Source organism: Sphaerodactylus townsendi, linkage group LG06 (assembly GCF_021028975.2).
Source record: "Sphaerodactylus townsendi isolate TG3544 linkage group LG06, MPM_Stown_v2.3, whole genome shotgun sequence".
NCBI lineage: Eukaryota > Metazoa > Chordata > Lepidosauria > Squamata > Sphaerodactylidae > Sphaerodactylus > Sphaerodactylus townsendi.
In genome coordinates, this window is record NC_059430.1 from 76,294,463 (window position 1) to 76,366,551 (window position 72,089).

The window sequence follows — 72,089 nt, forward strand, 5'->3', positions numbered from 1 at the left end:
TACATTGCTACCATTTCATATGGGCTCCCGTGGGCACAAGGGTGGGAAGAGGACAGAAATATGACGGCATCTATATTTACTATTGATCTACTTTTATTGAGTATATACTGAGCTGATTTTATACTGTGTTTTAAAGTAAGTTTTAAAATTGTTGTTCACTGCCCTGAGCCCCTAGGGCAGTCTATAAGACCAAGAACTAAACAAAGAAACAAACAAATAAAGTTGAGCATGCTGAATAGTTTCAATGCAGCCCACCTTACAGAGGCAGTGCCTTTCTATATAAGCTACATTTTGGTATCTTCCATAAAGAATTGCAGATGGCATAACATTGAACCTAGTCAAAGAGAAGGTTCTGCATTGATTTGGATTTTGGAGGTGGTAAAGATAAATGGTGATTTGACTTATTTTAAATGTGATCCCCAATTCCAAAGGAGAACAGGCCTTAGTGGCTGCACTATTAAGATTTTGTGCTTCTATCTCCAAAAGTCTAAAGTTTTATAAGCCTCAGGTGCTAAAAGCATATATAGCCAACCCATGGTTAAACCAAGGGATCTATTTATCCTTTGGTTGAGGCTAACCAATTGGAGAGATTTGATTCAGAAAGCATTTGGTAAATAAAGCTTAGGGGGATCAGGATTATGGTGTATTCTCAGCTAGCATTTGATGGTTCTGGGCTACAGCTTAGATTCCAGTAAGCTCTGGCCAGTTTCGAAGCATAGAGCTGCATATGGAACACATCCTGGCAGATCCAGAATTTTTCATAAAAATATTTGTTGAATACATTCCAAAGTATAGTTAGCAACTTCAACTCATAGTGGGATTCCATACAACAATTGTGTGCCTATCTTAATATTAAAACTTTTTAGAACAGTGGTGGCGAACCTATGGCACAGGTGCCAGAGGTGGCTCTCAGAGCCCTCTCTGTGGGCATGCACAAACAGAGTTTGTCATAAGGGGGGATCTTCCCCCCACACACACACATCTAGGCTTGCCTGGACCACTGGGCTCAATTATTAGCACTAAACCTAAGCCCTAGGATATTTGTATGCTAGCAAAAAGGTTGATGCAGTCCATGAAGCTGCATAGAGCAGTTCCAAGGACAGGGGTTGGGGGAGTGTTCCTGTTACATTGCTGGCTGCACTGCAACAAGCTTGTATAGCGGTGACATGGCTGCACTGTCCCTGGCAATGGTGTAATTTCACCACCCTCAGGATTGTACTGCCCATCTAAAAAAATAAATTTTAGAAGATGACAATCCCATCCCACAAGAAGAGCCTGTAACACTCACAGACAATCCCGTCCCACTAGAAGAGCCTGTAACACTCTTGGGAACTACTGATTTATACAAGTTCTCATTTACTTAACATATAAAGTTGCCCAGAGAACTTGTGAGGTATTTCCTGCAAAGGATAGTTATTTGGTTTGATAATCACCAGTTGGATATATTGAGTTTGATGAATCCTGCCAATAATATAGAGAGTTGGTCTTGACTATTGGGTGCCTCTACCAGATTTAGGATTTGCCTCTGTGCAAAATTACTATGTTTCCATTGCACAGGAGGATATAAGCCAAACTGAATAACATTAAGGTGCAAGTAATTGTATGCTAGCTTACAAATGTGAAGATAGTCATACATTTATTATTATTATTAATAATAATAATACTAATAATAATACTAATAATAATTCAATTTATTAGGCCCCCCTACCCCTGAAGGGCTCAGGGCGGTTTACAGGCAACCAAACACAATACATTGCAACTAAAACAATTGAATAATTCCAATTAAAACAATAAATACAATAATAGTAGATATGCCATATATCCTTTTGTTGTTAACAGAAAAATAATTGGGACTGAAAAAATATAACTGGAGCTCATTTTCAACACTCTGTATTTGATGACAAAGTAATACAGTCCTTGAAATAAATTATTGTATGCTCAGCTCACTATTTGACTGTTTGGGTATCACTGAATACTCACTTTTGCACACAAGGCATATTGAGATAATGACAAAATGCAATACATAATATCTAATGCTTGCCTCTACTGTCTCATTTAACTGGATTCATGTCAAATCCTAAATGCTCACATAAGAAAAGGGGTGCAATAGTAAATATTAATAATAATAGAACTACCACTACTGTTGCACTCTGGCTATAACTAATATTTCAAATGCGTATATCTATATACATGAATTTATTTCAACTTATTTTTAACCACTATAACAAATAGATTCAGGGTCATCCGTATTAATTCAGGTAAGTATTTAGTTCATACTCTCCCATCAGTTCAACATCCTTAAGGTAAGTATTCAATCAATGCGAAAACATGTATATACATAAATATATTCAGTCCATCTTGGTTCATCAACATTTTATATGAATCCACTCAGGTAAGTATTCTGTACGTATTCAATGATAAGTCCAAAATTGTGCACAGGCATAAGTCCAAATTCTTTTAAACACGAGGAAAACGCATTGCGCCTAATCCGCGTTTTTCGATGGCTTCATCAGCCTCACAGGTTGTAGATATAATTTATATTGGCTTCATATGGGTACTCTGTAAAAGGTAAGTTCAAATAACATTCAAATAAATCTATCATTATTATAATGTATAATATTCACACCAATATTCAACAATGTTTCATACATATGCAACTCACTTTCTCTCAAACTGAGCTGAAATATCCTAAATATCCTAAATGCTCACATTATCACAGGTTTATTATGATCTACCTGCTTGTGATCCCTCTGTTGCAGATTTTTAGATTCAATGTCTAATGCATTTTTCTTATGGGGCTGAAGCCTCCAGAAGCACATGCCAATGTTTCTGCTGTAGGGATTTGATGATATTCTGGTTGTTCACTAGCTTTTTTGGGACAGTTCTAGCAGAGAGGAGAGCTGCAGTTCAGTCGTCAGTTTCAGTGCAGTATAGGTAGAGCTAACGGGCAAGCACCTCAGCTGTCATGGAATACTGTGCTGTTTCCAGGCCAGCCTGTCATTGGATTGAGAAGTTTCTGATCCAGTGCTTAGTTTGATGCTGAACTCAGCCTGATCTGAACTCAGCCAGATTCAGCTTTATACCACTGGTTCTGGAGCAGCTTTATACTACTGACCTTTGGAGCAGCTTTATACTGCTGGCTCCAGAGCAACTTTATACAGCTGCCCTTCAGAGGTGGAGCATGGGAGTGGGGGAAAGAGCCAGCAGTGTAAAGTTGGAGCCGGGCAGAGTGACTGCTTAGTCAGATACCGAGCTAAGCCTGGCTAGGCTGAGCTTGAAGCCTGCAGTTTAAAGCTGGACCGGGGCAAGCTGAGCCTAGTGAGGTGCGCTGGCCCTCAAATCCTGTGTGGATTGGGGGAGGGATGAACCAGTAGAGCTTGCCCTGGGTGCCAAGGGTCTTGTAGGGTGGACAGGTCTTGAAGAGCAATATGAGGAGATGCAGTCTGTTAGATTCAGAAGGCAGTGCTGCTGCAATCCACATGAATACTGTGCTGATACATTCCAATGTCCTAGGCCTCTTGGTGAGGCTTGAATTGTAATGAAAGACTAACAACGACCAGCTAAAGAACTGGCAACTATTTAAACAAAATATAATAACAATAACAATAATAATAATAATTTCAGTTTGTGATACATAGAGAGACACTTATGTATGCATATAAAGGTGTGATTCAATTCCTTAGGACATCATTTTATTTCTTAAACAGTTTGTAGGCCAAATACACTGTGATTGGAAATTAAACTGTGCTTTTAATGCCTCAAGTGTCCCATAATGCATTCCTTTCCAAGCGCTTTTGCTTCCTGATGGCTAGCCAACAGAGCATGGAATTCTAATTGATATTTGAATAATTTGGTATATCACTAATTTAAAAAGTGCAGTAACTCTTTCACATGCTTCAGCAAATCAACTATAAATATCTGATATCCAGATTGAAAGAAATTAAATGTCAATGCATAAATTATCTGAACTTCTTAGAAGGAATGTGCAGCTGAGGGAATGTTGTATTGAATCATTATACATTCATGCTTTATCCATGAAAGTTTATGCCTGAATGATATGCTGCTAATCTTTAGGGTGCCACAGGACTCCTGTTTGCTTATGCTTACAAAGCCAGTTCAGCACGTTTGTAGTCACATTGCTAAGTGACCATAGGAGGAAATCTCTATAGTGGATTAATGGCTTCTCACATGCTTGGAAGCCACATTAATGAACCACAGAAATCTGTAATATTTGTGAATTTGTTATCAATTTTAGAGAGCAATCCTATATTTACTTAAAATCTGCCTCATATCTGTTCAAGGAGGCTTACACCCAGGAAAGTGTTCTTAGGATTTAAGCCATAGAAGTGAATCATTCTTTAACAATCTACTAGTTTAGGATATCAGTTCTACTTCTAGAGTCATCTACAGCCCATCCCTTTTGTTAGTATACTGTATATACTCAAGTGTAAGTCAACTCGAATATAAGTCGAGGCACCTAATTTTACCACAAAAAACTGGGAAACTTATTGACTCGAGTATAAGTCTAGGGTGGGAAATGCAGCAGCTACTGGTAAATTTCAAAAATAAAATAGATACCAATAAAATTCATGAAGGTATCTCACTGGTTGTAAGAAAAGTTGACTAAAAGGAATCTTCATGATCACAGGACGAACAGGATGAAGGCAAGAAGGGAGACTGCCTGGCTGCTTCATGCCAAAGACTGTGAGTACCCACAAGGCCTCCCTCAAAAATGGCTCACTAGAATTTTAAAAATGTCATTAAGCAAGGCAGTTTTTTAAAGGAAGCAGATACTGTTTGCTAGCACCACTTTGTGAACAGTGTATGCTTTTATCCTTGCATGTTCAGGGACATATTTTATTCAAAGGTAAGATTTAGCCATTAGGAAGATCTACACCGTCTCTTTGTCTCCTACCACACTTGCTAAATAGCACAGAGGGTATTTCTGTCCTTAGAACTGTTAAGACCCTCTCTCTTCCCAGCTTTAGTTTGTACTGCTTTTACAGAGAGGAATTTGCACAAAAATCAGCTTGACCTGAGTTTACCTAGGTAACAAATCTTGACTTGCATTTTGCAGTCTTTAAATGCTACAAGTGCAATGGAGTCTCTCTCAAAGAGGATGCCATGCCTGTCACAAATTTCAAGGGCACAGAGTAATACCTAGCACAGCATCTCCAGGAGCCAAATGGAGCAACTCTAATTGCGAAGACTGTGGCTTTATCTAGAAGCTTAGAGAGGGATTTTACAAGCCTAGCTTTACATAAAAACACAAAAGGGAATGGTGAATTTAATACTCAAAGTTGGATGCAGGCAAAATGCTTCTGCCACAGCTGGTGTGATTTCCTTTTTCAGCGTGCCACAGCTCTGGCGGCCATCTTGGAATTACCATATATACTTGAGTATAAGTCAAGGGGGGCTTTTTCAGCATTAAAAAGTGCTGAAAAAGTCGACTTATACTCGAGTATATACTGTATATTGATTTGGACCCAAACAGGTATACAACTTGTGAAAAAGAGAGGACAGGGTCCCCTTTGACCAACAGAAGGACCATGATAGGGATTCTGGAATGTTTATGGACAAAAGTCATGTAGTAAGGAGGATTACTGGGAAAGATTGAGCAAGGACTGGATCCACAGAGTACATATAGTAAAACATTATGATTCAGCAGATCTCTTGTTTTGCTCTTTCTTATGTGTCCTCTAGCAGGAGATAGCTACATGAACACGCCTGAACTGAAATAACTTTGTGCAAGTAGTTTTTAAAAGCTGTATATAGTCTTTTCTTTCCCAGTATGGGAAGCAACCCAAAAGTTGCCATACATGTTTTTTTCTAGTTGACAAATTCCATATTTTTCTTTCAAACTGTTTATGCAAGTTCTCTGAGCTTTTTTCAGAGGCAGCTCCCCCTGAGGAAGCACAAGTTATTTTCTAACTAGGCAGCAGGAAAAAACCATTCTTTACAAAGAGATGGAAATCCAATTGCTAAAACAAATTTACTCAAACTCACACTGTGGAATAATCAATCCAGTTTCTATGACTTCTACTGCAGTTTCCCTACACACCATAGAAATCCCATTACGAACCAATCTAGATCAAAATTACTTATATATTTGTGGTTTAGCATGAAAACAGCACAGAACATTGCTCACTCCTGTTGCTTACATGGGGCCTGCAATATGGCAGTTTAGTTACCACTTTTGTAACCCCAGTTTTCCTTCAAGGAGCTCATGGTGGTATAGATATGATGATCTAATCCATTGAATCAAGTTCTCCTGTTGCTAAAAATGCAACATGAAGATGAACCTCAAAGCAATATTTGAATGGGATTGTCATGGCTGTAATTGATAGAAGAAAGTGCCATCTAGTCAAAGTTGACCTCGTAGGATTTTCAAGGCAAGAGACAAAGAAAGGTAGTTTGACATTGCTGCCTCTGCATAGCTCTGGGTGTCATGGGCTGGCCACAAAGGAGGCATGAGGCGAAGTGTAGGGAACACTCACAGCTTTACTGATACAAAGAATCAAAGAAGCTCATCACTCCGTTGGTGCAGCAAAGGTCACACAAAGTTCCCCAGAACCCGTTCAGCAAAGTCCATACAGGTATAACACAAGGGGCAACAAAGTCCACAAAGTCAGGTTAAACACAAGGTTCAGCAAGGTCCACAAAGTCAGGCTTAACACAAGGTTCAGAGCAAGCAGCCAGCAATGTGAGCTGCTGTCATCTGCAAAGACATGAAGCAGCAACCAGCCCTTTTATCCAGGTGGGACTAATTGCCATGCTTCACGGAGCCAAGTCTGTGAGCACTCACAGGCTGATTCCGCATGGGCCAAAAACAGTGGTGTGAAAATGATATGAATAAAATGATATTAGTTGTGAGAGGTTCATAAATGATAGAAAAAGGGAGGGGGCTTTATAGAGCAAAGCATAAAGAGAAATTTGTAATAGCTATGCTGCTTAAAAACAAGTTGTTTATTAGAACGGAAGGAAAGCGCTTAACCGCAGGAAAAGCAGAAGTAACAGGCTTCATGGAAATGAAGGGAGTTTTTACTGTAAGGAAAGTGTACGATAATGTTTGCTGCAATATGTGCTCATATGATTATGATAACCAAAATGCAGAAGCTGTTTCCAGTAAATGACTGCAAGGGAGTTTTCTGGGTGGGTTCAGGACCCATACGTATTATGCATGATGTGCTTGTGACATGTGCATAGGAAGAGTGTGAGCCTCTGGGTCAGTCTGGATAACCATGTGGTGACTCCTGATTGGACAGAGTGACAGAGAGGATGCTTTAAAAGTGAGCTGAGCTGCGACTCGGACTTTAGAATGACTGCACCCAAGGGTGTGGTTATTCTCCACCTCTATAGAAGTGAATAAAGAAAGCTGTTTTACTGCCAACTGTCTGTTTCGTGAGTATTGATTGGGGATATTTGAAATAATTGTTATGGAAAAATGGTGTGAAAACAGTATAAACCCTTTTACACTGTTTTAAACCCTTTTCCACCATTTTCACACTGTTTTCACACTGCTGTTTTTGGCCCATGAGGAATCAGCCACAGTTTGCGAGCAGCCAGTTTGGCTGATCGCGGTCACTCTGTCAGGACCCACCGCAGCCATTGCCGGCGCTGTTCTTGCGGGGTAGGGGACCAGGAGGACTGCAAGTTGGGGGGCTGGAGGTGAGCTCTGGGACAGTTCTGGGGGTGTTTCCTGCGCTGACCCAGGCTCTGTAAGGCCATCAGGGGCCGGTGTGGCCGTAGCTGGTTCCTCATCTGCCAATGAGTCACTGCTGCCAGGTCTGGCTTTGAGGGTCTCACCGCCGTTGGAGTCAAAAGCCCAGCATGACAGGCCATCATCCTCACTGTCAGACACAGTGGGGGTACAGACCCTAACACTGGGCTTCTTTGGTGATCTCCCATCAAAACACTAACCAGGGCCAACTCTGTTTACCTACCCACACTGGTCTAGCCTAACCCATATAAGTCAGGTGACTCTAATTACATTCTATCAAAGAATATTTTCACCGGTCACACCATAAAATGTGTTATCCTGGGTTAACATGTCCACTAGGCAAATCTAAAGTGCCAGAATGCCAGAGTGAGGGGAGGTACCCAATGACTTAGAGGTCTACTGGTAGCCAAGGGGTTCAGGGTGCAAGACAGAGAAGGAGCCTGACAAGTATTCTGCATTGTGTGTCTACCATGCCTACTCAGCAGTTCACTATGTTTAATGGAACTTACTAGCAGGTTAGCATGTTTAGGAGTGCCATCCCAATTAAAACAAAGCTTCATGCGTCAAAAATAAATGCAGAAAGGGACCAGAATGACTGCTTAACATTTCTCCTCTGGAACTTTTTTCCATTTTGGTTTGAAATATATGGTTAACATAAATATATTCTTGGCAGGTTTTGAAAAACTGCATGTTTGAGATTGATGATGACACTCAACTTTCTTTGAAGTTCTTATATTCACAGTGCATATCAGTTATTCAAGACGTGTTTTGGGGAGGGAGAGAGGATAATACCAGGAGGAACGGATTAATCTGGAAACAACCTTACTTAATGAAAATGTTAATGAATCCCTAATTTAGTAAAAATTTACCTTGAGGTTCAGGTACAATTAAGTGTATTACCTATGCATCATAATTAAAAATGAATCAACAGTCTCCCTGAAATGGGTAAGACTGAGGACTCATAGTTCTTTAATAACTTTGCTAAAAAGTATTTCAGTGTATTGTTAGATTAATTTCAGTGTAACTCCAATAGTTTTAAGCATTGCTTTAAACATCATTTTGGTTTGAACAATATTTTGGTCTTAAAATTCACTTAGAATCGTTCTTTAACAATCTACTAGTTTAGGATATCAGTTCAACTTCTAGAGTCATCTACAGCTCAACCCTTTATTAGCATATATTGATTTAAACCCAAACAGGTATACAACTTGTGAAAAAGAGGGGACAGGGTCTCCTTTCACCAACAGAAGGACCATGATCAAGATTCTGGAATGTTTATGGACAAAAGTCATTTCTAGGCCACAAACACAAGTGCAAGAGTATCCAGATTCAAAGTTGGGGGGGGGGGGGAAGCCTGCACTTTTGATGAAGGGCCATAGCACTGTAGTAGTTAAAATACTTTGTATGCATGGAGTTTCAGGGTCAGTCCTCAGCAACTGCAGCCAAGGGATCTTGTGTAGTAGGACTAAGAAAGACCATGGAAAGTCATGGCTATGCAAGTAGATGGGGCTTCCTGAATCAGTGGACTAGTTCAAGTAATATGTCTCTTAATGTATCTCTTAATGTTGGTAGAGCCAACACCTTTGCATGCATGAGATCCTCAGTTCACTCTCCAACAAAGGTCTGTCAGGAGGAAGACCTACAAGAGCCATTGCAAACCAGAAAATGGACCAGTTGGCTTCTTCAACATAAAGCAACATTACATATCCGTCAGATGACTCATGGTAGCAGTTTACAGCAACAAAAAGGAATTAAAGGATGAAACTTGTCTCGGTTATTATTGCTAACTGAACAATCACTGCTGAAAATGTAAGGTTTTTGTCTCAAAATTATTAAAGAACCATAACACATATTACGAAGCTATTAAAAAGCAATTTTTCTTCATATTGTTTTTACCACTTTAACTTGGGTTTTTTAAAAAACGCTTTACTGTTCAGTTAAAATTATGCATTTATTAGTTGGTTGTGAGTGGATCCTTTCAAGTGTAATCACTCATACAACATAGGATTATACATTATACTTTGTGCAGTTTGTGGGAAATAATGGATTTCTAATGCATTCCTCGTGCCAGTCTGTGTACAGGTCTGAAATCATTTATTTTTGGCTCATCTTTCAAATGGCTGTCCTTTTGGGCAACTGCAGCCCTTATGGATTATTTTAGGATAAAAATATTACACATACATATTTACTAAGTAGCATATTTCCTGTTTATATACAACCATTATCAGTGATTGATCATTTAGTTCTGCTGTTCTTTTACAACTAGAGTTCCTGCAACTCAAGCGTTGTATATGTTTTTAGAACAGATTGGTGAAATTGGTTGTATATTTACCACAAAGACTGATTTTACCCTTGCTTTTCTATGATGGCACAATACATTGGGAAATTTGAACCCAGTTATTCTGCTCAATATATGTATCTATCAAGTATACAAAATTATATGACTCAGAAGTAAAAGTAGGGTAAATAATGAGTAAAATAAAGATGAGTATATCTACCTAGTCAGTCCTAAGTCAGGAAGAATATACTAACTCTGTAGTTACACCCTTCTGAGCCCACTGTTTAAAATTGTCAGAGAATGACTAATACCAAGATTTAAGGGGAAGATTGAGCCAATTAATAAATGGCCATTCATTATCAACTTTATTTTTATGGTCAGCCAATACAATTTTTGTCTGGCATTAATGTATATGTAAATAATACGTACCATTTTAATGTTGACATATTTTCTTTTATCAGTGGTACACATTTCATATAGAATCTTAGAGTTGGAAGAGACCACAAGGGCCATCAAGTCCAACCCCCTGCAATGCAGGAACACACAATCAAAGCACTCCTGACATATGTTCATCTAGCCTCTGTTTAAAAATCTTCAAAGAAGGAGACTCCACAACTCACCAAGGCAGTGAATTCCACTGTCAAACAGCCCTGACAGTCAGGAGGTTTTTCCTAATTTTTTAGGTGGAATCTCTTTTCCTGCACATTGAATCCATTACTCTGTGACCTAGTCTGTTAGGCAGCAGAAAACAATCTTGCTCTCTCTTCGACATGGCATCCCTTCAAATATTTAAACATAGCTATCATGTCCCCCTTAACCTTTGCTTCTCCAGACTAAACATCCCCAGCTCCCTAAACCTCTCTTCGTAGGGCATGGACTCCAGACCTTCTACCATTTTGGTTGCCCTCCTCTGGACCCGCTCAAGCCGGTCAATATCCTTCTTGAATTGTGGTGCCCAGAACTGTACACAATATTCCTGGTGAGGTCTAACTAATAGAGAGGTACAGTTACATCCCTCCATCTTGACACTATATTCCTATTGATACAGCCCAAAAACGCATTGGCTTTCTTGGCCGCCACATCACACTGCTGGCTCATGTTTAGTTTATAGTCTACTTAGACTCCCAGATCCCTTTTGCATGTAGTGTTGTCAAGCCAGGTGTCACCCATCCTATATCTGTGCATTTCAATTTTTTCTGCCTAAGTGTAATATCATATGTTTATTTCTGTTGACATTCATTTTGTTTGTTTTTGCCCAGCTCTCTAATCTGTCCAGGTCATTTTGAATTCTGACTCTGTCCTCTGAGGTATTAGCTACTCCTCCTAATTTGGTGTCATCTGCAAATTTGATTAGCATGCCCTCTATTCCATCATCCAAGTCCTTGATAAAAATGTTGAATAGCACTGGATCCAAGACAGAACCTTGTGGCACCCCACTAGTCACTTCTTTCCAGGATGAAGATGAGCCATTAATGAGCACCCTTTGAGTTTGATCAGTCAACCAATTACAAATCCATCTAATAGTAGCATTGTCTAGTCCACATTTCACTAGCTTACTTGCGAGAATATTATGGGACACCTTGTCAAAAGTTTCACTAAAATCAAGGTATGCTACGTCCACTGCATTCCCTTCATCTACCAAGCTTGTCGCTCTATCAAAAAAAGAGATAAGATTTGCCCGGCATGTCTTGTTTTTCAGAAACCCATGCTGACTTTTTGTGATTACAGTATTCCCTTCGAAGTGTTGGCTAATGATCTGCTCCAGAATCTTCCCTGGTATAGATGTCAGGCTGACTGGACTGTAATTATTAGGGTCCTCCTTTTTCCCCTTTTTAAAGATGGGGATAACATTAGCCCTCCTCCAGTTCACTGGGACTTCTCCTGTTCTCCAGGAGTTCTCAAAGATTATAGCAAGTGGTTCTGAGATTACTTCTGCCGGTTCTTTTAATATCCTGGGATGTAGTTCATCAGGCCCTGGAGATTTGAATTCATTCAAAGTAGTCAAATATTCCTGCACTACCTCTTTATTTATTTTGTGCTGAATTTCTCTTACTGTATCTTCTGTTACATTTTCTCCTGGATGAGCACCGTTTTCTTTTTGGGAAAAGACTGAGGCAAAGAAGGTGTTGAGTAGTTCTGCCTTTTCTCCATCTCCTGTTAGCATTTTGCAGTCTCCTCCATGCAGTGAGGAGACTTTTTTTCCTTTTGCTACAGACATAATCATTTTTCTTCCTTTTGCTACGGACATAATCAAAAAAGCCTTTTGTGTGGGTTTTAACCTCTCTGGCAAGCCTCAGCTCATTGTGACCTTTAGCTTTTCAACCCCCCGGTTATTTGTTTGAATTTTTCTTTGGTGATTTTCCTCCTTTCCCATTTCTTGTACATGTCCTTTTTAAATCTTAGCTCAATTGAAAGTTCTTTAGACAGCCATTCTGGTTTCCTGAGACGCATCCCATTTTTCCTCCTCATTGGAACTGTTTAAATTGTGCCTTCAAGATCTCACTTTTAAGAAACTCCCAGCCATCATGCACTCCTTACTCTTTTAGTATTTTTGACCACAGGATCGCACCCAGTAGATTCCTAAGCTTGCTGAAATCTGCTTTCTTAAAATCCAAAATGCATGTATGACAATGCTTAGCATCCCCTTTCCACTGTATAACAAACTCCAGGAAAGCATGATCACTCCTACCTAAGGATCCTACCACTTCCACTCCACCAATCAGGTCAACATTATTGGTTAGGAGCAGATCTAAAATAGCCATTTCCCTTGTTGCTTCTTCCACTGTTTGGACCATGAAATTGTCTGCAACGCAAGTGAGAAATTTCTTGGACCTTATTGTCGTGGAAGAGTTTTACTCCCAGCAAATATCTGGATAATTGAAATCTCCCATTACTACTATTTCTTTTCTTTGTGCAAGTTTGGTCGTCTGTTCCAAGAATGCATCATTCATCTCTTCAAACTGGCATGGGGGTCTATAATAGATCCCCACAATGAGATCAGTGGTGTTTCTCTTTCCCTTAATTTTTACCCAGATGCTCTCAACTTGGCTGGCAGAATTTAAGTCATGGACCTGCTTACAGTTGTAATAATCTTTTGCATACAATGCTACTTCTCCTCCTTTCCTACTTGATCTTTTCTCTGAAATAGGTTATACCCTTCAATTCTTATGTTCCAATCATGAGACTCATCCTACCATGTTTCAGTGATGCCTATAATATCATACTTGTTTTGCTGTGTTAAAAGCTCGAGTTCATCTTGTTTGTTTCTCATACTCTGTGCATTGGTGTAGAGACATTGAAGGCTATTGTGCATTTCTTCTTGCTTCTTTAAGGTTTTTTCCCTCCCACTGTTGCCTTCTTGACGTATTTACTCAGTTCTCTCTATAACTTTTGGACTACCATCACTATCATTTGTTGAACTCCTATCTGTTTCAATACTGTCTCCCTCCCTCACATAACATGGGCTCTTTCTACATGGGCAGAATAGAGTGCCCCAGGGATGGCAAAAACGCCATCCCTGAGGAAGCGTTTGCACAGGAGGCGCTGCTGCTTTGCCCCAGAGCAGTGTGAAGCCACTGCTTTAATCCTCGCTCACTGAGCAAGGTTTTCGAAAAGTGGCAGTTTTCCACCGGCATGGTGCGAAGCGCACCAGCGAGACGGTGCTGCTTTTCCCATCGCCCCCACTCACCTCTTCTTCCAGCGTTGCTCTGGAGGGCTGGAGGGACATGCCCCTGGAGGTCGGAGGGTAGTGCCAGTGGAGGTTCGTTTCCACCGCCATGTGGAAAGGGCCTTAGTTTAACTTACTTACTTGGCAGGGGAGACACCATGATCACAAAAGTGGTTTTCCCAGGGTGAGGCTCATCCATTGCACTGTGGGTGTGCTGACCCCTGCGATTTCCCCAAATGCGGGAAACTCGACTGCAACTTAGTTTAAAGCCATTCTAATCAGGTTTGTGAGCCTCCTGGCAAAGATGTTTCTTCCTACAGGTGTGAGGTGCAACCCATCCCTTGCCAGCAGTCCCTCTTCATGAAACTACAGAACATAGTCCAAGAACCCAAATATTTCTGGCAGCACCACTTGTGAAGCCAGGTATTCACCTCCACTATTCTTCTTTCTCTCCATGGGCCATGTCCTTCAACTGGGAGTAGAGATGAAATGACAACTTGTACATCCAGATCATTCAGCTTCTGTCGCAGAGCCTCAAAATCTCTTTTGATGTTTCGAATGCTACATCTTGGTGTGTCATTTGTCCCCACGTGCATCAAAAGAAAGGGGTAACGGTCAGTTGGCTTAACAAGTCTTGTCAGCCTCTCAGTGACATTATGGATTTTTGCCCCAAGGAAACAGCATACCTCTTGTGACATCTTATCAGGCCTGCAAATCACTGCTCTGTTCCCCTCAGCAGGGAGTCCCCAACCATGACTACATATCTTTTCTGATGTTTTGCAGGGACCATTCTGTAGACTGAATCTTCTATCGCTTGAAATTCTCTGAGGTCTGAATTGGTTGCTCCTGTGTGTCTTCTTTATCCTTGCTGAGAAGGGAGAGAACTTCAAATCGATTTTGTAGGTTTAAACCCAAAGAATGCTCCCTAGTCCCTGTACTTTTTTGTGTCACACTTTTCCAATTGCCCACCTCCAACTTTTGAGAGCTGCCATCTTCCACAGAGAGATCCCTGATGTGTTCCTCACCCAGTATTGCCAGCTCCACTCTGTCAATAAAACCTTCCTTTTTCCTAATGTCTTCAAGAATAGATATTTATGCCTCAAGCTGCTGGACCTTTTCTTCTAAGAGGGCAACCAACTTACTCTTGCTACATTTGTAGCTACACACATCCTCTGGCAAAAAAAAATATCCTACAGCTGTTACAAGTAATGGCAGCAACTCCCATACCAGCCATATTTACCAATTAAGTAGTGCAGGGCCTCCTGTAAGAATTTTTCAACCCAAAAAAGCACTCCTCTTACCTATTTAGACAAGCCCCTGTTTACTCCAAGGACAAACCCTAATGTCTGAAGCCCTGGCCCCATCAAGACTCCAATGTACCTTCTATTATACCATACCATACCATACCATACCATACCATACCATACCATACCATACCATACCATACCATACCATACCATACCATACCATACCATACCATACCATACCATACCATACCATACCATACCATACCATACCATACCATACCATACCATACCATACCATACTATTGTTGTGAGGGGGGAAGGGCAAGGAGATTGTAAGCCCCTTTGAGTCTCCTATAGGAGAGAAAGGGGGGATATAAATCCAAAACTCTTCTTCTTCTTCTCTTATACTATACTATACTATACTATACTATACTATACTATACTATACTATACTATACTATACTATACTATACTATACTATACTATACTATACTATACTATACTATACTATACTATACTATACTATACTATACTATAGCCCTGTACCTTCTACTATACTATACGTATTGAGTAAAACAACTGCATGCTCCACTGCTTCCAGAGACGGAGCAACAGAGCTAATAGCAAGCCCCACCTCTCAGCAAGCCTGGGGCAAGCGCATGGTTAGAAGAAAAAAACAGAGGAAAAAACCCTGTTAAAAACACACTGTTAAAAGGTTTGGCATTCAGAAAAGCCCTCTAAAAAGAAAACCAAATTCACCTAGCACTTTCTGTCCCACTTCTCCTCTGCACTGCTTCCAGAGACTGAGCAACAGAGCTAATAGCAAGCCCCACCTCTCAGCAAGCTCCACTTCCCAGAAGCCTAGAACTGCAACATTAGGACATGTTGAAGTTTATGACAGGGCATACAGTGGTGGGATTCAAATAATTTAACAACTGTTTGTTTACAAGCACCATTTTAACAACCGGTTCTGCCGAAGTGGTGTGAACCGGCTGAATCCCACCACTGAGGGCATAGTTTCACTGTGTGTGCCAATGTCTCAAACAATGGCACCTATCATATAACTCAAAGAAGAATTCATTAATTCTTTGGTTATTTATCCAAGTCAAATATTATTATTATTATTTTTATTTATTGTATTTATAAACCGCCCTCCCCCGAACATGCACATACATACATACATGAAAAATTGCACAGATTGCATGAAAATCCCTTCAGATGTAAGATGCACTAATTGTAGGCATTTAATGAATAATCCCTTATTTGAAGGTAGTATTCATCACCAAAGGAAAAGCTGGTATAATGATGTGGATAGGGGTCATTAGTTTTCTATTGAAAACATGCAGAATAACTTTTCCCCTCCCCTAAACAGATTTGCAAACTGAGGAAATAAAATGTAGTAGTTTATACCAATTCATTTTCTATGGCATTAACAACATTGTGCAACACAGTGTCATTCCCCATATATATTGTAATGCATACAAACGACCCTTTAATGACTTCTTCTAAAGTTCTTGCCGTGTAGGGCTAACTGGGATATAAAAGGAAATCATGCATAGACAACATAATGGATTAACCATTAGAGCTGGGTGAATCATCACTCTATGAAAAAAAAAACTTCTCTGCACTATTGTGCTCTATGCTGCAATAGATAAGTACAGAGGGATGATTGTGTATTATACCAATGCAAATTAGGGGCAGAAGAGGAAAACATTTTTTTATTTATCTTCGCAATGATACAAAAAATCCCAAACAGCATAATTGCTGTTTTAACTAAGGTTAAATGGGGCTGACTTCAAGAAAGGATTATTTAAAAAAGGATTGAGTATATATCTGGAGCAGGGGTTATCTTTAATATACAAGTCAGCTGAGATGTCTTCATGTACATTGACACTGAGCTCCAGAGAATAGCAGAGCTGGGATATGCAAAACTTTTTCTATTGCATCCATCAATATTTTGGCATGCCTAAGTGACTTGTAAAACTGTCAGCTTTAAGCAACTACTAGGTAATTTGGGTGCTGTGTGGTTTCCGGGCTGTATGGCCGTGTTCTAGCAGCATTCTCTCCTGACGTTTCGCCTGCATCTGTGGCTGGCATCTTCAGAGGATCTGATGTTGGGAAAGCAAGTGGAGTATATATCTGTTGGAGTGTCCAGGGTGGGTGGAGAAACCTTGTCTGTGAGTAACAAAGAAGGCAACCAGGTCAATAGTTGAGGGCATCTGAATAGAAGTATGAGTAACAGTGAAAACTATAGCATGGGCGTAACACTGGAGATAGAAAGGTCACTGGTGGGAGCATCTGAATAGAAGTATCCTGGCCTTTGTTTCTTTTGTCTATGGTCATCCTGTGTTTGTGTGGAGCTGGTTGGACACTGTCTTGACCCTAGTATTTTTCAACACTGGCAGCCAAGTTCTGTTCATTTTCATAGTTTCTTCCTTCCTGTTAAAATAGTCCATGTGCTTATGGATTTCAATTGCTTCTCTGTGTAGTCTGACGTAGTGGCTTTCAGAGTGGTCCAGAATTTCTGTTATTTCAAATAATATTCTATGTCCAGGTTGGTTTATCATGTTTTCTGTTATTGCTGAGGATTTTCTAATGGCTGAAATAGTCTGCAGATTGCCTTTCGTGTTCTTTTGATACGTGTCTGTGGAAAGGCTGCATTTGGTGGTTCCTATGTAGACTTGTCCACAGCTCGCATGGTATGCGATAGACTCCCTGCAGTGCAGCTAAAGCGATCCCTCCTTATCCTTTGCTGAACCCATAGCATCTTGTTGAATTTTCTTAGTGGGTCTGTAGATTGTTTTGTAGGTTGTACTTCTTCATCAGTTTTCCTATGCGATCAGTGGTTTCCCCTTTGATGATGTACGGTAACAACACTTTCCCTCTAGATGGCTCTTTATCTTTGTTCATGTGGCTTGTTCTTGGTCTTGCAGCCCTTCTGATTTCTGTATTAGAGTAACCATTAGCCTGTAGAGCCCTGTTTAGGTGATTCAATTCATCTTGTAGGAGGTGAGGTTCACAGATTCTGTTTGCGCGATGTACCAAAGTTTTTTATGGTGCTCCTTTTTTGCCCTGGATGGTGATTGGAGTTTTTGTGTAGATATCTGTCTGTGTGAGTAGGTTTTCTGTATTCTGTGTGTCCCAATTGCTGGTTTGGTTTGTGGATGACTAAAACATCTAAAAATGGCAGTTTTCCTTCAAAAAATGGCAGTTTTCCTTTTTAGATGTTTTAGTCATCCGCACGATGTATTAGGGGGCTATAGTAAAGAAAGGAATTGGGCAAGATTTATAGCTGATTGTATCCAATCCTAGTTTTCATGGAAATCAGCAGGACTAAGTACTGATTTACATGATCATATAAAAACATGTTTTCCATAACATAATCTCGGCTCATGCCACATTCCATCTGTGGCAGTGTGCCCTGAGTGTGGCTGTCAGACATTCTGTGATCTGCAGAGATTGGACTTCATGATGCCACCCAACACTGACTTCCCGTACCAGTTCCTGGGTCCCACATAGAATTAGATCTAGGATCACCTCTCCCCTGGTTGGTTCCACAACCAATTAGGGTTGGAGATTCGGACAGTCCAAATCCGAATTTTTACCGAATCTGCACGGATTCGGACGGATTCGGACGAGCAGGAGCCGAATCTGAGCTGTCCGAATCCTAACAGATCCGAATCCATGGGATTCGGATTACCAGCCGAATTGCGTTTTTATTTTTTGGTGTTTTTTCACATTTTGGCCTGCAGGGGAGACATTTTTAAACATATCAGCACCAAACTTGGAGGGTATCATCAGGAGACTGTCCTGATGATACCCTCCAAGTTTGGTACATTTTGGTTTAGGGGGGCCAAAGTTATGGACCCCCCAAAAGTGGTGTCCCTATCCCCCATTCTTTCCAATGGGAACTAAAGGAGATAGAGGGCTACCCTTTTCCAGGGTCCCATAACTTTGGCCCCCCTGAACCAAACGGCACCAAACTTGGAGGGTATCATGGGACCCAGTCTCCCGATGATATACTGAAATATTGAGTACCGATACATCTACCAAATGCACCCCTGCAGGCAATTCCCCAGGGAAATTTGCACAAGATTTCCTTTGTTCTGCAGTGACTTAGCTGCATTGCATGTCAATAGGAATTTCTGAGGGGGTTGGGGGCACAATGGAGTGCACATTTTTCATGGTAAACCCGCAAAACTTTCAGGGTATCTTCAGGAGAGTCTCTAGATGACACCATCCAGGTTTGGGGAACTTTACTTCAGGGGGCAGTGGGAGATGGACCCTACCCTTTTTGGGTCCCATAGAATTAAACCTGGATGGTGTCATGAAGAGACTCTCCTGAAGATACCCTGAACATTTTGTGACTGTACCTTGATAAATGTGCACCACACAGCCCTCCACCAGAAATTCCACATTGACAGCAATGCAGAAGTCACTGCAGAAAAAAGAACCTTGGGCAAATTTCTGAGGGTGCCTGCAGGGGACGCATTTTGAGATGTATCGGCACCCCAATTATCAGGAGTATCATCAGGTGACTGTCCTGATGTTGCCCACCTCAAGTTTGGTGCAGTTTGGTTCAGGTATGGACCCTCAAAAGGGGTGCAGTAACTATCCCCCATTGTTGTTTCCAATGGGAGCTGATAGGGGATGGGGGGCTTACACCTTTGAGAGTCCCATAACTTTGGCTCCCTGCACCAAACTGCAACCAAACTTTGGGGGGGTATCATCAGGACAGTCTCCTGATGTGTTACCCTGAAAGTTTAGTGTCACTAGCTTTAAAAATGCTGGTTTGCGTGTTTCACCGCTCACTCACTCCAGCAGGCTTCATGTGCAGGAGCGGTGAAACATGAAAACCGGAATTTTTTAAAGCTAGGTGGCACCCATAATTTGGGGTATCATCAGATCAACTGTCCTGATGACAACCCCCCAAGCTCTGGTGCAGTTTGGTTCAGCCGTGCAAGTTATGGGACTTAACTTCAAAGAGGCCTCTATCCCCCATTGTTTCCAATGACAGCTAAGGAGATGGTGGCTACCATTTTGAGGGTCCATAACTTTGGTCCCCCTAAACCAAACTGCACCAAGCATGGGGGTGTCATCAGGACAGTCTCCTGATGACACCCCTGATATTTTGGTGCTGATAATGTCTAAAAATGTGCCCTCTGCAGGCACCCCCAAAAATTTGCCCCAAGGTTCTTTTTTCTGCAGTGACTTCTGCATTTGCTGTCAATAGTAGAATTTCTGGTGGAGGGCTTTATTGTGGTGCACATTTATCAAGGTACAGTCACAAAATGTTTAGGGTATCTTCAGGAGAGTCTCTGAATGACACCATCCAGGTTTGAGGAACTTTGCTTATGGGGGCAGTGGGAGATGGACCCTACCCATAACATTGAACCCCTTGAAGCAGCGGTCACCAAACCTGGATAGTGTCATGAAGAGACTCTCCTGAAGATTTCCTGAAAAGTTTTATGGGTTTACCATGAGAAATGTGCACTCTAGCCCTCCCACAGAAACTTCCCTATTGGCTTACAGTAGAGCCAACCAGCCACTAAAGACCACAGAATCTGGGGGAAATTTCTTTAGCCAGTGACTTGTGAGGGGTACAGTTTTAGAGCTACTGTCACCAAAATTTCGAAGGTATAATAAATGTACTGTACATATGATAATCCCCAAGTTTGGTGAAGTTTGGTTCAGGGGCCCACCGTTATGGACCTTCACAAGTGTAGACCCCATCTCCTGTTAGCTTCAATTGGAAACAATGGGGGCTGGGGCACCGCTTTGGAGTGTCAATAGCACTTTGCCCCCCCTGAACCAAACTGCATAAACAGGGAGAAATCACATCAGGACAGTCTCCAGATGATATACTGAAATTTTGGTGCCGCTATACTTTAAAATTTGCGTCCCCTACAGACCAAAACGATAATAAAACACCCAAAATTCAAAAAAATAATAAAACGGACCCGAATTTTTCGGATTTACCCGAATTTTCGGGTATATCCGAATTGGCTATGATTCGGATTCGGGCATACAAATCATTTTATGCCCCAAAATACCCAAATCCGAATTTTACCGAATTTTTTTAGTATTGACCAACCCTAACAACCATCTGCTCTAAGCCACAGTAATTTAGCATATCCAGGAAAGCTATGACCTGAACATACTATGACCTGAACATGCATTTTTCCAGTTTATGTGGGGATAGTTGAAATCACCCATTACCACTAAGTTTTTGCTTTTGTTGGCCTCTCTAATTTCTTTTTCCATCTCAGAATCCTCTTGTGCACTTTGGTCAGGGGGACAATAATATATTCCTGCAACCCCATAGATACTGTGTTCCGAACCGAAGTCACCTCAGCTCCTGTCGGCGTTCCCCCAGGGATCAGTTTAAAAGCTGTTCTGCCACCTTTTTAATGTTGAGCACCAGCAGCCTGGTTCCTTTTTGGTTAAGATGAAGCCCATCCCTTTTGTACAGACTTGCCTTGTCCAAAAAGGTTCTCTAGTTCTTAACAAATCTGAAACCCTCTGCCTCATCCATGCATTCAGACCCTGTATCTCCACTTGCCTAGCTGGCCCTGCATGTGGAACAGGCAGCATTTCTGGGAATGCCACCTTGCAGGTCCTGGGCTTCAACCTGTTACCTAGCAGCCTAAATTTAGCCTCCAGCACCTTCCAGCTACATTTCCCAATGTCAGTTGTGTCAATGTGAACCACAACTGCTGATTCCACCCCAGCACTGTCTAACAGCCTGTCTAGGTGAACCACAATCTTTGCACCAGGCAGGCAAGTCACCATGTGGTCATCACGTCTCTCACAAACCTAACTCTCTACATTTCTAATGATTGTATCGCCTACTACAAGGAGCCCCCCATCTCCCTGAGGGATATCTTCAGTGTGAGAGGATAGGGGTCCTCTCTAAGGGAGCATCTTCCACCACCTCAGACTGGCACCCTCCATCCCCCAGACCCTCATTCTCCATGACATCTGAAGAACCACCCTGGGAGTGGGACCCAGCTGTTAGGTCCCTGAAAGCCTCGTCTGTTACCTTCCGTGTCTCTCTCAGTTTCTCCAGATCTGTCACCTTGGCTTCAGAGAATGCACATGTTCCCTGAGTGTCAGGAGCTCATTGCAGCGAGGGCACACCCATGACTTCTGCCCTAGTGGTAGACAGTTGTACATGTGACACTCAGTGCAAAACACTGGAAAGCCCCCACACCCCTGCTGGCTTCCTGCGTTCATATCTAACTCTGCTTAGATATTCAAATGTTAAACTTTTAATGAGTGCCTCCCCCCTGAGTTTTCTGTACATTCTACTATTCCTCAAGATGTGTCCTTATTCAGAAGCCTAGTGTTATCTGCCCCACTTCTTTCCACTGCTACTCCTCTCTGCTGCTTCCAAAAAAAATACCAGAGCTCACCTAGTGCTGTCTTGTCCCACTTCTCTCCCTACTACTCCTCTCCTCTGCGACTCCTCTCTGCTCTATCAGAGGCATGGATAAGTGTCGGGTGTTTGATGGGGCAGAGAAATAAATACAATCTCAAAGAAAGATGGCTTGGAAATGTATGAAAGAAACATCATGGGAAAAGTGCATGGGAAAACAACTACCACATGAACTGTGAAATCCAGTGAAATGCTGAGCTCTCTCAGCTTTGATAGGGCCTAACTGCCCCCCCCAAACATGCCTTTGTAAAAGCTGATTCTAAACTAGAATAAGTCCAGGTAATAAAACTTTCATCCTATTTAAATCTGTAACTATCTTATTTTCACCTAAATGCAATGCAAGGTCATTTTCACCTAAATGCAATGCAAGGATCTCAGGATGACTGCTATCTCTCAGGATCTGATGGAGAGAAGGTAGGAGCTGATTCCCTAACATCTGTCTCTTACAGAGGCGGAGTGAGGGGAACTGTGCCCGAGGGGCGTGTGCACCCTGCATCCCTGCCACGGCACCACACCCTTCCGCCACGCCCTCCACGGCCCAGCCATGCCTCCATTGCGGCTACACCCGGGGCGTCGCACCCCCCCCTCCCATTGGTGCTACACCACTGGTCTCTTACCATACCACTGTACACTAGCAAGAGGGGACAATCATAGTTCTGTTTCAATTTTGCTGTTGGCAGTCTTTCTGCTGGTCCAAAACATGGTGAATTTCCCTGTACAAGTACTTTGACTACACTTGCAAAACAAAATTATGCTCTTTATCTAACGTAAGTCTGATAAGCTTTTGATTTCTATCTCCCTATTTTCTCAATTGTCTGCACCAATAACCAGCTGTAGATGCTGTACTGATGCCCGATTTTGCAGCTGGCATTCTTTTGGATGCCAAAATCCCTATTGTCACCACCCATAACTGGAACTGAGTTTACAGGGGAACCATTGCCATGCTGAAAAAGATAACCATGGTCTATGCCTCTCTTAATGATTAAATCTGACAATGCCTTTACTGAACATAGCAAATACCGCTTTGAACAATTAAATCTGACAATGCCCTCATTGAACATAGAACTGTGAAGAACCACAGTGGCTCTCCTGCAATGCTGATCCATCTTGGAATTGCATATTACCAGGTGAGCTACACTCTGAAAAAAGCATAGATCCTCCACCTGGAGATTGGTTTGGGATATACATCTCAGCATGAGGAAGACAAGAATTTTCATAGAAAGCAGTTAATGATGCAGGTTGAAAAAGCAATGTGCCACCTGAATCCACACAATTACTTTTCTACCCTGACATCAGAATACAAATAATTTGTGGTGTAAAAGGCCACCGAGCATTTGTAATGCCCAGCTCCTCCCAATATCATCTCTCTAACATCCACATAATCCTGAAATCCCCAGAACAATGCCACAAACCTGTGCCTTAGCTGTAAATGCCAGAACTGCTAAATAACCCCAAATAGTACTAGATTCCAAACCTTTATCAAAAATATCATGAAACTCTGAACATAAGCCCCAGGCAAAGGCCAAACCTGCTCTAAATCTTCTTGAACTCAAGAGGAAGAATTCTTTACTCAGTCTCTCATTAGTCCTTCTTGTACTGGTGCCACTATTGTCCACTGCACTTCAACTTGCCAAGATGTCATAGCTTCACTAGCATTGGCATCAGGACTTGATCTGTGCCCAGTGAAAGCTTGTAAAAGCGCTGCAGCTGGAAACAGGATAACACACTGGCAATGCTGTTATTGAGCCCAAACATTTGCTTAGCCTTGAACAAAACATAAAGCTGTAAACACTTCAAAACTAATGATCTCACCAACTACATGACTCCAACATTTTTGAAGCCTAGCTGTTCACTACTTGAACCATTTCCTGGTTGTCATACCAGGAACACGGCGCCCACTCCCCTCCACAACATTTTTAAACTCCTCACCCAACAAGTATACTTTGACTCACCCCCTTTTTTGCTGGATTTTCCAATCAATTTTTAATTTACTTTTTATTTTATTTTATATTCATTTTATTTTATATTTATATGTCCAATTTCAACCAGTTGTGCCAGGACCCAAAATGAGTAAAAAGTAAGAAAAAAATTAAAATGTATATTGTCAGTTTTTTTTAAAAAAGATATTAAAATCATACATAAAATACATGGGCAGTCCCATCCAAAAGGCCACGTATCCAGATGTAATGCTGTGGGCATGCCAGCATGCCAGTCCCACAGAGGATTTCTGGAGTTGTGGTGAGACTACAAACACAAAAAAGTCTCCCCACTGCTGGAAAGCACCTATTGGACTAAATGGACGTATGCTAATGAAAAGGTGGCATAAGTCCAATGCCCCTGCCACCAGCACAATGGGAGCATTGGCCAGGTGGAAGCAAAGTAGCATTGGTTCCTGCTCTGGTCACACCTCTGGACCACCCCTGCTGTGGTGGCGGTGGCATCAGTGGTACAGGAATGCTGGTGTGGCATTCAGCACCATATCCCACAACTAATGAGGACAGCAGAGACTGCCCACTGGCAGATCTTCCCATTCACTTAGAAAAGTGCCCCAGGGAGGGCAAATCTGCTGGTGTGGCCCCATGCTGTTTTCAACGGCTCATTCCTCCCTTCCCTGGTTGGGACCCTAAGATAGCATTAAAAACAGAGAGAGCCTAGTCAACAGTTTCTGTTGTGAATCATTTATATTTGAAACTTCTTGGATTGAATCTAGGCACATATTATCCCCTGTCCTGAAGAAATCCAAACCAATGTATTTTCAATTAAGGCAAAAATTACATTTAAATTGAGTATATTCTGTGGAAAACCAATTAACACTAGAAAACAGATGATGGATTAAAAGTAAATAATCCTGGGTTCAATATACAGTTGTCCCTTCAACATTGTGGGGGTTAGGAGTGTGGGACCCAAACAATCCGGAAAACCAAGTAAAACTCAAGGCACAAAGATCATTGTGAGATCACTGCAAGATGTCAAGTGAAAGATTGCTATAAACACACCTTGAACTGCAGTTCTTTTACTAAAAATTTAATTTTAAGACAAACTACTGGGGCCCAGCCACGCGTTGCTGTGGCAATTGTCCTTCTCATCACAGTCGGCAACCCACACGGATGTCCATGCAGGTCCAATGATCCGCAGCATAGCCTTTTGGGGTGGTCAAATGGAATCCTTCTTTCCCTTTTCAATTCACATTGATATATGGTGGTGTCTTGTTTTTTTAGTATAAGGTAACCCTTTCCATTCCACAATGGAACACAATGGAGGCTGGTTGACACGCACAGTCCTGGCTTGGGTAAGGCAGAACTGGGGCAAGGAGGCTATCCCAGTCAGGCAGCAGAGGCAGGGTGGTGAGGCGTTCAGATTGAGGCCAGCTCTTTGGGTTCTTAAAGGGCCATGTGCAAAAGAAGCAGAGCCAGTAGTGTTGGTTATCCCACACCCTGAGGATTTTCTTAGAAGAAAAAGGCAAACTCCAGCTCACTTTTAGTAAAAGAGAGCTGTGATGAATATGGGCGAGGAACTAGGTAAGTGGTGGCTGGATGTGAGGGAGGGCAGAGTGAAGTGTGTGAGGATGAACTGGATGTGTATGAGAGTATGTGTGTTGTATGGTAGCAGTGTGTGAGGCACAGAGAGTGAAAGTTACCTGTGTGGGGGGGGGGAACCCCACCTGATGTCTCACATGGCAAAGTGTGTATGTGTTTCACTTCCACTCAAATTACCTAACAGTATTACCTATTTACTGTTTTCACTGCTCATCTCTGCCCATCTGCACAAACATTCTAAGCCCTCATACCAAGCCCTCAGGCCACAGACAGACAGGTTGCACGAACATTCTAAGGGTGACAGTTAAACACAGCCAGCTTCATGGCCTGGTGCACCAGGAAAAAGTTTTACCCTGCTCAGGTATGGACTTTCAGTGATTTGAAGGTCTGATTACCTGCCCAGAACAGGGAGGAACGTCATGTGAAAATTTGGGGGCAATCCGTCCAGCTGTTTCGGCATCAGGGCGTGACTAACAAAGTCACTATTAGCTTTTTATATATATAGATTGTGTAGCTGGTCATTAATTTTATTAAACAATTATGTCATTAAAATTCCTACTTACAGTACTGTCTCATACCAAAACCAAGATTGGGAAAGTCGTTATGTGGAAGAGTCAACTGTACCCAAAAGAAAAGCAAAAACAAAATGTGAGCTTTTGAGCTGAAACAGTAGTGTTTCAAAATTTATTTGCCCTCCTACTATATTTCTTCAGTTGCAGCTGGATTTTTAATTAATCATACCATGATGCAGAAAACAATTTGATTAACAATATGATTAAGATGGGTCAATGTCATTGTATAGACAATCTACAGTATCTTACTACTTTGTACTCCAGAAGATGTATCCCAACATCACCTGTATAAATAAATGCCTTTAGGATTTGTCACTTTCATTAGAAGCAGCAGAACTGAATAATACGGTAGTATAGTTAATCAAAATTCTATTAGCATCAGAGCTTAGAAAGTTAGGACCTGTATGCTTATGCTTTTTCAATGTGCTTTTAATTTTTGTTCTTGGTTTTAAAAATATATTAATCACTTAAATGTTTTGAAAAGAAACACTTTAGAGTTGTTGTTTTTTTAAAAAACCCAGTTATTGATTTCAAACTAGAAACCCAACAGCCAGAGGCCTTTTTTTCCTATTTCAGGAGAGAAAGTAAAATGAATGAAGCATAACAAGGGATATTGGTCTGTGGGCTATACAAGTCCAGTAGCTTCTAATTCAAGTCTTTGGCTCCATTGGTGTCTAATCACAGACCTGCAAAAAAAAGAATTTTGTTTTAAGAGGTGTATAGGGGAATACTGAAATCACCGAAGGTGAAATGAAGAAGCCCTATATATTAGGCTCCTTAATGAAAGATATTTTCTTGATATAAACCTGTGGACTTCTAAGAAATGAATGTCTTTTCTGAAATACACAAAATACTTAAAATGCCAGTGCGGTATTAACCTGTAGTAGCTAAAGAAACACTAAAACATCTTATGGTCATTTGAAGCCTGTCAAGAACTATTGTGGCAAATTTTTTCACATGCATGGTATGGTGTTTGTCCAACATGGTCAATATATGTACACAGAGGGGAAAAATGTGAGCAGTGGAATCCAAAGGCCACAAAATACACATAGTAACAGTATTTCAGTGACATTTCTGTGTAGAGTCCTGAAGTATAAAGTTTTAACTGTTTTCACCTTAACAGTGCAATCCTGAAAGGTGGGGAGAAGTTCTGGATGCAGAATGACTTCTGTGGCAACATAGATGCCACTCTGCCACTCAACACAGTGTAAGTGACATCCATGCAGAGACACTTATGCCCTGAGGAGTCACATGGCCACATGATGCATGGATGCCAATGCTATCACAGTGCCAGCACTCCTCCAGTACAGGAGCCCACAGCTGCACCCATGGGGGCATTCCCCAGGGCAGAGTTGACTTTATTTGGCTTCCTGTGGCCTGGGAATGTGTACTTTTGCTGGCATAGACTTATGCCAGCAAAAAAGGTGGCATAGCCCATTGAGCTGTATACAGGGACACCCATGTCCCCGAGTGCATACATTTTGGTCACATGGGGGGTGCCAGACACTCTCCCACATGACAAAAAGGCATGTGCCCCAGTCACATGCCACCAACCCCTGCCCAAGGTGCCAGCCTGCAGGGAGGCGGGGGATGGGGCTTGGTGGTGGGCAGCCGTGGCACCCACCTGGGCTGCCTGTCGTTGCCGAGCCCCACCTTTGTCCACTTCTGTGCAAACTGGCTTTCAAAAGCCAGCTTTCCTGCATGGAGGCTGGGGGGTGGGGGCTCGAGGTCATTGCCCCATCTCCCCCATGCCTGGGGTGTGGCTCGGGGGGTGAGGCCCCATCCCTCGAGCCCCCAGCCTCTGTGTAGGAGAGCTGGCTTTTGAAAGCTTCAAAAGTTGGCTTTCCTGCACAGAGCCTGGGGGCGTGGCTTGGAGGCATGGCTCCACCCTTGAGCCCCCTACCCTGCAGGAAAGCTGGCTTTTGAAAGCTTTTAAAAGCCAGCTTTCCTGCACAGAGGTGGGGAAATGGAGGCTCAGGGGCAGGGCCACACCCCTGAGCCATGCCCCTGAGCGCGAGGGGGTGCGAGATGGGAGGGTGCCCAGAGACGGAGTTGTCTCCAGGTGCCATCCCCCACCCCATATATGCCTCTGGCAGCATAGGGGCCATTCAGATCAGTTGTGGGAACTTACCTGTTTTCTTGTTCCTTGCAGCTCCACTATATGGAGTCAACAGAGCTGTACCCTTCCTGGATGCTGCCCATCTATCCCCCTTGAAGAATGGATTGCAAGTTACCATTTGTTGATTCAAACAAAGTATTTCAGTACTTAAAAGCTTGTTAAGAAAGTCTTAGTCTGGCACATAAAGACAATCAGTGATGGGCCCAAGTGAAGAGACAGGGAAGGCCATAACTGAGTACTTCTACTGACAGATCCTACCATTTGTAGCACTTGTCTTAATTTCTGAAGGCAAGAGTATGTGAAGAACAGTTATGAAGAAAAACAGAATGTCTGCCCAATTATATAAAGGAACATTGCACGTGACACTTCAGAAACCTGTCTGGAGATTGTGCAGAGTATTAAAGCACCTAGACCTGGAAATGCACTGGCAACCAGTGAAGATCTTTAAGAATGAATGTAACAGGTTGCTTATACTCAATGCCTGCTAGTAAACTTGAGGTTAAATTCTGAGAATTCCCAAATGAAGGATAAACTTGAAGTGTAAACCCACATAAAATCCATCATGGTAATCAAAACTGTAAGCTAAAAAGAGCACTATGATCCGTGGCTAGACTTTCCTATGTTGCAGTACTGCTTACATTAATGAGCAGCAGCTTTTTAGAAAGCTCACGGTTAGAAGTCTCCCAACCCAAAAAATTTAAGACCTTTAATGGGAGGCACTAATCAATATATGTGTAAAACAAGTACATGGGCCAAGCTCATATACTACCAGAATACATTGAGTTATAATTCCTTCCCACCGGTCCCATTTTGACTCATGCTTACCATATGAAATTGCATTTATGAAAAATTAGAAGCATCAAGTGGTGGCCTCTCAAGGATTTGGAGGAAACATCTCACACTCTCAAACCTCACTGTTTTGTTTCCCTTCACTGAAAGCCCCCTCACCGCCCGCCTTTTCTTGCTTCCTTCGCTACTCCACACTCATCAATCAACTTACTTTTATCTGCCACCCCCTCTCATCTTCAGGTTCCTTTCCTTCATTCTCCTGGCAGCCTCTCTCTAGGAAAACTATGGCCCAGTTATATGGAGATGGCCTCCAGGGCTAAATACATCTGTGCAATGAGGAACTTGAGGGATTTGTAGAAGGCACCTCACTTTCCCCTGTATTCTCTTTTCCTTTTCTGTTCTTCAGACGCCCTCCATATCCTTGTTTTACTGCTTCCTTCTCTTCTTCCCACACACCAAACAACCAACCGTTTATCTACCCCTGAACTTCAGCTGTTTTATTATTTATGTCATTTATATTTTGCTTTCCCCCACAATGGGTACCCAAAGAATCATTCCCCATTCCTCCATTTTATTGTCACAATAACATTGTATAGTGGGTTAGATGCAGAAGTATAACTGTCCCAAAGTCACCCAGTGACCTTCCATGGCAGAGTTGAAGCTCCTAGCTCTTGAAACTCTAACCACTATAAAACACTGGCTTTTGTGAGATAGCTGCTGTTGAACAATAGCAAACAGACAAGCCTGGATGAGTCATGCAAGTCAGATGTCAGCAAGTTGCCTAGTGATTGTGTAACCTCCTTCTGTGGGTTCTGTGGGGCAGTACTTGGAAGGAGTTGCAAAGAACCAAATTTAAACAACAAAATGGTTTACTTTTCTTTACAATTAACACTTTTAAAACATCAACATTTAACGTTACAATTCAAGGTCCTGTTCAGGTTGCATTTCAAGTCCTTCTATTTACAGTCTACTGATATTGCCAAGTCCAAATCTTCTTTGCAAGTTGGCTGGCTCCTGAAGACTCCAAGGGCTTGATGAACAGGTTGCAACATGATGGTCTCCAGGAGAACTCTCACCCATTACAACCACAAAAGAAACCCTGAAACAATAAACTCCAACATTTACAACACAGCAAAACAACAACTACCTTCCCAGTAGTTTCCAACAATATTGCAATTACCTTAACAAGGTGTTAAGGGCTTATAGAAATCAAGGTCCGAGTCTGGTAGCCTTGTTCTTCTGCAAAAGAGCTCTTTCAGCCTCTCTGCTGCTCCGAGTCTCCACCCCCTTACTGGGTCAACCCATTCTGGGCCAATCCATTCAGGGCATGGGGGTTACAATTGCTGTCAAGTCTACCTGATAAGTCCTCCCCTCAAAGGCCAAAACAGCCCTGGATGGGGCCCTGACCCCTCTTCCTGCTTTTTCCTGACAGAAACCAGGGCTTGAAGCCTAGTAAAACTGTTGTTCTGACCTAGCAACCATAACAATGGCCAGCCTAGAGAACATTCATTTCTTAAAGGTACAGATGGTGCTTCTATTGTTTTGAGGTGATCCAGAACTATTTTTTTTTAGATTTCTCATTTTTCTGCAGACTTTGAACTTTTGTCAGGTTTATAGAAAGATCTGTTTTTTTTAACCTATGGCTTCAGTCTCTGGATTTAAGTACCATGTTAGGAATATTAATGTGTTAGCAGATGTACAAGCATTTGCAAGACTGATTGTAAAGACAAAGCTGTGCAACTAAACATGGCTGAAAGCCACCATGAAGTTGGAATGAGTAGTTTTCATGAATAGCAGAGTCTATTTTACAGCCGTTTAATAACTTCAGACCACAGTTGACCTGAAATAGGGTGAAATTGGCAATTAACTACTTACAGCCTTTACAGATCATTGCTGTGAATCATCTAATGTTCCAGAACAGATTTTCTTTTCTTGATATAGGCTGAAACTGCAGAAGGCTGGAATCATGGATAGCTTGATGGCTGCATCTGTTATAGATGCATAGAACAGCTACTTAAAATTGATCATGATAGCAGGGCCTTGATCAAAAGTAGCTACCTCCCCTTCACTTAATTGTAGTGTGGCACTTTCTTTCAATGTGACTTTGAAATAAGATAATGCCTAATGGTGGTGCTAGGATGCATCTCTTCTTGTAGTGAAAGATCTGAAGACAAGAGTGAGTGCTTTAACAGTGTTTCTGGCAATAACAGTTATCAATCCCTCCCACAAACATTGAATCGGATTTAATTTGTGTTCAACAGAATTAAAAAGCTATTTACTGTTGCACCGTAATGACTGTAATTTCCCCACAAAATGTTACTTAACAGACTTTTATCTGCCACGGACACACCTTTGAAAGCTTGCCTTTCTAATTTGGACATCCACAGGCTCTAGGAGTGAATGTCTTTTATCACTATATTAAATGGACTGGTAGTTTCAAAGACCAGAGTTGCCTCCTCCAATATGGTTACAGCTCCCTATTTATTTACTTACTTAGGCATGCCAACATTTTCAGCTATAAAATTTATTTATTTATTTATTTATTTTATTCGATTTGGTAAACTGCCCTACCCCCGAACACATTAATATTCCTAATTGATTATCATATGACACACCAACCCCATCTCTACTATATCACTACATAATTCTGGCTTTTTCATCACAGACCATTTTAAACTGTCTGCAAACATCTTAAAAAGAACTGTTTTGGCTTTTTTTGTTTGCATAGCATGGAACATTAAAGTGTTGCTATTGACAACAGTTCTTTTTTCTATCACTCTGTCCATTTTCTGCTGCTTGAGATCCTCCATGCTGTCTGCCATTTGGTGTGTTTCCCACAGAGGTTTCCTCTGTTTGCAGGACAGCCAGCTGCCCTTTCAATGTTTAAAGTAAATGAATAAAGTTAGTTTTGCTTGCCGATTCCATGCACATATCATTTTCCTTTTTTTTTCAATGAGGTTTCTTCAAAGTAGAAAGACTTGTGTGGAATCAGCAGGCAAACTAACTTTATTCATGTACTTTAAACATTGAAGGGGTCTGACTTGATGCATGGCAGTTCTATGTGTTCAAGCTAGTGAAGAAAGCTGGTGGTTGAAGGATTAAATTGTTGGCCTAGTGCACAGCGGAAGGACTAGGTGCCAACTCACCCTTGCTAGAACAGGAGGTAACTGCTTGCAGTATAAGAAAAAGAAACACTCAGACAGTAGATTTAGTTCCAACAGGAATACTTTATCTCTTGTTTCTCAAAGGAACAAAAATAACAATAACTATCCACTCTCTACTCTGACAACAATCTGAGCCCGAACCTGAAGGTGCAGGAGAGGTACTGAATTGGGTATGCAGTCTTCTTATATAGTTTTGTCCAGCAAATCATTAGCTAGATGATCTAATCATCCTGGCCTGTGACCTTTTCACTTCTGCTGACTGTTACATGCCAATCACTGCAGACCCAGACAGAGAGGCTCCGACCTTTACAATTCTGCTGACTGTTACATTCCAGTCATTCTAGACCAGCATATGACCACCTTGCAATTTTCAATATCCTGACATAAATATCTTCCAATTTATCTTCCAATCAGGCTGCTTGAAGATTCCTGAGGCTGCTCTAGCCTTTAGGGCCTGCTCTGACAGCCATAAATGTGTAAAAAAAAACACCTCCCAATCCATATTGTCTCCATTACATGGAGAACATCTGCTCTACCACTGAAATGTAAGATTACTCTTATCATGGGAATGCCACTGAAAGCTCACCAAGACAAACAGTTGTCTGTCCCAGCAGTGTTTTCCACACAGGTTACTACCATCACATTCAGAGATATTATAATTCCTCAATGGATATAATTAAGCATGAATAATGATAAGCCTTGTTCCAACATAATTAGCTTTTTCCTCCAATGGAAGACTAGGTGGAGAAAGGCACCTTGCCTTTATTCAGTGGAGTGGGAGAACAGGAGTAGGATTCATCCCATAAAGTGTTCGCATTATTAAGCATATAAATTTCATGGCCAGGACAGTGATAATTCACAGTATGAATGGTGGTTTGTTTGTTTTTTGCTAACATATCTATAGTTAGTCAATGCAGTAAGCAAGAGACTTTAGCCATGGTTATTTCACTTTATGATCTTGGGGGCACTTTCCCTTTCAACAGTCACAACAGAAAAAGCTGATGGTGAATTGCAACTCATTTGTTGGATCATAACCATATATTTTGAATAGCAAGATTCAAGTCCAGTAGCACTTTAAAGACCAATTTTCAGGTATACATTTTCAAGAGTCAAAGGTCTGTTCATCAAAGAGCTTTGGTTCTTGAAAGTTGGTGCCTAGAAGTCTTGTTGGCCTTTAAAGTGCTCCTGAACTCAAATCTTGCTCTTCTACTGCAGAACAACATGGTTACTCACCAGAAATGGAGTATTTTGATATGGGAGTGTCAGATTGTCTGTCCCAGCTGAATGTACTGTCAGGTGACATAAAATTTCACCTCAGTTGTCTAACCACATGTGTGAGTTCTATTTGGGCTTCTGAAAATATCTCTAACTGAGGCAGCTGAGTGTGCCTGACACTGACAGTAGCTTCTTTAAAACATGAAGATTATTTATGTCTTTGATTAACAAGCTACATATCTGCAGTTCTAAGACTGAATTATTGCTTTGTTGTTCTGTGTTTCTTCACTCTTATTACATTAATTTTTCAAAAATATTAGAATTTATTATGTTGGGTCTCATTAGATCTTACTTTTATAGTTAAGAACTATACTTTTAATTAACTTATAGCTTGTGAGCTAGGTTGGGATTTACAGTTTCGGGAAGTGATTTAGGTCATTTTCTGAAGGAGAGATTTTTTGTTCATCTCTGTATGTGTTGTAGCCAATGGTCCTCCATCGATATAGTCAGATTGATCATGAAATCAGTATGCACTGCAGCAATATGCAGCAAGATGAGGATGGAATTGGACTTGTGTGGAACCAAGAAAGGGCATCAGGTTTTTGTCAGTAAAACTGCATTAGTAGCAGATTTAAAGAGGAAAAGATATATGTTTTTAAAACCTGCATTCCTCCACCCCACCCCCATTGCATTCTGGTATTGGGGATATGTCCCTGGGTGCATGCCATCTGAATATGTGGCTCCCTCTGTGCTGCTCAGGTGGACACTGTGGCCGCAGGCCAGCTCCTCCACTCCCTAGCCTCCCTGCTGACAGGGAGGCTGGCTGTGCCTGCAGTGCTTGCCTGAGCCACCTGTCAGCAGGGAGGCTGGGGAGACAGGAGCTGGCCTCAGGTGCCTGCCTGAGGTGTGAGCTGCAGCCATAGGCCAGCTCTTGGGTAGGAGCCGACCTGCAGCCATGACTCAACAACAAGCAGCTCGGGGTGTGGAGCTCTGCTGGCTGAAGGAGCAGCCTGGTGGGGGCAGGCCAAGGGGTGGTCTGCAGCAGGCTCCCAGCCTAGCTGCTCCAGCCTACTGGGCGCCCCTCGGCCCAGCCCCACCAGGCCTGGCCCTGCCAGGCTGCTCAGGACTGCCATCATCAGAGCAGCCGTCAGGACCGCCACCTCTGCAGCAGCCACTGGCTAAGGTAAGTGGAGCATGGGGATGTGGAGGCATGGAGGGGGGCACCCAGAGCAGGTGCTGCCCCCAGGTGCCATTTTCCCCAGTACTCTTCTGCTTTCCCCTCCACCTGTTGCTTTTAAGATAAACAGCATGGGAAGCCATATTTTGTGGGACAAACAGAGGCCATGACTAGTGGAACAGCATCTGCTTGACATGCTGAAAGAATCAGGTATGATTGCTGGCATGCTCAGTTAAAAGCATAAGGTGGTTGATGAGGTGAAAAACATCTTGAAGAACTGCTGCCAATCAGAGTTCACAAAACTAATGTTGATAGACCAAGGGTCTGACTTGATATATGACAGTTCTATGTCTTCAAGCTAGTGAAGATAGCTGATAATTGAAGGATTAAATATCCCTCTTCACATTTGGCTGTCATCCTAATAGCTTGGGGGCAGGTAATTTACTTTTTACTGATTAATGGAGTCTGTAATGTACATTGAAAGTGTGTCCCCCAGAAGATTTAAGTAGCTGGGAAGGGCAAGGGTCATTCGAACAGTCATACAAGATAGATAGGAGGTCCTAACTTCCCAAAACCCTATCCAAACCTTCAGACTACACAAGCTGAGAGGTATCCCAAACAACTCAATAAATCAGCACCCCAGGACCATCTGATCCTATTGCTGCCATTGTAGAGTCCTAGTCATAATGAATATGAAATATTTTATCTGCATAGTGCTTACCAAAATGATCACAGCAGTTGTAGACCAGTTCACCTTTTTCCATTGGCCAGAATCCAGTAGGCCTCTGACAACCCAGAAGAGTTTTCTAGGTCTACACCGTGGGGATGCAATGGTGGCATAAAGGTATTGCTTCTTTGCTCCCATCTCCACCACAGAGTAGTAGAAAAAGAGTTGGATTTATATCCCCCCTATCTCTCCTGTAGGAGACTCAAAGGGGCTTACAAACTCCTTTCCCTTTCCCTTTCCCCCTCACAACACACACCTGTGAGATAGGTGGGGCTGAGAGAGCTCAGAAGAATTGTGACTAGCCCAAGGATGTAGGTAAGAGGGGGGGGGTTTCCTCGGGTTCAAACCCCCACCATTCATGTCCGAAGCTCCGCCCCTCTGTGGATTTTAAAAACATTTTTAGTGTTTTTTAGGTTTGTGGCCTAGCAGCACCAAACTGTCAGGGATTGTTTGGGAGACTCTCCTGATGATACTGCCTGGGTTTGGTGAGGTTTGGTTCAGGGGGTCAAAAGTTATGGACTCCCAAAGGGGGTGCCCCTATCCTCCATTGTTTCCAATGGGAGCTAATAGAAGGTGGGGGCTACACCTTTGAGAATCAATAATTTTGGACACCCTGAACCAAACTTCACAAAACCTGGGATGTATTATCAGGTGAGTCTCATACTGATACCACCCAGGTTTTGTGAAGTTTGGTCCTGGGGGTCCAAAGCTATGGACTCCCAAAGGGGGTGCCCCCATCCCCCATTGTTTCCAATGAGAGCTAATAGAAGGTGGGGGCTACATCTTTGAGGGTCCATAACTTTGGACATCCTGAACCAAACTTCATGAAACCAGGGTGGTATCATTAGGAGAGTCTCCTTAAGATACCCTGAAAGTTTGGTGCTTCTAGCTTAACAATTGCACCCCTGACAGCAGGCACCCCCCAAATTTCCCCAGACTCTTCTTTTAAATCCACCCCCTTCGGCATGGATTTGAAGGGAGAATCTGAGGTCTTCAGTTTAGAAGAAGAAGAAGAGTTTGGATTTATATCCCCCCGTTCTCTCCTGTAGGAGACTCAAAAGAGTTTACAATCTCTTTGCCCTTCCGCCTTCACAACAAACACCCTGTGAGGTGGGTGGGGCTGAGAGAGCTCCGAAAAGCTGTGACTAGCCCAAGGTCACCCAGCTGGTGTGTGTGGGAGTGCACAGGCTAATCTGAATTCCCTAGATGAGCCTCCACAGCTCAAGTGGCAGAGCAGGGAATCAAAACCGGTTCCTCCAGATTAGAATGCACCTGCTCTTAACCACTACACCACATTGAAAGTGATGCTGTTTCAGGGTGGGGGATAATCCACCCCAAAACAGCATCACTTTCAATGTTGTTTAACTAGGGACCCCAGATTCTCCCTTCAAGGTGGATTTAAAAGGAACATTTGGGCTCTCTAGTTTAAACACCATTGAAAGTGATGGATTTCAGCATCACAGTGGCTGCCCCTGGAGGGGTGGGGGCGCAAACTCAGATTTTGCACCAGGCTCCATTTTCCCTCTATGCTTCTGCCCAAAGGGGAGGGCAGAAGGAACTGCCAGCTGCCGGCTGGAAGCCCAGCTGGTGAGGGCAGGGCAGGGCAGGGCAGGGCAGGGGATTCTGCCGTCCCCGGCCTTGGAGAGCTGTTTTTGTAAGTGCTAGGCCAGGGGTGGGGCTTGGGGAGGCATGGCCATGCCCTAGGGGCAGGTGAGGTTGTGGCCTCACCCCTGAACCCCCCCATAAAAAATCTATATTTACGTCCCTGGACTAGCCCAAGGTCAGCCAGCTGGCATGTGTTACTGAATTCTGAATTCTTCAGATAAGCCTCCACAGCTCAAGCAGCAGAGCGAGGAATCAAACCCGGTTCCTCCAGATTAGAGTACACCTGCTCTTAACCACTACACCACTGCTGCTCCTTGAGTAAATTTTCAAATAAGTTCTTTTCTGTGTTTTGATCCTGAATCTTTGAGAGCCAATCAAGTGTAGGTGGGTTCTAATCTAGAGAACTAGGTTTGATTCCCCATTTTTCCATATGAGTGACTGACTCTTATCTGGTGAACCAGATTTGTTTTCCCCAGTTTTGCTAGGGTACCTTGTTTTGCTAGGTGACCTTGGGCTAGTCACAATTCTCTCAGAACTCTTTCAGTCCTACCTACCTCACAAGGTGTCTCCTGTGGAGAGAGGAAGGGAAAGGAGTGTGTTAGCCTCCTCAAGTCTCCTTACAGGAGAGAAAGGTAGAGTATAAATCCAAACTCCTCCTCTTACTCCTCTTCTTCTTCCTCCAATGTTACTCTAGCCATCTCCTCCATCTTTCATCATCCATAGCCTCTCCGTAAATGAAGGAGCTGACAAGAACCTTCAACCTGAAAGTGCCTAGGTGCTATAATTTCAATTGCCTGGGTCATTTCTCCATTCTGGAGGTCAACCATGGTATCAACAGGGATGCTGATCTTATCAGCAGGAAAATTCCCCAGTGTCATATGGCAGCAGATCATCCTAATCAGTTCCCTACCTTGTGGAGTCTTGGCACTCCTGCAAGTCTAAACCCCAGCAAGTAGTGATCTGTCCATAACAAAAGGACTGTCTTCAATCCTCCAACCTTCAGATCACCTTTTTCCTACCCAGAGCAAAAGACAAGATCAAGAACATGACCTGCACTGTGTGAGAGACCTGTTATTATCTGAAAATGGTCCATGATTATCATGGAGACCATGAAATTCTGAGCTGCTCCTGACAAGGTATGGATGTTGAGGGTCCCCAAGATGATCAATCTAGGAGTTCTCAACTGCATGTCTGAGACCAACTCCACAAGCTCAGGCAGGAAAACAGTTGGGCAGTGGGTGGAACAAAATTTAAATCCTACCTTGCACTCCCACCACTAGATATACACTCTCAACCCAGCAGAGTGCCAGACATTGGTCCTGAGTCAGAGGGTTAAAATCCCAGTAGACTACTGTGACACCATGTTTCTGCCCACTAGGCCTATGTTAATACATCACTGAATGTCCTGGGAGGCACACCTGTGAAAAGTTGATACTTTCCACAACCAGGTTTCAGTAAAACCAGCAAGGTCAGCTTTATATGCAGCCTGTTTTTTCCATAGGGAAAAGTCCTTATGCTGTTTACACTAGTCTGCTTCACTTTTCCTGTTCACTTACTTTCACAAACTATGGGATTATCTGATCTGCAGCATGATGAGTTCAGAAGGTGGGTGAGGGGAACATGTGTGCAACCAAAACTCTGACTCAAAGGAAATGTAGGCTCATTATGTGGCAGACCATAAGTACATAAATAGCCACTGACTGGGAACTAAAATTGGCTCATACCAACTTAGTCTACTCAACAAAAGATGAAATGCAATACATCATGTTTCTGGGAGTGCTGATTGAAGTGATAAAAACATGATCCAAGCAAAACTAGAACTGATCAACTGTTTGTGAGGGTAGGTTGAGATTATTTTGCAACAGAATATAAAAGGACATGCAAATAGCAATGTGAAAACCCTACACTTACACTGTAATTCTAAACGCAGGTTCATCATTCTAATCTCATTGCCTTCAGTGGACTAAGAATTGTACAACTCTGCTTAGGACGACTCTTTATTATTTCATCTAAGGGTAACAAGCAGCACAAGGAATGGATGTGCAAGCTGATGAGGAACTCAGCCATTTGTGCATTCAACAGATCTGCATTATACTAATGATGGGAAAAAGTCTTTACTTTTGAGTGGGGAACATAATGTGAAATTAAGCCCATTGCAGAAAATGTCATATGATGCATAATAATTATTGAAATCTACGTTGAACAAACTGCATATCTGCTTCTGCTAATATGTGTTCTGAACATGAAATGGCAGTGTGCTGTGACTCAGAAATAGCCATGGAAATTAAAGTGGCAAGTTTAAATATCTCTAGTGACCAAGTTTAATGTAATCATTAGAATATGGCACTAGGAATTGAGAGATCTGGGTTCAAATCCCCAATCTGTCAGTCACATACTCTGAGCCTAAAATACCTTATAGTGCTGTAAAAATAAAATTGAGGCTGAGGAGAAAGGTCAGAATAAAAATGTGCAATATCTATAAATGTGCATGGAACAGAAGAGATTGAATCATGGGCTCCAAGAGCATCGTGCTTGTAAAAATTAGATTCTTGAAGTTTGCTTTTCAAAATATTGTATTAAAATCCATTGTAAGCTTCTTCTTTCCACTGTACAGCTTATTGTTGATTATAGCAAGTGATGAGTTCAAAAGATAGCAGTTTGGTGTTATAGTTAAAATGCAAGAAAAATCTGAAAGACCTAGGTTCAAGTTGCTCTACTGTGGAAGCTTGCATGGTGATATTCAGCCAATCACACATTCAGCCTAATCTATCTCATAGATTTGTTGTGAGAATAACATGACAGAGAAGAGAACTATGAAAACTACTTTGGGTCCCCACTGAGTAGAAGGACAGGGGAATGAATGAAGTAAATAAAACCAACTTGGCATAGGCAACATAGCTTTCTGAGCCTATTCCTACCCAGTAACACACCTGATTGGTTTCTCTTTTGTTTCCTGAAATACGTTTTTCGCTATGCACACCAGTCATACGAAAAAAGGATTTATGACTGCGATTCACTTATGCACAATTAAGCTTTGAAGTAAGCTATAGCTAAACTTGGGAACAGCTGATATTTAAATAGTTATAAAGCTTCCATCTTTTCCCTCAGAGCATGTTGTCTCTGTCGGTATTTAAAAAAAAAATCTTCTCAAAACATACTTGTAACATTTTCTGAGCCTAAATATAAGATGATCTTGTTTCCATTTCTCCCTGATTCTAGAGAGCAATGCTTTTCACTTTGTAGTGCATTTTCAGTGCTCCCCCCAGCCCCTGCCCAGCCCAATTTTTCACTTGCATAGTTGTTGATCCCATGTACTTCATGGAAACATTTCTGTTGACACTGAGAAAAAAATTATGTATCTGCAGGATTACATTAATTCTTAATACATTTAAGAAGCTTTCTTCAAACTTTCCCCCCTCTGCTTAGGTATTAGTTACACATGGATTGTGTTTTCTCTTACTGCCTGAAGTAGGAATTACCACTTCCAACAGCTCCATATCAGCAAAGAACTTCCACAAAGACTGCTGTTGGCTTTGGTTTCCTGCAACTTTATAAGGTCTGTGTGTATGTCTTGAAATGAAGAATATCTTTAGGAGCAAATATACGGGAGTTGTCTTGCAGTGTTTTCCTCCCTTCTTGTATGATCCTTCAGCTCTACAGCAAAATCACTGTTTTCCCAACATGCTCTGATTTCTTGCTGTTTTGTTAAATTGCTGTGTTGATGTCTTGGAAGAAAACTAGCCCCTGGTAGAGCCTGTGGGAGATGCTGATTACTGATTACATGCTATAATAACTAGAGTAGCCAAATAGTCAGTGGTTGACTTGATACTGTAGATTCAAGATTCTAAAACAAAACAAAAGTTCGAATTGATGCAGTTGAAAGAAAACACTACTTTGGATTGTAATATGCAATAGTTTCCAGTGCCTAGATATCTAAATCAAACTCCAAGACAATGGATGGATTTAGTTTGATAATGATGTTGCATTTAATTGGACATCAGCACAGGCATATTTGGGGGAGGGGGGCGTGTTTCGCCACCCAGGCACCACTTGCCTTGGTCACATGGGGGGCCCCTTCCCCATTGTAGGCCTGGAAGTACAAGTGGGGGCTGGTGAGCTTGCTGCCCTGCCTGACCTCATGCAGAGAGAGAGGCAGTAAGAAGTTCTCTCTCGCTGCCGCTGCCACCAAAACTTCTAGAGGCTTTAAAATTAAACTTTACTTCAAAGAGAGGAATGGTGGTGTCAGGTGGGTGCCTGGCATCAGGGAGGTCTCTTTGCAACTGGGAGGGGGAGCAAGGAGTCTGGGTGGAAAGTTACTTTCTTTTCTCTTTAACTGAAACAAGTAGGGGTGCCCAGGCCAGATGGCTGCTTATCTCATCCACTGGCCGTGGAGTTCTGTCTCTCTATTTCACAGCTTTGCTTTGTAGTTGGGTAGTGTGGGAAAATGTGGAAGGAGGAATGAGTACTGGGGTGATTTACTGGGGTTTGGGAAAAGACAATTCAGAATTGACTTTTCTTCTGCTGGCTACTGATACTTTCCAAATAAAGCTTTTTGAACTGTTGGTTTTGAAGTCTTGCTTGGTCTCAGATTCAGGGCTTGACAGGTGGCCAGAGGAACTCTGGGGACAGGGACAAGGCTGAAGAAAGAGTGCCCTCCTGGGGCTATCCCCACCCTCACGTTCCTTCCAACTGCAGTGCCGCTCCTAAGAGTAAGTAAAATCCAATTTTAAAGGCATCAGATGCTTTGGCAGTGGTGCGGGCACTCTGTGGGTGATGTTTCTTTCACTTCTACCCTTTCCCCCTCATTCTGCCTCTTCCCCTCCCTTTCTCTCTATCCCTGCTTCTTTCCCTTTCTCTCCCGATTTTGTTTTCCCCATTGTTTTCCCCCTTTCTCCCCCGTTTTACCTCTTTCCCCTCCCTTTCTCCCATTCTCTCTATCCCAGTTTCGACCGGTCCACCTGCCTTTCCCCTGCAGGAGCAAGCTCAGCCCAGCAGTAGGCTGCCCAACCAGGCAGGAGGGGGAGCAAGTCAGTCCCATGAACCCCAATGCTCTCCCAGTACCCTAGTACACACCACCTTCTTTGCATCCCTCCCTGCTGCCTTTCTGCCTTTCATGTTCAGAGCACCAACACCACCTGCCACCGAACACAGGGGAGGAGGCATGGGGGCATAATTTGGTAGCTTGTCCTGGGGACAGTATTCTGTAGATACACCACTGGAAATCAAAAATATGTAGAGCCCACTTGTCGGGAGGGGAGAATAATGTAGGTTCATAATTTCAGTTTATTAGTAGCAAACACATATGCCAGAGTTGTATATTGTTTTACTGGGAATTAGTTGTAAAAGTAGGGACCTGCTGGGTCTTCCATCAAATGCCAAGTAGGGACATACTGGGTCTTCCATCAAAGGCCAAAAGAGTCTTGGAAAGGACTCTGTCCCCTTACCTCTGTCCCCAACCTCTACCTGTTACTGACAGAAATCAAGATTGCAATGTAATGCTCTTTGATTGCCCAACAACATTGAAGCAACAACATCACCCACAGACTGCCCCCACTACTCCCCATTTAATATGGCTAAGTTAAATTAACTGCAAAGTTCTATTTAAAAAGAACTTGGTTCATTTACTACCTGGTCCTTTGAGTACCTTGTCACAGACAGAGGAAGTAACCTCTGTCTGTGAAGTAACATTTCATTATCACAGTCATAACCCAATATGCTTTTCAGTCTTTCTTTGGTAGGCCCAATTCTTACATGGAAATCACCAGCTAGAAATATTTTTGCCATGGGGAACTGGGTACTAAGAGAAATCTCATACTGGTTGTTGTGGGTTTTCTGGGTTGATGCTAGAAATCTCATAGTTTAACAATTTCCTCCAATTGTCAGTCCCCTCAGTTACAGATGCTGTTGGGGGAATGTAAACATTTATGAGAAGGATGGTCATACCAACTTGTTGAACCATTATGGTTTGAGCTAAAGGAGCTAAAGGAGGGCAGGGTATGAGACACTGTAAATCTTATATGGATTATATGGATCAGCTTATAATATACAGTTTAAAACCAGGAAGATGATATGTTTGAAATCTAGATCACCTTCTCAGCTCACATTTTCTGTAATAAAACAATACTGTGTTTTGATAAGTAGTTTATAAAATTTTGGTCTCCCTTCTTGTTGTTCCAGTCTACTATATTCCAAGATATCACATGTATGAGACTTTTCCTTGTTGATGCTAGTCAGTTCTGCGGATCTTAATTCATTCTGGAAGATAATGCAGTAGATATTGTTTCCTGTCAGTGACCTGCCAATGTCTGCTCATTTATGACCTTGAAAGAATTCTGTAAGGGCTGTGATATTTCTGTGATCCTAGCAACAGTAATAGTTTGTGTGGCTTTAGAGATAACATCCTGGATATCATTGCTCTTCAGGTCTTCAGAAAGGGCAGACACCTTGGAGAGATTCTGGAAAGGGGGCTGTAATTGCTCCAGCACCACTATTGTATCATTTCTTGCATCATTCTTGTATCATTTCTTGCAACTTCGGCCGTTTCCGCACTGTAATAAATTTACAGGCGGAATATGGCGGCCTGGGGACGGCAAAAATGCTGTCCCCAGGCCGCCATTCGCACAGGGGGCGCAGCTGCATTGCAGCCGTGCCGCCCGACCGCCGCCCGACCGCTGCAAAGCCGGCGTTTTTCCAGAGCGCTCGGAAGCGCTCTTGTTGGGGAAAAGCCGCCTTGAAGCCACTGCTGAGCGAACGGCAGCGGCTTCGAGACGCCTCCCCCACCCTCCTCGCACCCGGCACTTACCTTGTCCCCAGGCCTCTGGCGCGTCGCTGAGGCCTGGGGACATGCCCCCCTGCCCTGCGCCGCTGGAGCAGGCGCTCAGGGCCAGGGGGCGTGTCCCCAGGCCTCGGTGACGCGCCGGAGGCCCGGGGACATGCTGGGTCGGCCGGGCGCCGGCACTCTGCGGCACCGGCTGCCCGGCTCTTTCTAGGACAGTCTGTGCGGACGGTCCCAGCGTCGTCGGGTTGGCGTCAAGTACACCGACCCGGCTGCTTCCGCATTCGTGCAGAAACGGCCCTTCTTTAAAACAAGGTTAAGTTTTCAAAGCCTTGCTTAATCTTAATTCTAACCACTACTACCACTTGCTTATCTGATAGGAGCTCAAAGTCTAGCAGCACTCCCACAGTATGGATCTGCTCTTTTTGATGGAGATGAAAACCCATCCAGAACAAGAGATACTTAATTTCCTAAGTCAATATTTCTTCCAACAAGGAGCATTTCCATTTCTTCAAAATTTTCATCTTGTTAGTCATCATCCATCTCCAAACTGCCTTCAGGCACCAGTTCATGATTTCCACAGCCTCCTTGAAATTTCTAGAAGTACAAGGTAGAGTACAAGGTAGAAGTACAAGGTATGATCTGGATCCCCCAGATCATAGTCCAACACTCTGGCCATATCCTCATGACTCCAAAGAATATGAGGGGTTTTTTTACTTACAGTACAATCCCACAAAAAGTCTAAGCCCACTGATTTCAGTAGGCTTAGACTGCATAACTGCATGAGATAGAACACTATTAGTTAATGTAGAAAAGAGGCTAAGAGTGTGAATGATGAGCTAAGATATCTTTATTTCAAATCTCGTCTTAGTCATGAATCTATTAGATGGTCTTCAACCATTGTTCATTCAGGCTCCCGTTTCTCCTTTATTATTTATTTTATTTTATTAAACTTATACCCCGCCCATTCCCAAAAGGGCTCAGGGTGGCTACAATAACAATAAAACAATTCCATTTAAAAACACAATAAATAGATCAAAACAATAGCATCATAACAATATTAAGAAACAACTCAACTCCCCAGGGTTCTGTACCCCCAGCAGCCCCCCCCCCGGGAGACCAAAGAGGATGTTATATCTATGAACCCGGCTGGCCATCAGGAAAGGCCTGGCGGAACAGCTCCATCTTACAGGCCCCGTGGAAACTATTTAAGTCCTGTAGGGCCCTGATCTCAATTGGGAGCATGTTCCACCAGGTAGGGGTCAAGACCGAAAATGCCCTGGTTCTCGTTGAGGCCAGCCAGATCATCTTTGGGTCAGGGATTTCAAAGAGGTTTCCATCTGATGAATGGAGGGACCTACTTGGGCAATATGGGGACAGGCTGTCCGTCAGGTATGTGGGTTACCTTCAAAATGACTTTAGAAACATTATTCAACTGTTTATAGATTTCTAGCATATTTATGTTCTTATAATTCTCTGTTGCTTTAGATATTGTCATTGCTGGGAAGATAGATTAGAGTTGGACCAACAGCTGCGGTGGTGGTTGTTGCAAATACTTCATTTTTTTGCAAAATATTTCATAAAGCTGGTTGTGTCTCACTGTGGAATAAAGCTTTTGTTTCACTTCAGTCAGAAAGCAGTTGCTCAAGAGCAAGCCTTTCTTAATCATAGAGAGATATTGATTGGCTTTGAAGTGAGTGTCATAGTGAGAATTATGATTGTCATCCATAAATATATATATATAAAGAAAAGGAGCAATCAATGGATGACCTGGGAGTATCACTTTATTGGGTGATATAATGATTCACTAGACACTATAGTTGGCTGCACACTTACAGACCCTTCTTTTGATGTGGCATATATCTATATCTATATACGGAGATATTTTCTGTTAATTAAGTAGGAAGCCAAAGTAAAATATGATATACATATTAAATCTCTCAGTTTTAGAGGATAAATTTGTTCTTTGATTCAGCCTGAATTTCCTGGGGGGAAAAGATGTACACATAATTTTCCAAAGGTAGAATTATGAATTTTGTCTCATTGTGTTGTTCAGCAATTCGGTATTTTGTTGAACACTTTTTTAATATACACAAACTGGTATGATTTGATTATATCTCTGTATGTTATACCACCTACTGATTTAGGACAATGAAGAACCAAAAGAGAAAAATTGTGATTTCTATATAACATCTGATTGAAGACTCAAGAAAGTCAATTGTACGCTTTCTTTGCTTTTCACTGCAACCCATTGATCAACTAAGTTATGTGGTTATTACTCCATCAAGTTCCATAACCATGGGAATCAACTTTTCCAGAGTCAGAAGGGTCTGCTGGTAGGGGATGCAGAAGATCCATAAACAACACCCATTTATGAACAAGCAAATATGAGAATACAAACAACTTCTTTCAGAACAAGGTAACCCATGCAGTCTCTACTTCTAGCTAACAAACAGAACTAACTCTACAGGGTTTCTACACCATGAATTAGGTGCTCAGTTCAGATGGGAGGAGGACTGAATGGCCAGCACTTCCATGCTGGGCGAGCAGACAGGGAGGCAGACTCACTTCTGGCCACTGCTTAGGGTTGCATTAGCCTAACTTGCTGGCTGACACAACCAGATGTGTTCTGGGGGCATTCCCAAAGGTAGAGATGACATTAGTCAGTTCCCATGAGGCTTTGGATCTGAGAATGCTGGCAATGGGGGTGATGGACTTATCTTTTGGTTGGTATAAGTCCATTTTCCTCCATGGAGAACTTTCAGGAGGCCGGGGAGACTTTTTTGGGGGGTTTTTGTGCCTCCCTGTGCCCTCAGATTGCCCTCTGAAGGTGGTGTGGCAGTGTGTCATCAATGCCATCCCTGGCCAAGTCCCGATTCTGGATTGTTTTGTAAACCAATCTATACAGATGCCAGAGGGGAAGTGACCCAATCTATTTTAAAGTATACCATAAAATAACATATTTTTTCATTCTAATTTTACTCAGGCTCTTCTAGTTCCCTTTAAAATTCTGAGTTTGACCCAGAAATGTCACCTGTTTATTTTGTTCTGATAACAAACACACATGAGAGCGTGCACAAACACAGACAATCATTCCTTAAATTTTTATTCTACTCTTCCCCCAAGGAGTTCTGGTGGCTCTTCACTCTCTGATGTTAACCTCATGAAAATCCCGTGAGGTATCTTAAGACAAAGGTTAGTAAATTTGATACAAGGGAGTTGAATGAGCTTCCCAATTCAACTACTTTTTGTATACTTACTGGCAGGAAAGGCAGAGGACCAGAAATTGGGGAATGTTGACAGGCTGATGATTCAATGTAACTTCCTGCAAAACCCTGGAAGTGATATCATCACATTGGAATGACACTGAAGGTTCCTTCCCACATTCTATGGTTTTACCCAAGGGAAAATGACAGAGGGTAGATTGTGGGCGTTATACTCACTGAGACCCTTCTCTGCTCCTCAGGCCATACCCACAAATTTCCAGGAATTTCCTAATCCAGAATTGGAACCTTACTCCAAAGGCAGTCCAATTTTGAATTTTTTCAAGCAAGACCTGGCAACTCTAGTTTCAGCTACCATGTTGCTGTATAACAGTGGTTCTCAACCTTCCTAATGCTGCGACTCTTCAATACAGTTCCTCATGTTGTGGTGACCCCCAACCCTAACATTTATCTATTTTACAGATGGAGAACACTGATGCAGGGAGTCTTAGGCGACCCCTGTGAAAGAATCGTTCAACCCCCAAAGGGGTCCCGACCCCCAGGTTGAGAACCACTGCTGTATAAGATATTACAGTGCCATGGCTGCAATCAGGCATTAGGACCAATAGGGTATTGTGATGGAATAATGCTGTAAAACCTAACAGCATCTAGCAGCATCACACCTACATGGTAAAAAGGACCTTTGATAAAATGGTCTTTGATCCGCCGGATGGGGAAACCAAAAGTCCATGGAAATGTACCCAGGACAGGAAGATGCCCAAATAAGGCGCTTCGAAGGTTTTGGAAACCTCATGGCAAGGGGGAAAAGTTTTCTTGGAGGGTAAGGGAACAAAGCCTAGGTGACTCTATCATGGGCTAAGCTAAGAGAAGCACCTCTTGGCTGGAGGTCCCAAGAGATCCACAAGAAGCATTCAGCTGGGCAATTTTTCTAAACGCATTTATGTTTTATTTCTTTGTTTTGAACTTTTACAATAAATCTTTGAGAAATCAGCTGGTCTGGAGTCATTAGGAGGGAAAAGAACCCAAGACCGAAGTGAGATAAGAGTGGCTCTCCCAAGCTTAATCTCAACTTCAGTCATCATAGGTATAATTTCATGGCAATGGAAACTGAGCAGAAGGTAGGACTGAGTAGGGTTCAAGACACTGAGCCTGAAATAATACTTACTGAGAAACAGGCACTTATAACTTTTCCTGGTCTCAGGTAAAATTGATATTCTGGTGAGACTGAAATGACTGCCAAAGATTTTTTCCCCCAACATTAGTTGTATGTGTACTGTATCTTACCAGGTTCATGCATCAGTATTCATCAAGGTATCCCATTACTCTTTTGTATTATGCTAATAGACACTGTGTATGTACTGTGATAATGTCTCATATTCTATAGTGAGGCCATGAGCATGACAAGTTATACAAGCCCACTGTCCTCAAAGAGAAATAGTAAGTATCTTAAATGGGATTGATTTTCCCCCTATTTTTTCTAAAGAAAGGGATTGCATTGTTAAAATGCTACTGATGACCAAAGTAAAATACGATATGATTTTCAGCGGCGAGCAAAACAAGTACATTACTGCTGTGGGGGGAAATGCCAAGAAAAAATAATGGGGGACATTGCCAATAAATTTTCATTTCAAGCATATGACTTTTGCTGAAAGATTTCAGGGTTTGTTTGTTTGTTTTAAAAAAAACCAGCCAAGAACAAAGTAGATAACTGCACTTATACTAGATTTTTTAAAAAGAAAAAAAATACCATTCCTAAGTTACAATGGAGAATTTTTTGTATAAACCTCTCAGAGTAATGTGTAGATTGAGAAGTGAAATAAGACTACTAATCGTTTCAGGGGGCGTCTACTATTGCAATATGCAATTGAAATGTTTGGACTGATCCTTTTGGGAAGGAATTGTTTGGAGCTACAACTCTTGGCACACAATAAGCCAAAGCTCCAACAGAAAATGGAATGCCATAGCAGAGGCAGAACTACCAGGGGACAGGGGGTCTGCAATGCACTGGGCACATGCCTGCAGGGGGCGCCAAATTGAAAATATATTTTAAAACTTTTTGTATATTTTAAAATTTTTACTTTGTCGGTCAGCAGGGGGCACAGTTTTTAGACTAGTGACTCCAAAATTTCAGGCTACCCTCAGACAACACTCCTGATGATACCAGCCAGTTTGGTTCAGGTGGTCCAAAGTTATGGACCCCCAAAGGGGTTGCCCCCATTCCCCATGGTTTTCAATGGGAGCTAATAGTAGATGGGGCTACCCTTTTGAGGTGGAGCTTGAGCAACATGTTTCCCTGTGATCTTTCTCTGAAGATGCCAGCCATAGCTGCTGACAAAACATTAGGAACAAAAATTACCAGACCACAGCCAACACAGCCCAGAAAACTCACAACAGCCAGTTGACGCTGGCTGTAAAACCTTTGACAGTGCATTTCAATGACTCATTTACTATCTCACCAGGATTGTTTCTCAAGGTTTCCTAAGATGTTTCCTAAGCTACATATGTATATTCATAACCTGTTAAACATGCCCCAAGAGGCTCAGTGATTATTTGAGATTAGAAAGAAACTGTCAGAGTTTTTCCTTTCAAATAGCCAATTTAAAATACCCCAAATCATAGTGGGACCATAGTAAGGGGAAGGGTAGGATTAAGCCTTCCACTATAGCATGCAGTTATAACATGAAACAATACGATTGGTTATTATTTTCCTCTTTGGGATAAATATATCAATCCTGTATCTGAACATACTCCATGTCACTGATGAAGTGGTTCCTACCTCATGAATATTTCTCCCACAGTAACTCTTCCTCAAAGCTGCTGCTTCTTCATTTGCTGTAGGTTACCATTGTGGAATTTGCTGCCATTAAATCAGTGTAGAAACAGATAGAAGCAAGAAAATGGGGTTCTGAATTTGAAAGTTCTTGTGTTTACTTTGAGCACCAATATAAATTGTTGGGATTTTTCCAAATAAAAGGTGATTTAACTAAACTGTGTAATATGACATTTTTGGGAGATTTATATCTCAAATTATGAAATGTTGTATGAGTGTATGTGCCAGCACAGTTGATTTCAATACTGAGTTGGAACATTTTTCCTAAAATGGAAGTTAGCTATGCTGGGCTGACCAAACTTTTGTAGTCAAACAAATTGGCTAGAGTGCAAGAGAGCTGCAGGAGAGCTGGCCAAGCCAACAGAGGTGGTGAGAGGGCCGGCGGCGGCTGCAGGAGTGCTAACGCAGGCTGTGAGAAAGCCGGTGGAAGCTCCAGGAGAGCAAACAGAGGCTGTGGTGAGCGGGCCGACCGAGGCTACAGGAGAGCTAATACAGGCTGTGAGAGAGCCAGTGGAACCTGCAGGAGAGCCAGCAGGGGCTGTGGGACAGCTGGCCATGTCAGAACATGTGTAAATGTTTAGATGAGTTTCAACAGGCCATGCCAATGGAGGCAGTGAGAGAGCCAATGGAGGCAGCAGGAGAGCACCCCGGGGCTGTGAAAGAGCCGACGCAAGTTGTGACTGAGCGAGTTGTTGGTGAAGCTCCGGGGGAGGGCGGTATAAAAATGAAATAAATAAATAAATAAATAAATAAATAAATAAATAAATAAATAAATAAATAAAGCTGAGATAGAGGTGTGAGCTATCGCTAAGCTGGGACTACTGGAAAACGATAGCTTGGGCCACAAAATGATAACAACATCCATAAGGGTTGCTGGTAGTCAGTCCCGAGAGAGAGACCAAAGGAAAGTGGACTGACCCAGAAGATCTGTTGCCCTGTGATTAGCATTAGGAACAGGTAGATAGGTATTAGGAATGTAGCAGGTGGGTTAGGTTAGTTAACTCCTTTTGTCTATATTGTTGGGGATTGTATTCAGTTTAGGATAACAGCTGTTATTAAGTCAGTAAAGTTTGTTAGTGTCAGTTAATTGCTGCTATTATTGTAAGGGTTACCATTAGGTTTAATATGTCTAGAAGTTTAATAATGTTTAGAAGTTTGTATGTTGTCGCCCTTTGAGATGCAATGTTTAACTGATTTCATATGTTTTATCACTTATTTATTGCTGTATTGTTTTTTCTTATATGTTGCTACTGATGTTTGTTGTTTATAATGTTATTTATTTATTTATTTAATTAATTAATTAATTAATTAATTAATTCAATTTGGTATACCGCCCCATCCCCGAAGGGCTCCGGGCGGTGTACAACATCAACATAAAATACAATAACAAGAGGGCGAGTAAATAGCAACTAATAAATAATACTTAACATTAAGAACTCAGCCCCATAAACTCTAAAATGTTTATTGTTGCTCATAACACTATGTTTTTGTTGTTTATAATGTTATGTTTATGATGCTATGTTTATGATGTTATTGATTTTATGTTTATTGATGCTATGTTTATTGATGTTTGTTATATGATACTATGATTACTGGTGTTGTTATTATACTATATTGTTGTGCACCACCCTGAGCCTTTTGGGGAAGGGTGGTACATAAATTAAATATACAATACAATACAATTCAGCTCATTTTTCCATGTCTATAATCACTGGACTGACCTCTTTACATAACTAGTGTATTTCTAAGGAGTGGATTGGGGATAGATTTATTCTCCAGAGTGTTGGGCCTACCATGTGACCAACAAATGGCACTATTCCTTAATTGTCCTTATGAATGCATTGGGCATGTGTTTTATGGTAGCTTTAAAAGCATAACCAATTCTCATTTCATTCATTCTCAAGGTCTGGCCTTCACAGTGTAATCTACATCTAATGTGAATGGTTTTATATCATCTGCAGGTCTGAGCACTTATCAGTTTGCTCTTTCTCCCCCAAGTCATTCATGAATATGTTAAAATGTATGGGCCATAATACTCATAGTTGGAGTTCCTTTGTGTCTTACGAATTTTAAATCAATTAAACTAAAATTAAAGCCAATATGTAATCTAATCTACATTAAATAGGCATCCCATTATTCATAATACACTTTAATGATCATCACCTTTCTCATACATTAACACAAATTTCATGGAGGCACCATAATTCTATTTTCTCAAGATTGTAAATGTCTTAAAGCTTTAACACTTGTTAATTCTGAAAGCACTTAAATAATTTCTAAGTGTAGCTCCTTGCTACTAGAGCAGTCATTAACAGGCAGTATAACTTTCTGCATTTTTATTGTTTCTGAAGCACTGGGGTTTTGTGGTAAAGCTAGGAGACAGGGATGTGAAAGAGTGACAAAGTGGCCATTTCTGAGTTGTTCAGCTAATACATTTCTATATATTGTCTCCTGGGTGTTTCTTAGTTTTTTGTCTTGTGGTGTTAAAGTCCCATTATGGTGTGCTGGCTGCAGCCTTGGGCTAGTATCTGGGAGACCCGGTTCAAATCCGTACTCTGCCATGGAAGCTTACTGGGTCACCTTTAGTCAGTCAGCCTAATTTACCTCACAGAGTTTTTCTTGAGAAGATTAAATGGTGGAATAATTATGTTGTAGATTTCTCTGGGTTTTCACTGAGGATAAAAGTGGGGTATAATATCAAAAATAATTAAATCAATAAAATAACCACTTCTGAACAACCTACAGGCAGGGATTTCACTTGACATTGCAGGAGGGCAAAGTTTTCACAGAGATTTAAAGTTCCTTCATTGGACATGTTCCTACTTCACACATGCATATTGTACAAAATAAGTATTTTAAGAGAACTTCTTATGATAAACTTTTTTGTATCTCCTAGTTCATCTACAGGGTCAAACAGTCCTCTTTGAAAAGGCTAAACCTAGGGCATGCATATCTATTATGGAAGACATTTTTATTTGTAGAACATGTAGAACCCAAGGCCTTATCCAGTTCCAGTGCACGTTTAACACTTAAAACATGCTAATAATTCCCAAAGCTTTCCCCCTCTCACCTTGTCACCTGTGAGTCAAACTGAATATGAACACAAAAATCAATTCAGAGAGATTTTTTCATGGAAGAAGAATTGGAACTGATCCTGAAATCTCTTGAACACCTTGAACTTCAACTGGAACTTAAGTACGGGTTCTAAAATTGAGGTGGAGCTTGAAGATCTACTGGAATGACAACTTATCTCTGGACTACAAGGCCGTTTCCGCATGGAGGCGGAAGGGGTCAGGTCGGCGTAATCCATGCCGACCCGACCCCTCTGGGACCATTTGCAGAATCGGCCGAGACGGTCCCAGAATCGGCCGAGATGATGGCGCAGAGCTGCGCCATTGTCAGAGCGACTTACTGGTCCTGCGGCCCTCCAGACACATCGCCCGGCAAGCCAGAGGACCGGCCGCCCCTGCTCCTCGCGCCAACTGCTCCAGGGTGCGCCCGGGGCAAAGGGGGCGTGTCCCCAGGCCTCTGCGATGTGCCGGAGGGCCGCAGGACAGGTGAGTCGCCCGGTCAGAGGAGGGAAGGGACCTGGAAGCCACCGTTTCCCAACAACCTCGCTTGCCAAGCGGGTGTTGGGAAAAGCAACGACTTCGATAGCCGGTCGGGCGGCTTGCGGCTGCACAGCAACCATTCATGCCCCTGTAAGTTAATGGCTCCCTGGGGACGATAGCCGTTTTTACGCATTCCCAAAAGGTCGCCATAAACTGCGCCCATTAATCGCGGAAAGGGCCAACTCCTCTATAGAAAATGGCTGATTTGAAGAGTGGGTTCTAGGGTATTATAGCCTGCTACAGGTGTTTTTTTCCCCAAGCTTGGTCCTCAAGCTGTGTCCCTAAACTGAACCTTTAAATGCAAAAAACAGTAATGGGTTCAAAATAAGTTATTCAAAAGTCAAGTACTGAGGAGATTCTTATGAGGGGAAGTAAAAAGGAAAGGAAACTGGTAGGCAGGGCATATAAATTACAGTCTTCCTGGTTCTAATTCAGAGGCTTGCTGTTCCATAATTTATGGTCCAACAGCAAGACTTCCGTGTTAAGTAGAGATGCAGCCTCCAGATGGAACCTGGGGATTACACCTCATCTCCAGACTTCAGAAATTAGTTCCCTTGTAGAAAATGGATGCTTTGGAGGGTGAAATATATAGCATTGTACCCTATTGAGGTCCCTATCCTCTCCAGGTATAGAAAGAAGATCAGTTTCAAAGCTAAAATGGTGTCTACCTTTATTAAACAGCTGCTTAATTAAATAACTGCTTTGTTTTGCCCAGGGCATTTCTTGTTGGCAAGGTTTGAAGTTTAGTTTTCTTCTCCGGTCATGAAAAGTCAAGTCTGCCATTACTACCTCAGCAAATGCAGAGAGATTTTGAGGGCAGTGTCTAGGAAAGGAAGTTTCTGGGAGTTCCTAGTGATACCATTGTTATTTCTGGGTATTCCCTGGAACTGACATCATTGTGCTAGCATGCCCCATGCTCCCAGCTCTTTTTGCCAGTTCTCAGACTCAGCCTGACAACACAAATGGCTCAGAAGTCTTTTGTAATTACATACACCTCCCACATTTATTATTCATTCATTAAATTTTACATCCCGCTTTTCCATCATAATGCCCTCAAAGTGACTTATAAAATATCTGAAAAGCCTTACTCTCATCCCATTCAAATATGTTAGCTCTCGTTAATAAGTTCAGAAAAGCAATTTCTTATGCATCATGTGCTCTAGCCCTCTTTTCCCCAAGGCTAGAGATCTTAAAGTCCTGGGAGCCAAGGACAAGTGAGGTGATGAGCTTGCTCTTGTATTTCCATTGGTGAGTTTAGAATAGTAGGTGCGCACTTCTGCTTGCTTCTTCCAAGACCTAGATGTCTTGTATTACTCTGTGAGCTAAGCAAGGAAATGCTGATTTTCCTTTAATGTACATAAAACATAACAACAATATTGCTGCGGAGGGTTGTGCACCATTTTTTTCCTGGTATTTTTTGGGTTCCAGTTTAAAAGACCTGAAATTTTTCAGAAAAAGCTGGGGGAAAAAGCTGAACCCCAATATTGGTTTTTTTTCTGGCTTTTTCAAAAATGTTCAGGTTTTTTAAACCCAAACACGAAAAATTCCGAGCCACAGAGCTGAATGCTTGGCTCAGCTCAGCCAAACCTGGCATTCAGCTCTGCAAATCCCCTGCCACTTTCAAAGCCTAAGGAACTTTGAAAGTTGGGGGGTAAAGCTGAATGGGGGAGGGAGGGGTTCCCCGCTTTTCTCAATGGCTGTGGGACTGAAGTGGCCTGAAAAATTCCAGAATAATTTGGCATTTTTTGGGATCTGTTTTTTGACTTCCTTAAATCACCACCATTTTTTCCCAGCCAAAAATAAACCCAAAAAGCCATAATGGTTTTCTGGGGGGTTTATTTTTGGTTCAGCTTTTTCCAGATGCACTGCATCAGACCTGTGGTCTGGCCAGTTCAGAATCTTGTTTCTTGTCTGCACCATGAATGCTCCTTGTAATAAAAAGCAGGAGTCATTTGAATGGTGCATACATCTGTTTTCAGTAAGTTGTCAGAGTTGGGAAAAAAGGGGGGAAAAGGAATTGTATGTTCATAATCTTAATAACTAGGACCAATGGATAGACCAGAAATATTATATCATAGCTTGGATCCAGCACTTCATAATCTGAAACATAAATGGACTTCATACAGTTCTTTTTGCACAAAATCTTTGGCAAAACCTAGCACTTTCTATTTTAAATTAGCAGAAATTAGTAGGATACGATCTTGTGCAAGTGGAAATTCAAGTGAAGAGACAATGGATTTGATTTAGTTGTTACTGTAGTCTTTTCTAGCATTCTGTTTTGTAGAATAGCTCTAGTGCAGCCATACATTTTGTGTTGAATCCAACCTCATGAGTGTATTGATATAGCACTGTAAATGTGCTATTTTACAGGGTGTAAGAAGACATCCTTCTTTATATGTGCTTTTGAACTTGGATCAAATACAATCTTCTGGGGAGTTCCTCAAGTAACACCCCATAGTACATTTATGTTTCTAAATCTACTTTTTGGTTTTACAAACCTCTTTTTGACCAATTTTGACCAAAGTCTGCATGACTGCCGCTTAGCTATGCCATGTTTCTGCTTTCTTGAGTATGTTCTACATATTCAGTCTATCAAACTGACACACTGATGTGCTTTCTTTATACCTAGCACAATCCTCTTTCTTCTGTATTTTACGTAGCCTATGGTGTTCCACACACAAAATATTGATTATTTTCTTTTTTTTGAAAAAGCTCATGTTTGGCATTCTGAGTCCTATTGCTGAATTATAAATACTTTATGGATTTTCTCGGTACCTTACCTCAGGCATTGATCTTGTCTGTTCTCACTGTCAAGCAACTGAGTCCTTTAGTACAGTTTCTTGTTCTTTACTACTCCATCTCTCTCTGATAACCCTCATATGGCTAGTAACATGGTTGTGTAGTTAACTGAAATCACCAGCCACATATATGATTAGTCAAAGGAGCTCAAACCACTTCAGACTTTTGGCCATAAAGTTTAGCATGTCATTTTTGCTCTCGTTGCCTTCTTTACCGCACCTTAATCCAACCATTTGCTTGCATACTTGCCTTAAGGGTCAGACAGACTGTCTGTCCATGCTGACACTTGGAAAGAGTGGACTTTGAATAATGGAGAATGTCCATCACTGCTCTTTTAAAGAATATTTTTGCATAATTTTTAATAAAGAACTTTAATTATATCTTAAGGTGCTTTGTCTTCAGATGGCTTCAATCTAAATCCAGTATCTAGGCCTACATGGCTACACATATCAGGTTAATTGTTTTGTGAAACTCACAAAGCAAGTTGTCTACCTTGCAGAGGTGACTTTCTTGATTTCAGTCCCAGGAAGGTTGGAAGTTTTCTCCTTGACTTTTGGCTATTTGGGTAGTGAAAGGGGGCTGGTGTCAGTTACTGAATTGTGAGGACTCATTCCTCAGAATTTTATAATGTTGTGTGTTGCTGGCCTATTCTGAGAATGCCTTGCACTAAGCATTCTTGGTACTCACAAAGTTAAGCACAGTTGTTATTTATTATTTTATTTATTTATTTATTTATTTATGCTTCAAATTTCTATCCCGCCCCATCCCCGAAGGTTGTGTTTTGAATCGGGCCGGGCCTTCCGCTCCAAGTGGGCTGCCATCCATTTGAGTAAACGGAATGGGCTTCACTAGGGGAATTCGGTCTAAGCCAAGTTCCTCAGCTACCTGCGGCCGCATTAAACAGTGGGAGCAGCCAGAATCAACGAGGGCGGAGGCTATAATACGTGTATGCTTGGCAGGGTTGGCTAAAGAGGCTTGAATAGTAAAATGCTTATTTGACTTATCTGCTAGCAGTTCATAGTGGTGTTATATAGGAAGGGAAAGACAGAATTTGGATAAAAACCCTTCAAAGACAACCAGATAAAATAAGAAAATATGAAAGACCTTTTGCTTCAGGTCTTTCATCCTGAACTGGATCAGTGCTCTGGCACTAAGAAAGGATTCTCTCTGCTGTGTGATTTCCAATTTTTAAACTTTACCTTTTTAATTCAATTCTGTGAGAGGTAGATTTGTTTCACATACAAGAATTCATTTATTCTCCATAGTGGATTATTTTAATCTTTCATACTAATTTTTAGAGAAGCCAGTTTTCCTCCTGGTGGGCTTGATAATGAATGGAGTATTAATTTATTTGAAACCACAGGATTTTTCTTTCCACTTACTAGCTCCTGTCTGACTTACTGTTCCATCACAATCCTACAGAAGCCTGCTGCTTCCTTGTGGTTTCCTAACTCTGTATTCCAGCAAAGTTGTCCTTTATTATCCATCATCAGTGTGAGGAGACACAAGACAAAGTGTCACAAATTCTTGAGGCTCTGCATGAGAGGATGGCATGGAATCCAGTGCATTATTGATGGCACATGACTTCAGCATCTTTTCTGGAATGCAGAGTTCAAAACTTCTTTTCATTTTGATGCCTGTATTCCTACCACTGAGTCAGTTCCACTGTCACCAAGTACTTGCATATTTTGTTACAAGAAAGAAGAATCAGAAACTCTTGGTCAACAAAAAGAAATGATGGCTTGGCAGGGTAGCTGCCCTAAAATTATAGTATTAATACTCAGGCACTTCAGATAGCAGTTTCCTCAGAAAATGGGGTTGAGGAAAATAGTACTAGTTTATACAGGGATATGATTGAAGAAAGGCTTTCCACTGCATAAGCAATGTTGATGTTTCAACAAGGCTGGTTTACCTATTTAATTCTAGCCACAATGCTTAATTATTTGGAACAAAGGTCAGGAATTGTCTAAGTTGTTGAGGCTAGGTTCACTTTCAAAATTTTGAAAACGGAAGATGGGACAGTCATCAAATGGCTAACATGGAAGGTTATTAGAAAAGGTTGGGATTTTCTAAACTGAGCAGCCTCCTGTAATGAAGACAACGGTTTCCAGATGGGTGTGTTCTGCAGACCCAAGGGTGTCTCCAGGACCTTCTGAAGTATCTCCCACTCTAATGAAGCAGAGGAAGGCCAGAAATGGCTCTTTGCTTTGGAGGATAATCAAGCAGGTGCCAAGAAGCACATTAATGGTTTAAAAGCATAGCATCATTTTTGGGGTCACAGCTAAAAGAAAGTTTTAAAATATTACTATTTTATATATCATTCTTTCTCCAATGCATGTAAGATGCTGCACATAGTTACCTCTTCCTTCATTTTACCCAAATTAACTGAATGATTGTTCATGGCTGAGCAGTGCTTTGACCTTGATCTTCCACATCAAAATAAGTTTTGCCACTGTACCACACTATCTCTGACTGTGATACATGGAGTCACATGCACAATCAGGTTGCCCACCTGAGTTCTTCAGGAACTTTCACAGCTGAATTTCATCCATTCCTGGTGATTTGTTTCTTTTCAGTTTATCAATTAGTTCCCAGACTCAATCTCTTGTCACCTTTATTAGATACAGTTCTTCAGATGTGCCATTAAAACTGGTTAGGGTATATGTACTGCTCTAATGTTTTCTAAACTCAAAATTGATGCAAAGAGTTCAGTCCTTTTCAGCTTTCAAGAATAATTTCACCATTTTAGAAGCATAGTATGCAAAAAGAAGATTCAACTTTAGAAGAGGAACACTTAACATAATTGTGCCTTCTTTGTAGGCATTTAAAGCACATGATCTGCAGAGATAGTTCTGACTACTAATATTGTCAAAGAAACTCGAAAAAAGAATCTACACATAGAAAATAAGATGCTATCTGTTTCCAGTCAAAGAAGTTATTTTGGTATACTGTGTTCACAGAGTTATCTAGGTTTGCTTTAAGATGTACAAGAAAAAAGGGAAAGAAAAATTGTGCTTGGATTATTAAAGTATGGATTTGAAATAATTTTGCAAATGAGCTAAAGCATATGTTTTAAATTTAATGAACACAAATATTAGGCCATATTGCCACTTAGGAAGTTGCCACTTGAGAAATTGATTGTGAATTGAATCCATCAATTTGCTTCTGTTTAGTTCAGTCTTTCTAATGGAAAAAATATTCTTCAACATGTGATCTTTTTTAAACAAATTAGGATATTCTTTCATATATCATATATTGCAGTAAAGATCAATGTTCAAGTTTAGTCTATTATCCCGTTTCCAGAGGTGAGTGAGGAGATGTCCCAGAGGGTCCATAATCAGATGCCTTCTCCTCATTGTTGTCTCCCAGGAACTGAGGTTTGCTGCTTCTATTGGGGTTCTGTTTAGTCATCATGACTGAAAACCATTGATAGACCCATTATCCATGAATGCATCCAATTCTCTTTTAAAGCTGTTTAAGCTAACATCCAAAATTTTATTCTGTGGCAGAGAGTTTGAAGAAGTGCTGTCCTGAATCCATTTCTGGTAATGTTCATTGGATCCCGATGAATTTCAATATTTTGAGAAGGAAAGGAAGTTTTTTCTCTCTCAAAATGATCAGAAGTTTATATACTTGTATCATGTCTCCCCACCAATCTTTTTTTTTTGGGGGGGGGGGAACTCCAATAATTTTAAAATTGTCTCATGAAGAAAGTGCTCATATCCCTTGATCAGTTTTTTGCCTTTTCTGTCCCTTGATATGAGCCATTTCCATGATATATGTTTTTTTTAACAAATTATTGTTTTACTGGAAGAGACTGCTTATTTGAAAGAGTTTTTCGATATGTCTAGTTTAACTTTGCATTCAATATCATTATGAAATATATCTTACTGGGAATTAATGTGGCTAACAGAAAAATTAAAGTCAGTGCAATGAATAAAACATTGTTGAACAACAAAGCAAAAATGTAGAATATAAAACCATTGTCAGGAGCCTACTTGTGAATCTCAGGTGAAGACATTTCTGAAAAGGGTCATCGTGAAGCTGTTATTTGAGAAAGGTTGAGTATGAGTTCATATAGTCAAAAAATTGCTGCTGCATCACAGGGACGTAGGTATAGATTTTTTATGGGGGGGTCCGGGGGTCGGGCCATACCCCCACCCGCCCCTAGGGCATGACCACACCTCCCCAACCCCCGCCCCTGGCCTAGCGCTTATAAAAGCAGCTCTCCAAGGTCAGGGATGGCAGACTGCCCTGCCCTGCCTTCCCCTGCCCCTCCCCTCTGGGCAGAGGCATAGAGGGAAAATGGAGCCTGGTGCAAAATCTGAGTTTTGCGCCCCCCCTCCCCGGGCAGCCGCTGTGATGCTGGAATCCACCCCCAAACAGCATCACTTTCAATGGTGTTTAAACTAGAGATCCCAAATTCTTCTTTTAAATCCACCTTAAAGGGAGAATCTGGGGTCCCTAGTTAAACAACATTGAAAGTGATGCTGTTTTGCGGTGGATTATCCCCCACCCTGAAACAGCATCACTTTCAATGTTGCGTAGTGGTTAAGAGCAGGTGCATTCTAATCTGGAGGAGCCGAGTTTGATTCCCTGCTCTGCCACTTGAGCTGTGGAGGCTTATCTGGGGAATTCAGATTAGCCTGTGCACTCCCACACACGCCAGCTGGGTGACCTTGGGCTAGTCACAGTTCTTCTGAGCTCTCTCAGCCCCACCTACCTCACAGAGTGTTTGTTGTGAGGGGGGAAGAAAAAGGAGTTTGTACGCCCCTTTGAGTCTCCCACAGGAGAGAAAGGGGGGATATAAATCCAAACTCTGCTTCTTCTTCTAAACTGAGGACCTCAGATTCTCCTTTTAAATCCATGCCGAAGGGGGTGGATTTAAAAGGAGAATCTGGGGAAATTTGGGGGGTGCCTGCTGTCAGGGGTGCAATTGTTAAGCTAGAAGCACCAACCTTTCAGGGTATCTTTAGGAGTCTCTCCCAATGATACCACCCAGGTTTGGTGAAGTTTGGTTCAGGGGGTCCAAAGTTATGGACCCTCAAAAGTGTAGCCCCCATCTCCTATTAGCTCCCATTGAAAACAATGGGGGATGGGGCACCCCCTTTGGGAGCCCATAGCTTTGGACTCCCTGGACCAAACTTCACAAAACATGGGTGGTATCAATAAGAGACTCTCCTGATAATACATCCCAGGTTTGGTGAAGTTTGGTTCAGTTTGTCCAAAGTTATGGACCCTCAAAGGTGTAGCCCCCATCTTCTATTAGCTCCCATTGGAAACAATGGGGGATGGGGGCACCCCCTTTGGGAGTCCATAACTTTGGACCCCCTGAACCAAACCTCACCAAACCCGGGTAGTATCATCAGGAAAGTTCCCCAAACAATCCCTGAAAGGCTAGTGTTGCTAGCCCAAACAATGCGGCCCCTGCAGGCCAAAAACCAAAAAAGCACTAAAATGTTTTAAAAACCCACAAACGGAGGGGCGGAGCTTCGGATATGAATGGGGGGTTTCAAACCCGAGAGCCCCCCCTTACCTATGTCCATGCTGCATCATCAGGCAAGAACTGTAGCATTCGTTCAAGTACAAGTGGAAAGTCAACTATCTGAATCTATCTGAATCTCAGTCATGGGTGAAAATCAAAAGCTGATAAGGACTAAACTTAAAAAAACCCCAGAGAGTTCCATCAGTGAGATTTGGAGGCACAAATATGTTAAATATTGAATAGCCCACAGATGGGATGTGGCAAGAACTTAGTAACTTTATCTCATATCTAGGGTTGTCATCCTCCAGGTGGGGTCTGGAGATCTGGAATTTCAACTGCAGGTGTACTGTATGGCAATGCATCCCACTGAGGTTCCTCTCCTCCCTATGCTCCACATCCAAAATCTCCCAAAATTTTCCACCTTGGAGTTGGCAACTTCATGACCCCTTAGGTGCCTGAATTGATCTACCCTGCAGTTGGGGATCTGTGAATTGCTCAGCATTTTTGTGCCTCCAGAAACTTTTAGAATTTGTTTCATTTGAACATCTACCTACTGCCATGGGGCCACCAAGTTTACTTCATCTTCTGGGAAATTAACTCTTTTTCTGTGCCACCAAAGTAAGTCCCCTGTCAGATCCCAAGCATACCCTGACTCCAAGTGAGACACAACATAAAATCACTCCTAGGCCATTTCCACACGGCCACAGCAGCGGCTTCTGCAGTCCCGATGATGACGCTGCCTGCAGAGGCAGCTCTGCATGGAGCCTCCCAGGGGTCGGAGGGCAGCATGGGCATCTCTTTCCAGCCATCCAGGGCTGCACAAGAATGAAAGGTAACTGCCTCACAAACACTGGGGGAAGGGGCAAAAGCGGCACCCTCATACCAGTGTGGTTCACACTGCACCAGCAGGAAGATGCGGCTTTTGGAAAAACTTGCTCCCTGAGCGAGTTTTGAAAATGGTATCCTCCCACCTTTTCGGGGGCCTGCACACGGAGCTGCTGCGATGTAGCAGCGCCAGCTGTGCAAACAGCGCGCCAGCTGTGCAAACAGCGCCCCAGGGATGGTGTTTTTTCCATCCCTAGGGTGCTATTTTTTTGGCTGTGCAAACAACCATACACTGTGTGAATGTGTTACGCCATGGTCTTCTCTCTATTCTGGCAAACACTAGTGATCACATTTGTGAAGTCCCAGCTTTAAGGGACCTTTTTTCCAACTCCTATGATTTGAAAGCCATGAGAGGCCAGTTTGGGAAGCTTATTTCCACCCCATCAAGAAATGCCTTTAGGTGCTCACAACAACACTCCTTACTGAAGCAAAAGCCCAAATAATTCCAGCCCTTTCCTAGCCAATAATAGCCAGCTGCTCAGAAAGTGACCAGATAATCCTACTGTGCCCAATACAAGTATGAGTGAGTGGGCAGCTTTGAATAGCAAGTGCCGTTCCAGGGGAGGAGCAAATCTTTATAGTCTGCATGCTTCCCCATGTTGGGTGGCACAGGAGATCAGTTGGCTGGCCTGCCTGCCAAAACCATCAGAGCCTTCACCTTGAAAAGGAGGTTGAGGAAAAATAATTCATGAGTTGCAACCAGAAGAAGTTGGATAAATAGCTGTTTTCTGAATACATGGCTCGGTCCAGATATAGAGATACAACTGGCCAAAATTCAAGCATGAATCAACCAGAAAATTTTTGGATATGCAGACAGCAGAATGGCCTTTTCTGCACAAAAATGTTTTGTGAAAGACAGCTCTCTCCTCAAAACTTTTCAGGAAATTTTATTTCTCTCAAACCAAATTTTTCAAAAATTGCTAAACTAGTGATAGTTTTTTTTCCTAAAAACGACTTAATCTCCCACTTGGTTTTGTAATCAAAAGCTGGCAGGAGACACTTTATTTCTCCCCTCCCACCTCCTCTCCCCAGCTCTTACTTTCATTTTCACTGCAGTTGCACACCCCGCCCCCATTTTATTCCGCTTGTGATTCTTTATCCCAGCCACCATTTCATGAAGGTTTCCCATGGAGATTTTCTTTGCTTGCAGCTCATCCAAGCATGATTTTACTGTCAAAAGTACATGAATAAAGTTTGTTTTGCTCGGAAATCCCACGCATTAGTCATTTTTACTTTTGTTTTGTTTTGAGGAGGATGTCTGCAAAGCTCCAATGCTACAACACAAGAATCTGCAATAGGAATATATGTGTGTCATTGTAGTTTCACAGGCATTCCCCTCAAAACAAACAAAAAAGGGAAAAACAACATATTTGCAGGATCACCAGGTGAAACAAATTTCACGAAATGGCAGCCAGGACAATCACAAGTGGGAGAAAATGGCAGGCATAACTATAAAACTGACAAGAGTCCCATCAGGTGGCAAATGGGAACAAAGAACCAATTGGCTGGCAACACTTGTGTTCTCTGCATAGAACAAACACAAAAAAAGCAAAAAGGATGTTTTTAAATGTCTGCAGGATGTTTTATTTCTGCTGTGTGAAAAAGATCTTTGGACAAGCAGACAGTGGAATGCAATCATTTGCTTCCCTGTTTAATATTATTCCCAAATCTACTGTCTTAGGCAGTCTAATCATAGGGCCAGTCCAATTACACTTTCTGTTGTGTCTCATATAAGATTGTCATATAATATAATACAAATCTCTGTAATGCATAAGTACTGTCAAGTTGCAACTGATGTATGGTGACCCCAGCAAGAGGCTTCCAATGCCACTGTGATTTGCCACTGACTACCTTTGCATAGTCTTCCTTGGTTGTCTGTTATCCAAGTACCAACCCTGCTTAGCTTCTGAGATCTCACAAGTTTGGAATATACCATGCCACCTTCTCTCTCAAATGCCTGTAGTACTGCTACAATAATATATGGTCTTTAAGATTTGATAGAATTTTCATATCTTGTACATATTTTGAAAGAAAGAAAGAAAGAATGGTAAGTCAGTATAGACCAGGAAGTTAAAATAGTCAGAAAGCAAACTGCATTGATAAGACCAAGGTGCTCACCCCTGACCAAGGGCACCAGCCTGGGAATCTGTTCGCCCCTGGCTTCTCCAACAAACTGGTGGCAGGGCAGCTAGAGGTACTTGATGAGGTGACATTGGTCATCATTGGTATTGAACTGTCCAGACCATGTGGCTCCTGCGGTGACAGCAGAAATGCTGAGACCTTGCTCTGCTTGCTCCTGGCTACTAGTACCTCTGTAGGGTGGCAGCCTACTGGTAACAAACTATTCTGTGATGTCAGAAATTATCACTGCCACTGGAAGGCAGTGTACTCATGTGTGTGGCAGTGTACATGCTTTGCCTGTATGTCACAGTGCTTGAAATTTACACTGAGCACTTGCTGAGAAAGAACATATGTACTCCAGGACCATGGAGAGCATTTTATTGAAGAAAAGACTATACTGAGCTAGTTGGACATATGATGTATCTGGATGTAACACAGCTTCATATGTTTCTATGGAGACCTATTATAGCTAATGAACTCTAATTTTTTTAATAAGGAAAACTGGTGTTCTGGTACACAGATCCCATTTTTCCATTGTAAAGTTTGCAAAATTCACAATGATGGGCCATCAGCCTTACAGAGGCAGAAGAATTAGACAAATTAGATATGTGAGAAGGAAAAAAACCTTGTTTGGATGCATCCTTTTTGAATGAGATAATTTGATTTTTTAAATGTATCAATATGCATGTTCCCTCTTTCCATTACCTCAGTGTTAATTAATTTAATATTTGACATTGCAATGAATATGATGGCAATGAGGGGTATAAATAAACACACAGCAAATAGCAACATTTTGTTCTATCCAATCAATAAATCTGTAAGTGTAAGTAAAGCACTCTTTATGATTCACTCATGAAGTTTCCTTTTGGAATGAGGATCTGCAATTTAGAAACCCTTCTGAAAATAAATCTACTGGAGGGATTTTTGAGGAGCTCAGTTACAGCTGAATCGGTGTTTCCATTTATTTAAAATGGCAATATCTTAGAGCTCTCCTCCTACAGCATTGAATAGAAAAAAAGAAAATGTGTGTGAGGAAAAATGAACCATCTTGTCTTATTGCATTTGCATATGAGGGAAATGTTAATACCTTATTAGCTCTTCTTTTCTGCAAATCTGAGGAAATTCCATAAATAAGATTACTGTCTCTAATCTATGTTAGCAAGAGACCTTAAGGAAACCAGATAAAGCAAAATTTTAGAAACATCCTTCACTTACTCCTGAATTCTTAAAGCAAATGTTTTCCAATCAGCTATTAGGCTATTAGCTGGTGAAAACTTGATAGAAAAAGAAATAGAATCTCTTTGCATCAAATGAATGTACCAGGGATTCTGAAATGGGTGAATCATTTCACATAGGCACAGAGAGATTGACTCTCAACCCTATTGATCCAAGTGGAAAGTACCTCCAAGTCATATCTAACTTATGGCACCCCATGGTTTTACAAGGCAATAGACTACCAGGGGTGGTTTGCCATTGTTTACCTCTGCATATTAGGGGTAGGCAACATTTTCCCAGAAATTTTTGGGTTTGGTTTTAAAAGACCTGAAAATTTTGGGAAAATCTGAAAAAAAGCTGGTTTCCTGTACTGGCTTTTTCAGTTTTCCTGTGACTTTTTTTGGCTTTAAAAGACAAACCCAAAAATACAAGCCCTGCACAGCTAAATGCAGGGGTTGGCTGAGCTGACCCCTGCATTCAGCTGTTCAGGGTCCTCTCCCCTCTTGTAAAGTCTGAACCAGTTTTGTCAATGGAGAGCGTGGGTTGCTTTCAAAGTCCAGGGTTTCTAATCTCTGCGGGCAGGCCTGTTGGCCCCCTCCTGCTTGTGAAATTGGAACTGGTTTTGCTAGTGGGGAGAGAGGACTGACTACCGGATTGGGAATCTCCTGACCCCACAGGTATCTAGGAAATTGAAAAAGCTAAAACCTATTCAGCTTTTTCAGAGTCAGGCTATTTGGCTCTGGAAAAAGTCAAAGGAGCTTCTTGGAGGGGGCGGGGTTGGTCATTTGGATTAACTGAATGATCAGCTCAACTTCTGGTGGCCTCCCATCCAAATAGTAACTAGGACCTGTTTAACTTGCAAGATCTGATGAGATTGTGAGAAAGTCAGTAACAGTAAGGATCTCCTAACACTTCTTTATTTTGATTTTCTCTAATTATTTTTCTGCTTTGAGAAGCTGTCATATCAGCTATCATCTTGGAATCGATAATTTTTAAGCTGATTAAATACTGGTATCTGCCAGAAAATGTAAAAAATTAGTTCATAAAGAGATTGCTCTCTGTTTTCATCCATTTTTATTAGATATTGGGAATAAGCAAGGGTTTTGTGCAGGTTTTTTTTAACAGAGTTTTATCCTATAAATGAACTGTTTAGACATATTATTAATCATATTCCTGAGGAATATTTCAAATTAAATTAAAAATTTCAGAAAACAAATCTCTTTTTCTTATGGATTTTTAGACAATAGTACTGATGATTCAAAGCAAAATGCAAACAAAACTATTGCCTTAAACACTAATTTCCTAAATTTACAGAAACATACTTACAATTTGTTTCTTAAAAAATTTAAACACTTTGTATGCTTACAGTTTTTGGCACAGTTGTGTGCTTCACAGTGGGCTATCTGGTCTTGCTATGTTTCCTCATTAATATGCAAGGAGGTGCCCAGCTACTTCACCTGAGCCTAGCCACTATTTTGCTTGCCTTATGAGGAGAATGCTCCCAGGTTTGGGTGATTGTTTGCTGCCTGTTTAATTTTTTAAAAGGATGTTTCTTTGATCTATCACTCCTTAGATAGATTGAAAGTGTTTAAATTAAAAACAAAAAAGTCCTATCACCCCCTCACACTTCCCCCCCCCCGGTCACTGGAACTGCTCCTGCATAGGCAGGGGCAAGTGGAGGAGCAGAAAAGATAAGGTGGCAAAATGCATACAGCTCTGCTCTGCTATCCCTGCACAGGCAAGGGGGGAAATGTGCTTTTTCCACTCCTGGAAACCACAGGGCTTCTGTGATCTATGGCAGAATGAGTTCTGAAGAGGGAGAAAATGTGCACAATTGAGAATCTGACCCAAAAGTACTGTAAACTTGACCCAAAGAGACCAAATGTGCACAAAAGGCTTAAATGTTCTTTCATATTTGAATGTATATAATTATTTCCCTCATCTCTTATGTGAATTTGGGTGAAAATCTACTGGAGTGGCTTCTGTCAGAATTTCACATTCTGAAGGATGCCCCTCCCCGCCATTGTTACTGGGAAGTAAACAATAAATGTGCCACATTGCATAATCTTCATGTGGAAGATAATTACAAATATAAATAAAAAAACAGCTATGTGATGTTTTTAGAGTCAACTGTTTGATACATGCTGACAAGCATTAAGGGCTATGGAGGTGACCTCATTATCTCCCTTTTCTCCATTGAGAAACAATTACCTTGAAAGTTGCTCACATGTTATTCCATTCTTCACCGCATATAACAGACTTCTTTTTTGTTTCTATAGCTGTCCCAGGTATAGAAATCCAGCATGATTCACTTGTCTTCCTTTCAACCTTGGAACTTCTAAAGTTGGTCTCCTGTTGTTTTCAGACCATATTGAATATCTATGCTAGTTAGCATCATCTCTATAACAATGGAATGGTGAGGCCCTTAGCAGTACAACTCACATGTCTGATTAGAACTTGAATTTCAGTCTTCAGATTCTGTTTAATAGTCTAATATTCCATAGACTTTTGAGAATGCTGAAATAAACTGTAACAATGCACAGACTGATAATTTTGCAGTAATTAGTAATCGAATACTCAGTCTACATGCAATATAGCCTGTTTTCAGATTTTCCATTAATACCAAACGAACTAAATATCAGATCTCTTGTCAACAAGAAAGGTGCCATCCATCATGGTGTCTAACAGAGTGAGAAGTGGTATCTTATCTGAAACAACAGAGCAGCTACTCAGCTAGGTAGATTGTGCTGGAAGTGGGATACAAGGAGCTTGTCAATAGTAGGAGTCACACTAGCATTTCCAAGTCTGTTACCAATGCGCATCTCACTCTTCACTTCCACCTCTTCCTTCAACCTTAGTGGGTCCATCAGGGTTTGTCACCCATACCCATCCTGGTCCTATCATCAGATACTGTAATTTTCAAAGGTGTCCTCCTTCAGAACTAAGACATCAGGATCCGCAATGGGATGCTTTAGTAATATTGAGTTTGCCTTCACTTCTGTGGTTATCCCTCCTGAGTTGAGCTCTGGCAGATGACGAGATACGATACCTAGATTGTATGAGTCAGCCTTTATGTAAAATGACAGCATCTATACATAGGGCTCCCAAGAAACAATACCAGGTCATTTTATTCTCTGCACCACCATGGCATCTTAGCAGAAGGAGAAGCTGGTGGCTTGCTTCTACTACAGAAGACTATAAAGTGATCTTCCAGCAGCAAATTCAGTGGAAATTAGGTGATTTCATGGACCAATTAGGTTCTCACCTGTGAAATAAGTATTTATTGCAAAAATATACGCTGCTTGTCCAGAGACTAGCTTGAAATGGCTCACAAAATAAGATGGTACAATAAAATTATATAACGATAGCATAAAACTATGTTATAAAAGCAGCCAGGGCATGCAAACAATACAAAACCACATACAGCACCTTAAAATGATGTTTATAAGACAGTCCTGAGGGTTAAAGATGGTGTGATTCTGGATGGCTTTGCCTAAATATTGCCCAGATGCAGGCAAACCAGCAGGAGAGAATGCTACTAGAACACGACCATACAGCCTGGAAACCACACAACCCCCCAGTGATTCCAGTCATGTAAGCCTTCAATTCCAGTCATGTAAGCCATACATTTGCCTAAATACTTTGTCGTTCTGGAAAGGAAAAAATTTTTTTGAGGAATTATTCTTGCCTTCCTGCCTTTGCCTCAATAGTCCTGTTATTTTATCACACCTCTGTGTTTTAGATTTATGAATGGGCATTTTAAAACATAAAGCACAACACCTAAAAGCCCTGAATCTTACTTATTCTCATGGTCATGCCCATTACAGATTCATAATCCAAGACCAAAAGGAAAGGTTAGCCTGCAGGCTGAATCTGAAACACTTCTTAGTGACAGTACTGAAAAAGAAATGTCTTAAAATTTTATTTTCCATCTATGGCTGGTCCCTCTCAATCATATTTTTTTAATCAAATCCTTTTTCCTTGAAGCACTTCCCCAGAACTCTTTGCCCAGAGAAAAGCTTAATTTGCCATTCTGAACATGACCTGTTTTAGAAGGCATCTTTAAATACAATGAATAATCCGGCTTTCTAAAATGTGATTGTTCTTTTCACACTTCTAGTTCTGACTTACTGTGCCCTGAGCATAATACAATATCATAATTATTGTTAACAGCGAAGTCAGGATTTTCCAAAACACAGCTTTGGCACTTCTAAGCTTTAGACTTTTACAATATTAATTAAGACTTTCATCTGAAACCTCCTGGGTTCAGGTCTCTTGCTCTGACTGAAACTAGGTTAGCGGTAATGAAATGTTGGTTGAGAATTTCATCTTTAAAGCATCCTGGCTTTTTAATAAAGCTCTGGTTCTCCAATAACGGGACTGTAGAAGAGCAGCCAGTCAAAAAAGCTTAGTATATGACTTACCCATGTTACCGGTAATCTGTGGAATGGACACTCATATGACAAAGGATCAATTCCTAACCATGTGACCCATATCAAGTGTGTAGCTAATCAAAGGATGAAGTAAGTGTCCTTTGATAGTTTTCTTTTCATCTTGTTCTTGACATTGTCAGCAATGATTTACTGAGTAATTCAGTCAAGTAAAATGGACAACAACTTGGTTGCAATTGTAAACCGAACATTGTTGAAAGGCCCTATTTTTTCATGAGAGTTAGCGTGTCTCCCTTTGATGACAGAATTTGGTTGTCACTTTGTTATTGCCTTTGAAGCTGCTTTTATTTTTTATCTGACATAGAGTTTCATGATTCCTTTTCTAGGTCGTTTTAATTTTTTAAAAATATATAAAGTCACAAAGGCAGCAATTAGGATTGGAAGATTGATGTGGGTGATGGCAGACTTCTTGAGACATTTGCTATGTGCTATTTTTTAATCTTCCCCCTTAATCTTCTCCCTTTTTATTCTTGCTGGGGAGAGAAAAATGTATGGGTATCCATTGTGTGCTGATAGGCACAGTCTCAATTGGCCCCAATAACGCAACAGCATTCTCTTTGAAATAAAATTGAGCCGCAGCCCTTTTTATTAACACATAAGAAGCTGGGTGAGCAAGAGGAGGCACACCCTAGCAGCTGGGCAGCACCCTTGCTGAACCAGGCACCATCCCCAATCTGTATTGGGAAATTGGGACAGAAAGTTACTAGGTGCAACCTGAGCGTATGCCCATTACATGACACCCCTTCCAGCCAGGGGTAGTGGGCTCCCTAGTGGAGCCTCCACGGCTTGTGTTCTTGAGCCTGTCCCACCCCAGACCTCTTATTGAGACCCCCAACCACAGGGAGGTTCGGCACACAAGCTCGGCCTCCCAGAAAAGATGTGCTCAGTGGTGGGGTTCAAAAATTTTAGTAACAGGTTCCGATGGTGGAGGGATTCAAACAGTGGCATAGTGCCAATGGGGCTGGGCGGGGCATGACGGGGGTATGACCAGGCATTCCAGCGGTGGGGCATTCCTGGGCGGGGCTGTGGCAAGGACACAGGGTGCACACGCCCCACGTGCAGTTCCCCTTCGCCCCGCCTCTAGATTCAAATAATGACTGTTTAAAGTATTAAAAAAGCAATATACCAAAAGGTAGTGTATTATTTCTTTTTTATATAATTATATTGATTGATTTTAAATAATAACATAAGTAAGGAGAGAAACCAAAAACTGTTTACAATTGTTAACATATTACAAACATATCTAATTGTCTATCTCTCTCAACCCCCCAACTAAAACATCCTATATTGCCTCCCTCCTCCCCATATTTCCCTCTCTCCCTACTTTCTACTTCCCCCTCAGATTCCTATAACTACTTTATCTATTCCACTTGAAAGAAAACTAACAGAGGGAGACATCCAAAATCCTTAATCTAAAAGAGTAGTTTAAACTCCTCTCT

General features: G+C 41.8%; 1 pseudogene; it reads left to right on the forward strand.

Moving 5' to 3' along the window:
* The first annotated feature begins 13,798 nt into the window (after positions 1 to 13,798).
* On the forward strand, positions 13,799 to 13,923 carry LOC125435965 (annotated as a pseudogene).
* The last annotated feature ends 58,166 nt before the right edge of the window (positions 13,924 to 72,089 follow it).